At 34.4% G+C, this 72,089-nt stretch overlaps 2 protein-coding genes and 1 long non-coding RNA gene across 3 annotated transcripts in view; all 3 read left to right on the forward strand.

Annotated features, from left to right (window-relative positions):
• Window positions 1-276: 276 nt before the first annotated feature.
• Window positions 277-3,239, forward strand: LOC113492213. The gene is made up of 5 exons (XM_026869580.1): window positions 277-324; window positions 1,330-1,509; window positions 1,726-1,845; window positions 2,165-2,311; window positions 2,526-3,239. The coding sequence occupies exons 1-5, from the start codon at window positions 277-279 to the stop codon at window positions 3,009-3,011; spliced, it is 981 nt and encodes a 326-aa protein (XP_026725381.1). The 3' UTR covers window positions 3,012-3,239.
• A 4,538-nt stretch (window positions 3,240-7,777) lies between these two features.
• On the forward strand, window positions 7,778-41,616 carry LOC113492214. The gene is made up of 4 exons (XR_003400482.1): window positions 7,778-7,816; window positions 31,969-32,121; window positions 40,845-40,956; window positions 41,168-41,616. It is a non-coding gene; the product is annotated as an uncharacterized LOC113492214 (long non-coding RNA).
• A 10,853-nt stretch (window positions 41,617-52,469) lies between these two features.
• LOC113492216 (chorion peroxidase-like) overlaps window positions 52,470-72,089 on the forward strand; it is a 44,992-nt gene continuing 25,372 nt past the window's right edge. The window contains exons 1-2 of the mRNA XM_026869583.1: window positions 52,470-53,415; window positions 53,598-53,730. Coding sequence (XP_026725384.1) covers window positions 52,488-53,415; window positions 53,598-53,730 — 1,061 coding nt within the window. The 5' untranslated portion in view covers window positions 52,470-52,487. The remainder of the gene's footprint in view (window positions 53,416-53,597; window positions 53,731-72,089) is intronic.

Consider the following 72,089-nt stretch of genomic DNA (forward strand, 5'->3'; position numbering starts at 1 on the left):
CTAGAATAATTCGGTACATTTAAAAGCCATACAACAGCCATTTGCCATAGAAATTATGAGGAAAAAATATTATAGTTACTTACCATATTATTTTAATCGAACTCTATATATATGTAAATCCGCAAGAATTATTAGTTTTATTAAACTCGACATCAAAACAACAGATAAAAATGTCAAAGATCAGTGTCCCCAGAATTTTACACATTTTATTTGATAAAAAACCGTATTAGTTAAATTTATATTGTGCGCATACCAGTTCGTGTTTTTTATTTAAAAATGTGGATAAAATTTATTATTTTATATATTTTTGCTGTAACTGGTTCTGTAAGTGTTTGTTGTGTATTTGATATTGATTTTGTTCTGAATTTTCTTTGTGAGAAAACATTATCTTTTTTATGATTTACTTGGATTTTTACGCGTGGTATACGGGAGCGATGGGTCGATGATTAACTGAAGTTACAAGGAGTTCTGAAGGGAACTAGTAAACGGCCCATATTGAATTAAATGAAAATTTAATGGTCTGGATGGGTGTGCTGTTTGGTTTTAAAATGCAACATAAACTACTACCAAAATTACACAATACATGCCTAGTTTTTCACCATGTAGACAAAAAAACATATTGTTGTTAAGTACTGATATACCGTACATACGTAAATTAAGTATTTTGATAAGAGTAGCCTTCTTTTGTATTATCAGAACTCAAACAAAAACATCTGAAAGTTTTGGTTAGTTTGTAAACGGGCACAATCGAAGGAGCAAAGTTACCCAAGTCCAGTAATTTAGAATATAATATTCTACCAAAGTAGTATAATACTGTAATGTATTGTATTCTTGGGTTAGCTTCAGCAAATACTGTATTACTTTAGTTTAAGAGATGGGCTTGTTGATAAAGTTGTGTTCTCTGGTATGTGTACTGTCACATGTTACGATTTTATCACAACTTATGTAATGTAACAAAACCTTTTTACTTCTAATAAACGTACTAGAAATAGTAGATATTTAAAAAAAAAGAAAATGAAGAAGAAGAAGAGACAGAACCTAGACATTTTTTTGTTGTTATTAACAGATCAGTTTGAATTGCACGAAATCGAATAACAGTCGAAAATAATTAATATACATGAATAAAAAATAAAAATATCTTTAATACTAGATGCTAGACCTAATTGAACTTTGTTTTAAAGAGAAGAGAGTTTGTTTTGAAGAAAAAGACTACGATAAAGCAGCTCCTTGATCAAGAGTCGCCCTGAAGTGTCATGGCTAAATTAACTTTATGAAATCAAGGTAAACATAAGAAAACCGATAAAAATCTGATATACTAACATTTTCCAGCTTTCGTCATTCGACCTCAGAGGAGCGATCAATGGCAACCGCATGGGGAGCGTGCCTTTGGGCCTGACCCTCAGCACTGGCGAGCTCGACGTCCAGGGTATCTGCACGCGCGCCGGCGTCGCCTGCCAGAACTGCAGTCTGGCTGTCTCCTGCGTGCCTCTGCCTGTTGGCTGGTTGAAGGTAAACTGGTTACAAAGTTTGATAGATAAGCAGCATAGTTACTTAGCTTCAAAATATATCATGGTAATGCCAAAAACATAGTGGCTTTGGTTCTATATGTAAATTGGTGCGCACTAGGTGCAGTTTCGATCATAGCACATAACTCAAAGTTAACCTTGAAACGCATAAAGTACTAACGGAACCGTAACTATCATGTAACTCTATAACTTTTTTCAGGTCCCTCTTGAAGAATGTTCAGAAGGTTTCACGTGTAACGCGCATCTCGGCAAGTGCTCGAAGAAAGCAGTGCCTGAATGTAGTAGCGCGGCTGTGGAGTTTGAGCATACTTGTGAACAGGTCAGACTATAATGGATTTTTCTTTAAGTTTTCCTCTCTAAACATTAAGTTTTCATCGATTTAGCATGCTTATTTTTCCTTGAATACATTTTCTTAACTGGTCATTTAAAATTTCCCCCACTCTTATTTAGTAAAACTTGTGTGGCACAAATTCGCACGGTGTAACTTCGTTTAAGTGTACAACAATGAATACCATTCTGCACAAAATATACGGCAATGACTATCATAATTCTTTGAAATATTTTTAAAAAGTACGAAAAATTATCTGCTTTATGATTATATTCTGCTATAATACTTGACATTATATATATTTTTCCAGGTGGGAATATTCCCAGATGCTTACGACTGCAGGAAGTTCCATCTCTGCTCACCCCCTGATGGCTTGCCTGATGGTAGACCTGCAGACCACAGAGAAGCTCTGTGTCCAAGACATTATGGATACAATCCCCACACTGCGCAATGCTCGGTAAATTTTATTCGAACGACATTTTCATAATTATTTTAGACTCTCCACCTTCATTCCGCGAAATGCAAAAGTAGTATCATACATACAAATAATTTGTCCACATCACCTATACAATATTTCAGACCAATTTGACAGCAATTAGTACAATGATTTATGAATATTGCCAAAGTTTCGTAAAACTCATTCTCAAATCATAAATGTTGGATATCCACAGATAAGACTGGAAAACAGCCAATGCACAAAAACGCCAGTCCCCAAGTGCAAAACCGTCGGCCAACATGGCGTCCTATCGCTCAGCAACAACCATTACTACGTCTGTTTAAACAAAGAGGGAGTGTTGCACCCTCAGATCTTTATCTGTCCTCATGGCTGGTATTTCTGGAACGATTTCTGCCAACCGGAGCCAGAAAAGAAGCAGAACAAAAGTCAAGAGACCAAGAAAGCCACTGAAGAAGAAGGCAATGATGAAAATGATTCTGAAGAAGGTAGCACCGAAAAAAGTGATGAAGTGACTACGACAGTAAAACCAACAACTTCTAGAATAGACAGTTTCTTCTCCACGGAGAAGGCTACAACTAATGCCCCTGATACATTCCTAGCTGATAAATTTGATCTGTCTCACTATGAAACATCCGATGATACACAACCAAATAATGATGAATTCGTTAATTCTTTTGAGAATAGCGTCGAATTTTGGTAATTTATAAGATTTTAACTTTCTTTATTATATATTATGTATGATTAGGTTAGGTATTCAATTTTAATTGACAGCTTGTCTAACAAAACATTGTGATTCTATACACATTAAAGAGCTTCTCAAATTTGATTTGTTGACTATATAAGACTATCTGGTTAAAATATAGTTGCGTTATACTATGAAATGGATTTAGGTCAACTTTGTTATCTTAATAAACATTTTTTAAGTTTATTTTTGTTTTTACACTATCCTCACAACCTTCTTTGAAACAAGGAGTTTAGCAACAGTTTAACTATTATTTATCGACCTGTATCAATAGACACTAAGCCAATAAAATAATAATTAATTGCAAGTCAGCTATAACTATAAAAGATCCATGTAGATAATTGATATTATGTAAAACAGGAAATTCTTCATTGTATGAGCTTTGGCATCCAAAAAATGTTCGCAAAACAATGCCTATCGTGATACGCCAAGTGCCCTGACAAGTACAGTTAAACAAAAATCTAATTCTGTCATCATGGTTCACAATGGTACAATCGCGAGCGATACAGACCTTTGTGGATAGCACAAAGGCGGTGTTATCACTGCCATCTCTGCCGAGCCCCGTGGTGAAACGGTACAAGACAGGAGATGTAGCGATTTCATGAAAGCGCGTTACAAAAAATTACAAATGGTTTTTTTAGGTATCGATACATTATTTTCGTTATGGTTTTCCGTATTGAACATATTTATAAACTTATTTAATATACCCATAGGCAAAATCCCTACAAGAGTATACTTACTTTAGTTATTAAGCTTTTCAAGAATCAAACGGGAAAATATGAAAATTGAAAAAATCTCTTCACGCAGACATCTTGTAACTTACTCCACAGAGTATTTCTGCAGGCGGATGAACAAAAACACGTAAACCTTTGGCATTAGACTCAGGAATTTCGTGTGATGTAAGTAACTAATGATTGAACGCCCACATCTGCAGTTTGATAACGACCTGTGCTCACTTGAGGTTGATGCATTGAGCCTTAAAGTTACATAAATTATTTATTAATTTATAAGAGAAACACTATGGACGGTAAAGGAAAGTCGTTTATATACTAGACCTCCCTTAAACGAATTAGAATATATAATGAATAATTTACTGTCTGCTATATCTTATGTAATTATTTAAGCCGTATGTTTCTTTTCTGATAAATAAATAAATAAATAAAATTATAATGTTAGCAATAAAAAAATAAGGTCAAGTTTAGCGTATTGCATTACAGAATTATTTTATCACTGGTCTGATGAGAGGACTCAACATACCGTGTCTGCGCCTTCGACGTCGCGGCAGAGGAATTGATTTGATAATGATTTACATTTTTCGGTATCTTTTATTAAATTTTTGTGCAGAAACTTTTTTTGTTTCACTTTTATAAACAAATGTTTTTTATGTTTTAATTTGCAATAGTTCGGCACTGGATAAATTGCAATAGATGAGTTTTCTTAAGCAAAAATTTTACTTTTACAAGTCATGATAGGCTATCTATTATACTGAATTCTGTTAGTGCTTATTAATAAAAACCGATTGAGTGCAAGTCGAGCTAGCGACACTGAGAGTTTGTTTCTGGGAATCGTAAATAGTAAGGATTTCATATCTAGGAGAAAAGTGGATGAAGAAACAAGCAATTCCAGGAGGAGCAATGATGGGCATGTGTATCAGGCTAATTTATTGCCTATGCATATCAGAATTATAAGAAAATTACATATAATGTACATATTAAAACAGTTGCTGGAATTTAGACCTGCAACTATGTGCATAATAATTCAATCATTGAAACCCTAGTTCACATAAATACTTAGACCTTTGTTTAGTCCTAGCTACCGCATTAGGTTAAGTAACCTGTAATGGTAGATTAGTGTGATAATTAAATAAATAAATAAATAAATAAATAAATAAAAAACCCCACTAATTAAAGGCTGTATCCCACAAAATCGCTAACCGCTTATAAATTGTACCATACACCATTCTCACTAATGTGAATATATCAAACATTACCGACGATTGACAGACGGAATAGCAATGTCGCCAGACAGTAGTTCTCCAACCCGCTTCCGCGTGTGACATCGCTTGGCGCTTATACATGTACCATACAGCATTTGTGCAGGGCTAACGGTGTACAAAAAACGGGCACCTCTGACATTAGACACTAGAATTGCATCACAGTTCACCGTGGGAAGCTTACCTATAGGCGCATACGCCGGTACAGGCTTCGTGGTGTGGAGTTGGCTTTGTTTATATTTATAACCTCAAAATGAGAATGCTAGACAATTAGTCATATTTTGTTATAGCAGAGGTAAAAACCTGTTTTACGATCCGTGTGAGACAAGACCTATGCCACAGAATGACTATTGTACTATTCCGCGATAGTTAAGTAAAATGAATTGTGGTGGTCAGATAGACATTATACAAAGTACAATTTTTTAACAACCTCAGTAATTTCTGTGAGTCTGGAAACCCATCATTTTATTCTTTGGAAAACAGAGGAACCTAAATTAAAAGTTTAAAAAAATTGGAAGTCTGCTTGAATACTGGGTTTGGATTTTAATCTCTTAGAATACAAAAAAAAATCTGAACACCAAAGTTACCTACACAAATTATACTTTCTCGCAAAATACTAAACTCCTCCTAAAATTAAAAACATGTGCCTAGGTTTTTCCCTTTCAATATCAGAAAATAGGTATTAGTGATAATTTGTTTGCCATCAATACAATAAAAGGACAGTTTATAGTGATTTTAGTTCAAATCAAATCAACGAAGTCAGGCTATCGAGGTCCACTGCTGATCATTAAAGACTTAGTGTAAAATAATATTTCGAAGCTATACAAAAACAATTAACAACTGACTACAAGAAACTCCTTAAACGTTTTGAATGGTTAACAGTCTTGATAAAATTCCTATTCACTCCCTGTGGTATGGAAATACGGAAAGTGTCATCAAAACCTTGTTGCTGAAGTGTCGCCATGATTAAATGCTATCCTACTTAATAGCATTTTTAATACTGGGTTTGACTGGAAGTTATCTTTTCTAATCGTAAGATTCTGACAGGAGTGTTGTTCACCATGCTTCCTTGCTTATATATATTACTAGCTGTTGCCCGCGACTTCGTCTCCGTGGGTAGAAGTATAAGTTATGATTTATATTTTTTTTTTTTTATAAAGTTATTTTTTTTGTATCTTCGCTCCTATTAGTCGCAGCGTGATGGTTTATACCCTAAAACCTTCCTCGATGAATGGTCTATTCAACACAAAAAGAATTTTTCAATTTGGACCAGTAGTTCCTGAGATTAGCGCGTTCAAACAAACAAACAAACAAACTCTTCAGCTTTATATATTAAGTAGTAAGTAGTATTAGTAGTATAGTATAGATAAATCGGCGGTTTCAGAATATTTCAGATCTCTATAATAGGGATCACCGTTAGCATACAGATACGCAATCTTTCAATGATATCTGTCTCAAATAAAATACGTGTTCTTTAAAGTACAGTGAAATTGAATAAATATTAATACGATTTAATCATCATCACCCTAGTCTTTTGCCAACTGCGTCGTGTTGACTACCATTCCACCCAGATGCAGCTAGGGAGCAGCGATTACCAGGGGCAACTGCCTATCCTCCTACAGTTACCTGGCTAATACGATATCCCTTAGATAGACTGGTTATCAGACTTTCCAGCTTCTAACTAACCGTAACGACTATCAAAGATGTGTTAAGAACAACCGGCATCCACAATTTAACGTGACTTCCAAGACACGGAGGAACTCGTTATGATGTAGATGGTCACCTATCCATGGACCGACCGCGTCAAGCGTGGCTTAACCTGTGATTGATCAACTTGTGCATTAGCAGCTTAGCCACAGCTCCTCATTTAATATGATTATAATTATTATTCTACTCCACACAATCCAGCTTCGTCGCAAGCGTTTTGTCAGCCAAAATGCCAAGTCGATTCGAGACTACAGACCGCTACACTATGTAGCACGACTACACCGACTTGATACTTGGCAAAGTACGCTAAGGTGTATCATAACTACTCGTAAGTTATAGTTAGAAAACTTGGCAAACATCAGATCTATACAGGAACTTGGGTTGAGATTTTCTTTTTTAAATTATTTGTCACATTTTGTATGCCCTTTCATTTTTATAGCTTATCATTCAGCTAAGCTTAACTATATCTTCGTAGGAGTATTCTATTTTTACTTTTAATAAACTCTATAATTCAGTTTGTTGAAATAAAGACAAGGTTTGTGTGCAAACTTAAGTTATATTTTTCCTCAAACATTATTAAACTAACGGTACATCAACAACGGAAACTTTTATGCACTGCATTAAAATTAATCTACACTGCAGCTCATAAAATTCTGCAACATAACCAACATACGAAAAGCAATAACTCTCATTGTATGTTCCCTCTTTATGGAGAATCTTAAAACTCATAAAACTGCAATATCCAATCAAAAGTATCAAGTAGTGTCCCTCCAATCACAATTTAAGACACACATTTACCGCCAAAGCCGTTGAAGCGGGCACCTCGCTTCACCATTCATTACTGTACCGCACAATCCGATGCACTCGTCGCTAGTACGAAAACTCTGAAACCAGCAACAAACATTCTTATTACTAAATTTTGGAACCCACTGCCCAATTCCGTTTGGCACGGAAACAAACCGTTAGTTGCAATTTTAAATTTTGAACTGACATTCGCAAGTTGTGGTTTTTTTTTCGCTAGTGTTTTTGTGTTGTTGTTTTTTTTATTTTTTTGGCGTTTACGGTGAGTTTTTTTTTATTTTACATTTTCAAGAAAACTAAATTTTAATTTGAATAATGGAATGCAATGCCTGTCTTTCAACAAATTCAATAACATAATTGAAAAGCTACATAACTTGTTTTTTGCGTGTTTTTGTAATAAATCATCGTGTTTACAAAGCCTATGAAATATGTACAGCAAATAACAAATTGCGGTTCACGATTCTTTAGCAAAAAATCTAAATGATCGCTATAAAAATAGTAACAAAAGGTTTTTGTGTATGTTTATGTTTTTTATATTGTTATACTGCGTCTCGGTTTGATATTTTTTATTAGTTGAATGACGAAACATGTCTGGGTCTGTCTGAATGCACTAAGTTTGATAACAAATCGTTTTAGTACTATTAGCATTACAGTTACAAGTAACAATTTATAAAAGTCGTGATTTAGGTAAGGAATTTAGATATTTTACTTAAGGGACTCTTATTATTCTAGTACTTTGCGGATCGGGATTTTCTTTTCTAAAATAAATAACTGAACTTAAATATAAACACTTAAAAGCTACATAAAAAAATTAGAAGCATGACTGACAACGTTATGTCACGTATCTAATCAAAAAGACCTGTAATTTGCATACGTTTTCTATCATCAATAACTTTATAGAGATGACACTTGTCGACGGATAATGGAAACTCTTTGAAACAACTTTCCAAACACCCACAACTATCTGAAAAGCCTCTCAAATTAAACAACACAACTGAGGCTCTTCAAATATCGATTTTACTAAACTAATACCTATACTCGAAGCGAGGCAAGTGGACCTACCAGTACATGATAAAGTCAGACGGAGTTGTATAAAAGAGATGCCGCTCTACAAAGTGATGTGCTATCTCGCTTGTACACCTGTATCATAATTATTTTAAGCAGAGGTGGTGAGCTCCTAGTGCTCTTTACTGAAGAGGTCCAACGGGAAGCGAACCTGCGTTCTATCGATCCATGTTGAGTACCAATTTACTGGCTTATCTCTTGAGGGTACGGGTAATGCATCGATGAAAACATTTTAGAACAATTTTATGCTTCTATGTTAGGTAATGGATAGTTTATTGACTATAGAGCATGTACTGACGGTAAAAGATGACTTGGAAGAGTAAATTGGAACTCAAAGGAACGAGGTGAAGGAACAAAGAAGTGTACAAAGGTACACTTGATTATAAAAACGTAGTCTGATAGTCAACGGTTTCCAAGACTACAGCCGTAAAAATCATAGAGGTTGTAACATGGGGTCTTTGTTCATCTATGCAGTGAGCATAAACGCGTGTTTTGAGTACCTCTCCTGACTATCGTAGATAGGTAGTGGGATCGTTGAATAGTAAATATTTCTGGCGGCAAACAGAAAATTTGACATTGTTGGTGTCACTTTACTTCTTGATAAAGATATATTTAAAAAAAACGACTCGTTTCACAAACATTCAATTTTCATGCACAAAGACACCCAGACTCAGAACAAGCATTCGTGGATCACACAAATTCTTATCCTACGCGGGGATCAACCCCGCGACACGTCGCTCAAAGGGAGTTTGGCGTGATGACCTCAACCACTCGGCTATCCGAGCAGTCTAAAAGTAAAAAAGGGTCTTGCGACTAAATAATGAAAACGCAACGCAATTTTAAATTTACATTAACTTCTCACATTGAACATACAGTCTCACACATAGAACAACAGTTACTGTCTCGTTCCAAATGAACAGAAATATTTACTTACGTGTAAAAACTCCCATTATCACGAACGTCAATTACAAAAGTTATTTAAAAATTAAACTCGACGCGTGAGGTATAAATACTTTAAATTGTCTTTCACAGACTCATATCAAGGTAACATTGTGGTTTTCAGACTAAATTCTTATAATACGTAGAGTTTAATGAATCTCAGCGTGACAGACCCTCTAGTAGAGATCGTGGTAGAGGGTCTTAATTGTGAAAATTATAAAGTGATAATCATTTGCAAACATTTTCAAGGGTATGCTTTAAAACCACGTCAGGGGCCTACAGGGATTTCAAAAACTGAACAAAAAGAGAAGGCGATCTTCAGGGCTGAATAAGTGGTTCAAATAATTTGCCAAAATTTTCAACTAGCTTGATTTTCAGTAATTAACTTACATAATATATGCAATCTAATCACTCATTTTAGTATCGGAAACTAAAATTTTCTTTAATAATTATTATAATAATTGCCGGTAAACCGTAGCCTATGCAAACGCTGGCCGTAAACCTATAATGAACAACCGTTTGCCCATTCACGTAAACGTTTACTGCTTCTAAGTGATACCTAGGATGCTATAAAAATGATTGTTAAATATTACATAATAGGTTAACATACTAATCGGTAAAGGTTTTGCAGTTTCGAGACAGGCGGCCTTATTACGTATTGAGCATAGCGATCAATGTTTGCGGAATTATTGTTTTCATTAGCTATAACCCTGCATTTACAAATGTCATAAAATGTGGCATGAAACCTCACAATCTTCAGTCTCCTACAAATGATAAATTGGGAAAAAAAAAAAGAATAAGAGTGAGTTTTGACAAAGCAATCGTATATTGTTTCAGTATAATTTCCAAATCGCTTATAATAACGCCATTATAATAACACAAATACACTTACTCTACACAAATTATAAAACAAACTGTAAAAAGTTATAAGTTATATTATAGAAATAGCTGCCATTGCATATGTTCAAGAATACACTAAATTCATTAAATTACAAGAGACGCGTTGGATAGACATCGGGGCAGGAAGATTATCAATTCCATATGTCACCTAACCAATATTGAGAAACAGAGAATATAATCTTTGCTGGTTCCCCATAGGAGATCTCGTCTCTTTATAGAGAGTCTTTTTGTTTTTCCATGACAGAAATTAATAAGAATATTTATTATGAAAATAAACTCAATTTTATAAATGTTTCACGTTCTAATCATTGCACACGTTTTGCGACAGAATTGCAAGACTCCACAGAGATCTGAAACAATTCTATATTGTACGTGACGATTCACTGAAAACTAACCGAACTATTCAAAATGAAACCTTACGGTAACAGAAATAAGATCACTTTTTAAATGGATCCAATGCTCCCAGTAATACTTTATTGGACCATCATAAACCTGAAGAAATAAAATACGACACGTTATTTTCTTAGAAATAAAAGAGAATTCAGTTTTAAATGTTTATTTTACGACAGGACTTTATATAAAGACATTGAATTTATACAAAGAAATACATTTAAATATATTCAACTAGTTTTCGCTTCCCATGTCTTTGCTAAACAAAACCACATAGCTCTGATTTATTTTATAAACATGCTACATTTTAACCGAGAAAATCTTGCGTTTCCTCCTCTACAGGAAAAGTTTTTTTATCGGAGATGTTTTTCGGTGGGGTGTAAACACCGCCAAACTTCAAGCTCTATTGAGTATTCCTTCTCAGAAGACTCAGTAACCATTTCACTAAACCTACCACTAAACAACCTAAGCAGACAATCCGCCATATCATAAATAAATCATATTAATCTTTTCATAATAAATCATATTAATTTTATTTATTAGATAAATAAAATTCCCGTGTCGCGATGTTGGTTACCGTACTCCTCCGAAACGGCTTTACCGATTTTTAACAAATTTTATATGCGTTTTCAGTAGGTCTGAGAATCGACTAACATCTATGTTTCATATCCCTAAGTGATAAGGGTTGCTCACAATAAAATTTATTTTTTTCTTTTATTTACGATTTTTTTTTGTTTCGCCTAATCTTCGTTTTATTATAAAATACTAGCTGTAGCATTTTATAATAAAGCGTAGATCACAGTAACAAGCAGCAAACATAATTTCCAAAAGCAATTATTATCGCGGTACCGTCAACAAAGTGGATTAGTCCGGACAGATTGTAAATCACCGCGGCTATTGGTTGCGAGTTTTAATTCCGTTGCCATCGGTACCAATTTGGGAATAAGACGATAAATAAATGTGGAGCCACTAAGACAGCGGGGTATGCTTTTCTTACTTCTTAATTTTTTCTTCTTTTTACAAGTTTTTTACTAGTGTTGGCGTATTGATATGATATCATATATAAGTACTAGCTGTTGCCCGCGACTTCGTCCCCGTGGGTAGAAGATATAAGTTATGATTTATACCCTGTTTTTTTCACATTTTCTATTGTATCTTCGCTCCTATTAGTCGCAGCGTGATAGTTTATAGCCTTCCTCGATGAATGGTCTATTCAACACAAAAATAATTTTTCAATTTGGACCGTTGGCGTTCAAACAATCAAACAAACAAACTCTTCAGCTTTATATATTAGTGTAGATAACATACATACAAATTCTATTGATCTGTAGTTTCCATGATGACTGGTTCAGACAAATTGAAAGTGAAATTATCAACAAAAAATATATTGTATATTAGTGTCATGTAACTTTACAGTTCAATAGTCAAAAGAAAAGCCTATTAAGTGTGTTTATATTTTGTGCTAGTTCATAATTTTTTACTAATTGAGCTAAGTTTTACAATCCGCAGATTATTTGAAGGTATGTGTACACCGAATACACCGATATTTTCAGGGCGGAGCGGCTACTTGAATCAGTCAAATTTACATTTAAAAAAAACAAGCATAAAAGATTATCAAGGAAACAACAATATAATAAATCATTCTTATTTTATATAGACATGTATGTAAACAGTCACACTTTACAGTTAAAACAATCACGTAATTATCGTCTTTAACTTCAAGTCAATAACGTACAATTTCGTTTGTCATTATGAATTTAGTTAGTTAATACCGCCGTTTACTGACTCGTAAAGTTTCAATGTTTTTTCAAGAAAATGTCAAATATTTTTGAACATTTACAATTCCAAGGCTGCTGCGGTCTGTACTGGCCGGTAATACTAACATGGTCATTATCACAATCTGGTTTACGTTAATTATACACCCAGATTTTGTAATGAAACTACTGTAATATAAAGTGTATCAACCAAGTTAAAAACCGGTCAAATCGAACCTTTATTAAGAGTTCCGTACAGAAAAATAAATACTTATTGAAGTTTATTGGCAGCCATTTTTATATTCGCCATCTTGTTTTTGTTGTTTGTTGGGCATACTGGGCAATAGATTTTTAATTGTTTTTTTTTCGTTATCTAATTTATATCTATAGTATCTGTTCACGGGCGTAATGCCCCAAAGAAAGACAGACAGTCCGACCATTGTTTATGTGTTTGTAGACGCTTACTGTTGGCGTTCTCTTCTTGGACTACGGTACCCTAAAAACTACCAGTTTCCAGTTCACTTGACACTTAATAAACTTGTTTGTTGATTTAAAAGTGTTCAACAAGAATTGTTAACGTCAAAAATAATATTTGCGAAGAACAAAACTTGTAATAAAAGTTATAATTTAATAAAATAATGCTTTCGAAGTAAATTGAAGGTAGCGAAGACAATGTTCCAAGTCGTTCAAATAGAAGACGAGAACACTATGGAGACGACTAGCTTAAAAGTTTTATACTGGAGCTACCTAACAATGCAGATCTTTCATACCTATCAACTCAATGTTAGATACAAAGTTAAATATCATAAACAGGCATACCTACATAGTCCAAATCACAGTGAAATTCTATAATTCTACAATGAATTCTAAAAAAAACATAATTTATATGAAAAAAAAACATACAGCAATATTATAATTAAATAAGACAATGTAATTTCCATTCATAAAATGCTGTAATAGGACAACATAAATTCAAATGATATATTGAAACAAAACCAAAAAAAAATATCGTTTAAATACTACCCACGTGTAACCCAAATAAGGTATCTAGGACGAGAAACTAGTCTTAACAATATTAATGACCATTATTTTTTATTAATGTCATCCATTTATAAGCAAGTGTAACAAATAACGGATAACTCGAATCGATTTTATAATCAAAAATCAAAACATTACCATAACTCAAAAACTGGGAGTTCGGAGCAGATGGCAACAAAATTTGATGATCAGATAAACACTCATAAAACAATGGTTCTTGAAATTGCTCTGTTATCAAATAAATTAAGCAACAACAACAAAACATAATCAAATTTAAATAATGATAATGTTTTCGTAATCAAATTATTGATAACAGTTCTATTCGAATACAAAGACCAAGCTTTTTTAAGTAGTTTTAATATTTTTACTTTAATAGGGATGACGACAAGTTTTTTTGCAGTGTCCGTCTTGTAGTTTTTTGTATAATAATGGAAACGTATTTTTTAATTTGTCCCGCAAACATAAATTGACCCAATTACAGTGAATGAAACTTACGCATGACGTCACGATTGAGAATAAATTTTACCAAATCGTTACGTCACAAGCCCCCTCTCCTAAACTTTAAAGCTTTGTCAATTCTAGTTTTTCTGAAAAAGGAAAAAATACGTGTCTCATACTTTTCAATTATCTAACTGAGGGACTTATGAGATTTTTTCTTTTTATACCCAGTCATCATCCCTATTGTACCTATTTAAAAAAATACTCTCTTACGAATTTAATCTTTGATTCACGGGTTATTTCACCGATATTTAGTCGTATGCATAAGACACCCAGACTCAGGACAAGCATTCGTGGATCACACAAACACTTGTTATAGCACTCTTCTATTTTTACATCAAAAAGGAAAAACTTAACATTGTGTGCTCGACCACTTAACATTGTGCTCAACGGTGCCTCGGTATCACAGTGACTAAAGTTCTGTTCTAAGAGTTGTCATACGAGCAATAACAGTCACTTCTAGTTATAAAACTATGTCTTTTAATTATTAAACACAGACAGTGCTTTGGGCAAGTGTAAAACCTGCGAGCCCTGACTTTGTTTCGACATTTCTTCTCAGGGTAGTCAGATAGGAAATGTCGACTCCAGCGTTCTCAATAAAAGATATGTAAAAGTGATAAAATATAATAATTGCAGAATAAATGATTTCATTTCATTTCCTCGATAGCACATAAACCTGCGACTAATGGCTATAAACACAAGTCGCTTTGGCAACTAAACTTTTCAAGATCTCTGACCAACAGATCAGACAGTTTCATTACGTCTATTTTTTTTTTAAAACGACTCCCTCTTTCTGTCCTCCTTCTGTCGCGGGGGGTTTTACAAACATACAATTCACGTGCACAAAGACACCCAGACTCGGAACATCTCACAAATGCTTGTCCTACGCGGGGATCGAACCCGCGACACGTCGCGCACAGTGGGTTTGGTGTGGTGACCTTAACCACTCGGCTATCCGTGCATGTGTAACGGCGACGCTCATACATTACATAGGTACATTACATATATTCTAATTCGAGGATAAGATTTGCAAACATCTCTACCATGGAGCACCGTAACGAAATTCACAAATAAATATTTTCAGTGATATCGACTCCATAGCATCACTGTCCTGTATTACGACTCTATCTGATAATAAACGGGACAGTCACAGATGTTTTATTTGATCAAATGTCTTTAGTTCTAGTTTATTCCGTAATGAGTGTATTACAGTATACTTTTTTTAATAACTAAGATGAAGAAAATGAACATTTGTATAATATTTTAACAAATCAAGTGTTTGATAATACTTTTATCACATTGAGGCAATGAGTTCGTGTTTTTGGAAATACATGTGCGAACGAAAAGCAGCCAAAATCACTGTTTCATGTCATGTAGGATTCGAACCCGCTCTTAGTCGCTAACTATTCATACATAGGTTGTCCTTACTTACACAGCTTTTGGAGCTGTAATGGCTGTCTACTGTGTAAATTTCAAAAAAAAATATTTTCAGAAAAAGTGACTTGCTATACGAACTAAAATATTATTGCTTAGGGGCACGAGATGTATAAGATTAACTGCCAGATTTTAAGCCACGCAAACACAGAGGTAAAATAAAAATGTATTTAAATAAATTATCATAAAATTCCACGAGCTAACATTTACTCTTTTTAACGCTCAAAATATTCTGTCCAGACAAATTAGTTTGCTGACATAAGCAGAACTCTCAGACCGAAAAGATCGAATTTCTTAGATCTAACATAAAATAATATCTTCAAAGTAATTAGAATTAATTTTAAGTAATTACTGGCGAGGTTAATTATCTAGCAAATTAGTTTTGTTAGGAGTCTCTACAGTATCTACGGTTATAATACCTACTGGACAAGAAGGTCAGTCTTAAGTTTTGGGATATTAAAACTTAGGCTAATTTTACGATTAAAAATATTTTCATATTTTTATTTAAATTTCCTTCTTAGCTTTCTTTAAGCGTATTCAAATCGTTAAGGAAGTGTACTGTACAGACAAATGAGTAATAAATAGTATTTATTTGAAATTGAATAAAACAATGAGAAGGTTGAACAAATTAATGTTCCTCCAAAAAGTTTTTTAATTTTTCAAATTTTGTTAAGATTTGTCCACGTCCAAAATAATAGATGAACTATTTTTGAATACTATAATTACATTGTCATCATTAGAAAAATATGGTCGGAAACACCTGTTGCCTCAACTGTAATTGCTGAAAATCAATAAAAAGGCGAAATCGTTTTTCAATTCACACATTAAAAGTCCTTAATATAATTCAAAGCTTTTTCTACCAAAGAGGGAAAACTGTACCTCGCTTCATCATATAGGATGTATAGAAGATAAGCGAGTAAGTGAGCACATCACAAGACCTAGGTGAAAGTCAGGTCTTTGAACCTAGAAAGTTGTTTCTCAAGCGTAGAAAACGTTTTGCAGCCATTTACGTGGATGTACCCGGCCGGAGCATTTAGTGGGATGTGGGTAATGAGGGCTATGGGATAATGGTATTAAGGGGACTGTCAACAAGTTTCAATGTCTAAATCTTTGGTTGTTGAGTTTCATTCGTTTTTGGATGAGTGAGCTTGAGTGAGTTTTGAAGGTGTCATAAGAATTTGGTATGTGATTTAATTATGTAGAATGTAGTGTCGTGTAAAAAATACCTATGTACAGTATTTTAATCACTACATATAAAACAAAAAAAACAAAAAAAAAAAAAAGTAGCACCTCGTCTGTCCCTTTGTTTGCCTAAATCTTCAAAACTCCGCAATTTCTAATGCAGTTTTTTTTAATAGATTGAGTGATTCAAGAGCAAGGTTTTAAAGTACAACTCATGCATAATTAAGTAAAGGCACAAAGACAATGCCAAGAAATCTGGTTTAAAAACCAATAAGATTTGTAAGGTTTGGATTTGAAGCCCCAAAACGAAAAAAAAAGACCTGTTTCAACTATCGAAACCATTAGAGCAGTTTGGATCCATGAGAATTCATATTGGAAGGTACCTACTCCACGCACTTAAGGAGTCCAAATTAAGGAAGTAGTCCAGTGCACTAGTAGATAAAAATGTTCCATAATTACATTACAAATCCCAATTAAAGTAACTAAACAATAAAAATATTTTTATGACAAATAACAATTTAAACCACAAATTAGACATACAGTACAACAGCATGAGTAATTTAAAATTATAATGAAGTGATTCATTCAACCTTCGATTTAACGAAGAAAGTGACTAAGCCGTACGTTGCAATGTTGCTCCAATAAATAACTAACATTATTACATATAGAAACTCTGTATAATGAAACAAAAAAATCTTGGACCCAGCTAAGGCCCCTGGGAAACCCACCCAAATAAATACATAAGACAAGTCTTGTAAATTAGGATCTTAAATTCAAAATAGGTACCGAGAAACTTAAATAAAGCAAGAGGTGCTTACAATTCGACTACACTGATAGTTGAGTGGTATAGGTTACCAGGCCAAACCCACTGTGCGTGACGTAACGCAGCTTCGATTCCCGCGTACACACAAATGCTTGTTCTGAATCTGGACGTCTTGTGCAAGCTCACTTTAGTGGCTGACCTGCTTGTTATGAAAAAAATCATGAGCACATGATCGAAATCAATCTGCCAGTATATGCCAGGGTGTCGCCGTCGACGGAAACGTCTAGGAGGACATCATCATCACCATCATCATGAAAACAATAGCTTGCATAATTTGATTACAATCAGACAACGGAACAAGAAAACTACACAAAAGCTTGTTAAAAGGCAGACCAGAATATCAGGCTTTCATAAATCTACATATACTTATAGGCTTAACTCCCCCCCCCCCACCCGCATTCTAATCACTCAGCCATCCACTCCGTATTTCACTAATACGGTCATCAAAAAGCTAATCACTCACCATCTTATTAGAAACAATTACTTTTAAAGTTAACTGCGTTACTTCTGAAAATCAATTATTTGTTACCGCGACCTCGGAGCGAGGTTATCTTGCGGTTAGATAAAGACACCTACTTAAATGACTAACTGCAAAGTATAAAAGTTCAGTTAAAGTTCCAGACCTTTTCCTAACAGATTTATGTTGTAACTTAATTTACTGAATGGAATAAATCTTAGTAGAGTTAGTTCTTATATTATAGGATAGACTGTCAGTATAATTTTATCATCTGTACTGGATACTCGCCTGCTTCTCGATGAATACCTAGGTGGACTACCCACAAAAAAAAACTCAAAATCAGTTCCCCAAGTAAAACTAAAAAGTTGTTTGCATGATTTTGAATAAATTATATTAATCTTGAACAAAAACAAAGTATTCTTGTTTCAGACAAAATTATACAGAAATAATATTATATAGAAATACTTTTTGTAATGACTGCATGAATAGCCGAGGACAATACGCACTACTCCCTTTGAGCGCGACGTGTCGCAGGTTCGATCCCCGCGTAAGACGAGCGTTTGCGTGATCCACGAATGCTTGTCCTGAGCGTCGGTGTCTTTGCTCAAGTAACTTGCTCTAAATACTAAAAACGTATATATTATCTCCTTTAGATTTGATGACAACTTGATACTTACATGGGTAATAAATAAACTTAATCCAATATTACTATTGACAATAGTTTAGTAAAGAGAGTCTTATTTACGACAGCTTGTGGATGAAATAGATCCTTGTTTATTGGCAAACGAAAGCGATACACAAATACACAAAAGATAATTAATTATCTATACCATGAAGATAAGTAGCATTATTAAGGAACAAGATTATTGATGTACTTGTGAATGTAAGTTTGTTTGTTATGCTTTCACGTAAAAACTGCTTAACCGATCATCACGAAACTTTGTAGCGATATTCTTGGAGATTTTTTCAAATCAAAATCAAAGTAATTTACTCAAATTAGGCTACTAAGTAGCACTTTTTGAAGGTCAGATTACACTGGCCAGCACCCAGTTTCGCCCACCCTTCACCGCTTTTTAAGTGCATTTTGGAAGCAACATAGTGTGCTTTATATTTTACTTAAAAAAGATAGGATCGCAGTAGAATGACGATGATGCATGGCACCACAGTTCCTGAGGAAAAAATCTTGTTCCACGGACGGCCAAACCAGTGATTCCAAAAAAAATCCTTTTAGAAACCCTGCCAATGGAGTATATTGATTAAAAAAAAACAGTAAAGGGATAGAAAAAAGATCACTTCTAGTAATACTATTGGCGGATTTAGAAAAGAGACGCCTTTCTATCCTATATAGTGCTGTAACACTTCCACAACGGCCATACAACGTTAAGAGCCCATAAGATAATTAAAACCTTTGCCGCTCTCGTCCTACAGTTAGACCATGCCTTAATAAAATCAGTATTGGAAGAACAATTTATCTAAAGCGAGAATCTGTAAGCTCTAGCTCCACTTATACCACAAGGCTGTAGCGAAGACGTTTTTACAAGACAATAACGATCGCTTTTATACGTTTGCTTATCTTAACGCTTCTCGCCTTGGGTGGTGAGTAGAGATTGTTCAATTGTTATTATAATTATTGGTATTGGTTTTTGAAAGAGGCAGGCGATTATTGTATAATTTGACTATCGCTTAATTGTCATTTTGAAAATTGTCTCGCTCAAACGAATTTGACAATGGGGGAAGTTCAAAAATCACCACACCAAAACTCATTGAGTGCAACATGTCGTGGGTTCGAGCCCTGCGTAAGACAAGCATTTGTGTGGCCTACGAATATTTGTTCTGAGTCTGGGTGACTGTGTGCTTGTGAATTAAATGCTTGTGTAAACACCTTTGTAAAAGGGAAGATAAAAAAAAAATAACAAATCCCTAATCGGGCTATCGAGATAAAAACATCATTAAATAAAGTATCTAACTTAACGGTATTCTTTTCACAAAATATCCCAACAAATATGAGTAATGTTATACAATACCTGAAAGAGCCACAAAAAAAATTATTTAAATTAAAATTACAGTTTATAGACATCTGTCATTATTACATTATAGCTTAGTTAGTAAAAATGACACATATGCGGGAAAGAACCTTCGTGACAAAACAAGTCCGTCATATTTCGCACCTCAATGAAAATTAAGATCAAAATACTATAATAATATCGCTTTGAAGTACGCGTAAATAGTTTCCTTGCTGTACAAATCTATATCTAAACTAATATATAAAGCTGAAGAGTTTGTTTGTACTCGCTAATCTCAGGAACTACTGGTTTAAATTGAAAAATCTTTTTGTGTTGAATATACCGTTCATTGAGGAAGGTTTTAGGCTACATACCATCACGCTGCGACTAATAGGAGCGAAGATACAATGGAAAATGTGGAAAAAACAGGGCAGGTATAAATCATAACTTATATCTTCTAACCACGCTGACGAAGTCGCGGGCAACAGCTGGTGCTATATATAGGGGGTTTCATAAATATTCAAGTCACATACATACAGACACCCAGACTCAGGACAAGCATTGTGGATCACAGAAACGCTTGTCCTACGCGGGGATCGAACCAGCGACACGTTGCGCTCAGAGGGTATAGCGTGGTGACCTCAACCACTCGTCTATATGTGCAGTCAAAACCGCAAACATAATTGTGCAGTTATATGCTGTGTTAGTTACTAGATTTGCCGAACAAAATTTAATCCCACCATAATATAGCTATAAAGTTCAAAAGGTCACAGCCATTTTCCGGGGGTTAAACCCATAATTTAGTCATCATATAAATGACCTCCATCATCACGTAGCCTTAATTTCCTACAATATACGATGACAGAAGCTAATTAAGTTCCGTTATGGTGATACGAGTGCGTTCTAGTGGATTAAGATCAATGGATCGGTGGCACGTGTACAACCGGACTTAGCACCTTTTCATACTAATTGATAGTGTACAATTTGTTTGAAAGCTTTTTGTGGGCAGCGATAGTGGTAGAAAGAGTAGGGTGCGACTTATGGACTTCAATGGTTAGACACCAGTTTGCACCTAATCCGGCGACAGCGACCCAGATTACTTGTTTTCTTTCCTGAACCCTCTGTTGACTAGCAAAACCAAACTTGGTCTTCAATACGGTCACATCGTGAACAGAGCAACAAGAGCTGATGATCGTTGTACCATTGCCGTTTGGTCGCTGCATCCCTTATTGAGGAGACAAGACCAGAGGCGAGTAAAAGAGATGCAGCTACACGTAATGTATGCCGTCTCTTTTCCGCTTCGACAAGTCCTGCTTTGAATCTCTGATCCGGAATGTCGAAATCCTCAAAATCACCCACTAATAGAAGAATGAGGAGCTTTTGTCCCACAATGAGATCATTCATAGTGTGAGTATCGTATGGAATAACTCGCATATTTCACCCCATTTAATAAATGGTAAGAATTTTTCATCAATTGACTCGAATAACATTCCCGTTCTTGTGTTATGACGTCTAATGGCTGTTCTACTTTTAGTGCTAGGTTTAGATCATATTGTGCTATAGTATTCCTGTGTATTAATCTTCGAGTTCAGTAAGTCTTTAGTACTGTATATACTCGTATTATGCAACTTCTAGGTACGCATTTAGTTAGCCTTTTTTTGCTCTCTGAAGTCCGAACTCAGGATAGTATATTGTTCATAGGTACAGTACCCTATACCTTCCCAAATATATCTGAATCTCTTTTAAACTGAGGGATGCTATATATAAGGACTTGGGTTCCGTGCGTTCTTGAGCATATTTGTATGGAACCCTCAGCACAAACTAACAAGCCAATGAGAAAAACATAAATTACTTCAATAATTTCCTTCAAAAACTTACACATGATGAGGTCTTTCATAAAGTCTTTAATTCCAGAGAACCATTTGACCTGAGGCATGGAAAACATTGATTGAATAACGTCGATGTTTCCTAAGTGCTTTCTATTGACCTTTTGTGAAATGAAAACTTTCATCTTTACTGAGTTTTCTGAAAGGTCGCGCCGGTTCACAAACGCAGTGAAAATATTATTGAACTTTGACCATTCTCTAGGCACCTTTGACACTTTATAAAAAATGAGTAGTGTTTAATATAAAAGTTAAAGTTACTGAAAGACACTATCATTAAATTTGAATACTCTTACAACAAAATGTAACTGCCCGTACCGCAGACAACTTTAGCTAAATAGCATATTTTTTCAGAAACAAAAAAAATATCTGATTCAGAAAGACTTTCATAGACACATCTGTCTTTAAAAGCCCGAATTAAAAACCAGAAAAAAGGTAGCCTGAAAACGCATTCCTGAAGAAAAATCCACGTCCGACTCCTATCTCCATTAATACCTCCTTTAACCCCTATACATATGGTTTCCCCTGGCTCTGCCTCGCTTAGCGGATGTCCCTATTATATGACACGAACCCGGATGCGGTAGACTACCGTTATATCATTCTTGGCTACCAACCCAATATAAATACAGACATACACAATTTTTAACTAGTATTACATTTACTCTTGTGCTTGACAATTTATCACGTGAGTATTTTATTTATTATTTTTTACATAATATAGAATTGTGTATACTATTTCCGTATATGACCTACAATATTTTATTGACAGAGTTTTAACTTATGAGCGTTTTTAGATCATCATTGGAGATAATGTTCACATTCGCGCGACGTCAATCCAACGAGAGAATCAAAATTATTTCATAAACGTTAATTGAGGGAATTTTGGGCTAATCGGAAGAAATATCTAAATAAACACTACACCTAATTCGGACCAAAGTAGACCAAATTTTACATCAAGGATAGTAATCAATCCTATCCGTCTGTCTCCCATATTGACAAGTACGAAACAAACTTATCAAGAGCTTTATTAACACCAAAATTATAAAACAGATTTAATAAATAATTCCCAAGGAAACCAGTGCAACAACCTCCAACAAAAACAGCATCGAACTTAATTATTATGATAGTGAGGCGCTCGAATAATCCAGTATCGAATCTAATACCGGTTTGAACTATTCAGAGCATTAGGTCACCTCTAGTCCGCGCCTCCCGTTAGCTGCTGCACTATAATTATTGTTTACCGACTAGCCTGGCTATGCTTGCCTCTATGAGGGTAAATTTATAAAAAAAACTGCATGTACACTTTTCGTAGAGGGGAACTGTTGAGTGATTTTTGTGCTAAAAGGTGAATAAATAAATTTGGATCTGTTTGTTTTCCATGGTTGATAAAAGCTCTCATTGTCCTATTAAAAACGCCAGCAAATAAAAATGAACCAACAAGAACCTGGATACCGAAGATATTATTTCTGATGATAAAATTAAAATATTCGCATAAAAATGTTATTTCTCATAACTATGGCATATCAGGATTTTTAATAAGTATTTGGGCCCATCACTTTTTAAAGAAAAAGCCAAATATAGTTCACTGCAGCTAGGCTTCGATCGCAACGCGAGTCTAACTAAAAGCCAATAAATGGACAATATTTAACACAATTAAAGAAAATGCAGAACAATTGCCGTAATATGTCCAACAAAACAAATTATTAATTAGTGATCTCTACAAACCAAAATTCAATCATAAACCAGGATAATTGAATGCACAACAATATTAACAAAGATTTATACAACCGTACGGTCCTATTAAATACTGATATTAATTAATTGAAGTAGAGCACTTTGATTGGAGATAAATCCGTGATTCTAACGCGGACTAACACGGACATCCGTTACTGAATCCGGTATTCAGGTATTTGTGGATCAGATCCGGTAAATCCGGATGCGTTGTCACTCATGAGGTGCGACGGTTTATTGATATGTCGGGGTATTGTGACGTGTTTTAGTCATTGTTGTTAATGTATACAGGTTGATTAGATTTTATAGAAGCACGTGAAATAATTATCTATTATATAGCTGTTGTATCATTTTTAGAATGGTAGAGACTTCATATGTAGTGATAATGTCGATACTTTTCGTATTGCAGTTTCAATCAACTTTTCAAACGACAGTTTATCCAACTCACAGCCTGAACCCTTGGGAGTTATTAATGAGAAATATATTTTTTTAAAGTATTACATGAAAATAGTCTAAAGAATCAATTAAATTAAAAAGAGACGTTCCGTTATCTTAAAAGATAAAAGTGTATATTTTCGCGATAATCCCTTAAGACCGGGCTAGCTTGTAATCCTGCAGAATTACAAAACCACTTGTTTATTGTACGCCGGGAGTCGACTTCCTTATAAGACCGTTTATTAAAATCGTCAAGTTTACATCAATCCGCTTAGCTTTTTATGATGAGCATTATTTTTTGCTTGCATTTATTTGTGGCTGTCCACGGGGAAAAGTTGGCTGAACCAAGGTGCTCTTAAATATGTCATTAAAAATTTTGGTCCAGGCATTCGAACATAAATAAGTAATTGAACTGCTCAATGTACCTATTAAATTACATTTTGATAGAAATCAGCAATAGATACATTTTTGGAAATGCGGTTGGATTGCTTTTGAAGTCGTTCCCAAATAGAATCAATTAAGTTAAAAATAAGCAACATTAAATACTTATAAAAACCAAGTATGGAGAATCCTTGTCACTTAGGGGTTTTCAAACATTCAAGTTACATGCAAAAAGACAACCAGACTCTGTGACGCTGTGATCGAACCCACGACACTTACCCGTTTACTTATGTATGTAGTAATTGATATAAGCATAGTGGCTTTTGAAAGTGAGAGGAATAAAAAACCCACAGATAGACAAATTGCAAATCGGACTGGTAGCCGACTCCAACATAGTTGGGAAAAGACTAGGCCAATGATGAGATTGACAAATTTACTGTAGCGACAGCGGTGGTAAAGATCACCATGACAAGCCCACTGGGCGCGACGTGTTGTGGGTATATCTTGCAATTTTTTGTTCCGAGACTGGGTTTTCGTACATGTGACCTTAATGTTTGGAAAAACCCTTTCCAAGACAAAAATTAAATTCTTGAGTACGGGAGTCGTTTTTTTTAACCCTCAATCATTTTAATTTTCTTTTTGGATTAAACAAAATGATACAGAAATATATAATTAACAAGCCACCAACAATTTAAACATAGCAAAAACATTACCTAACTAATTCGATCTCTACAATTTGACACTCATAATATAAATTCAGAATTCTTGTAGCAAACTATTTTGCAATTTTAATTAGATTCGCTCTCAGTAGCGGAAATATAAAATTATGTTCCGACTGTCCAGAAGTTTGTACGACTGAAGAATTTTAAGGCGTTTAGTACTTTATCATATTAACTCGTAGAGAGAAGTCAACGTTTCGAAAACTAAATATAAATTATTAAATAAATGTTGTTTTTTTTTTTCATATAATAATTTAAATTTAAATATTAATAAGGAAATATTGTTATGGGAATTCTTGAGAATATTTCACGTATGGCAGTTTAAAAAAGATTCAGACGTATTTTTTTTACTTTTAAGAGGTGACTTAAGCTGACCATCGGGTGCAAGACAGTATAGTGGAAACCCCATATCACCCATTCTTCCAAATCCATGAACTTATTTGATTCCAAAAAATAAATCTAGTTTTTTAGTGTAGGTAAACTTCATACATATTTTTTGCTGATTTTTCACTTTCCATTTAACAAAGAAACTCTTTTGTCGTCACTACCCTTGGGCAATCGCCAAACATGTAGAACCAACGTGTCCAATCCATTAATATAATCAACGCGACAATCGAACATGAAATGTTTCACTTGCATTATGTAAAACACTTATACTTATGTATATCATTTAAAAAGTAGGTATGCGGTAAAATTCCGTGTAACTTGGTCGCGGTTTTGCGGTACCACATTATATTTGCAGCTATCTAAATCAATTCTCACCCTTTTACGTATTACAATAAGGTTTAAGGTACTTTTTTTGAGTGGAATATAATTTTTGTCATTGAATAATCGCTCTATATTAAATTCGAGAACTGGTCCTTTTCAAGGTGATACCATGTTGCTAAGTGCGTTATGATTAAAAAAAGTTTTTTTTTATGTTACCAAGGCAAAAGTTGTAGCGGTCTCAGATTTTGTTTTCTTAAGACATTTTAGGAATTAAATCAAAGACATATTCTACTGGTTCTTTTCACGGGTTTTCGAAAAAGTTTTCATTATGTTTCGAATAAATCAAACCAGGTTACTTCGACTCTTGCATCTTCTAACACTTTTAATTCGACAACTGCGTTATACATTTCTTAAACCGCTATATATCAATCTAAAAATGTCATGTCAATAATTTTGTAACCAACGTACTCCTCAGCGTACTCAAAATCAAATTCAGCAATACACAGCACCAAAGAACTTAATACAATTTATTCACATATGCATGTTGCAACAGTTTCAGCTTAAAAAGCGCTTTATTCCCAGTCATAAATTTATTGAGTTACTTTACTTTAACTCTTGCCAACACGTTGCAACGAGGCATAACAAATTTCCTCTTTGAAAAATTCTCATCCAAATTATAAAAAGCTGCACATAAAAACAGCATTTTTCTATGTCGGTACAGTCAACAAAAAGAAAATAGGTAATCTATTTTGATGGAACACTAAAAAATACCCAAGTCTGTTACTTGATGGGCAAATTGGGAGATGAAGCGATTTGCGAATAGACAAAAGTCTTTACTTGTATTAGCACAGCACCACTTAACTCCTACTCTTAAAAATTTAAAGCAATAATGGCTTATGTCGTAATGTTTACGATAAACATCCCTTTAAACACAACAGTGAGAGCTTAATTGGGTGTAAAATTAGGATTAAATAACTAGATTTTTATATATGAATAGCAATAAAATACCTATGTTGAAACACATTGTGATGTACAAATCCAAACTGTCGTACCAAAATTAAAGGGACAACGGTCTCAACAACGAGTCCCAAGAGTAAAATTTACGTTTTATGAAATTATTGTCGATCGCTGTTCAGAAAAACGAGATAGACTGTGATTCGTGAAAAAACGTCGAAATTAGGCGCGAAAAAACATACAAAAAGCATTGAGCAACCTCCTTCTTTAGAAGTTGGTTAAAAAGACATACAACAATAAAAATAACTTACTAGCACACGTCATTAAAAAGAATTTAGCTACCTATAACCATGAGTTATTACCATGACCAATCTGATTGACGTCAACATCTAATCACATAATTTATATCACTTCACCCCTCCTCTTAAAGTAAGACAAAAGCAGTTGTCAAAAAGAGACGCCGCTTCATAACGTAGCGCGCTGTCTTGCTTCCACGACGAAACTTGCGGACTACTTTAAAAGATGGCGGGAAGATGCTTAATACCGTTATTATAATCTGACATTTCATATTTAAATCGCCAGACATCTAATTAACTGGACAATGACTATGAATTAATATAATTTATGTAATTGTATTAAAGTTTAGTGCATATATAATATGGCTGTTGATGGACCGGATGCGTAACTCATATTTTTTTCGTTTTAATTGGATTTCTGCACGGATTTTGTATTGCAAATATTTGTATGACTCATTGAGATTTCCAGATGTCGAAATCTTCGTCATACATCCTAAAGATAGCTACATAGATAGCTAAAGTTCTCGAATTTAAGTATTTAAATGTCAAAAAAAAATGTCTTTCGTATCAGGAAAGCATTTTGCTTTGGCGGAATCACAAAGCAATCATGAATGGTTATGTGTACCTTCATTTTTTAAAGCCAAATGAATCAAAGATCTTGGTACATCCAGATTTCGTTTTGTCCATTTCGCTACAGACCCCTAGAAAGGCATAAAGAGGGTCATTCGTGATGTGTAACCGATTACGATCGATAAGTGTCGCAAAGCTCCCGTTTTTGATAAATACTCGCAGCGCAGGTTTTCAAGATAAAGTATAAGTGCATTGACAGGCATATGTGTGGTCTAAGGGAATTTAGATTATCTTTTCCGCTGTAATTTATGTAGCTTAAAATTTTCTTTTTTTTTTGTTTCTTTTTTGGACTGTTGTTAGCTTAAATAGTAAAATTGTATTTTTTTTAGTGACAGTTTCAAACATGTTCTTCTCTTATTCTCGAAAGTTTTTCCTTTGCCAGATCTGTAGGTCCAAGTGCTCGTACCTCCTTTTACATTAAATGATCTTATTTACCATTTGAGTCATTGCCCAAAATAACAGGATGAAGAGAACTCTGTTGATCACTGCTTGGTCAACCGTCATATCTCCAAGAAATAGAGTACGAAAAACGCTTCTTAATCAATCACAGGCGATTCGTCCTAATCACTATACTTATTCTTAATAACAATGAGACCCGAGAAATATAATCCAAACATCGATAGTTCACATTAAACCGCTTCCTCAACTGTTTATTCCGTTTATTCTTATAATAAATCGTGTACATGTTTGAAATACGTTTGCTTGCGACGGGAATTGAATTTTCGACGTCCTCCTAGCACTTGATGTATGGTGGCGACGTTCCCGGCCCTACGTAAACTAGATTCACTTGATAAGGCAGGATGTGATCTGAATGTCTTGTTGGGAACGGCTGTGTTTATGTTTCGATCACAGTAATATGTATTAAGTATTCCTATGGAAGATTTGGTGAGATACGTCTTATAGTTTGTTTTTCGTTTTAGAATTTTTTTTTTATTGATACTTAATTGATGTCGAAGTCGAAAACTGAAAAAAAGTGTGTTTCGAAGCAATTATAATTCATTTCTATAAAAATTGTGAACTGGTACGAAAAAAAATGAAACATAAAACACGCTAATTCAAAATGAAAATGAATTACCAGTCAGAATGATTACAAACTAGCTGTCGCTCGCGACTTTACCCGCTTGGATTTGGGCTAATGCTGGAAAAACATTACGCGTAAATCCAAGGTACCTCCATACCAAATTTAATCGAATTCGGTAACGAATCAACACTACTAGGGAACGACATACTTTACCATTTTATAGGTAATACTAGCTGTTGCCCGCGACTTCGTCCCCGTGGGTAGAAGATATAAGTTATGATTTATATACCTGCCCTGTTTAATTCACATTTTCCATTGTATCTTCGCTCCTATTAGTCGCAGCGTGATGGTTTATAGCCTAAAGCATTCCTCGATTAATTGTCTATTCAACACAAAAAGAATTTTTCAATTTGGACCAGTAGTTCCTGAGATTAGCGCGTTCAAACAAACAAATAAACAAACAAACTCTTCAGCTTTATATATTAGAATAGAAGAATAGATTAGTGTGACTAAAATAATCTAATGTCTCCCGCTACCGCTTATGCCTTCCGCCGCGTATTTAATTGTTCGTTTCGTGTTACAGTTAGTAACTGTACCGCCACAGTTTCGGCGAGCCCGTTTTTTTTAATTACCCGAGCCACCGTCCAAGAAGACATTGCAACGCAGTTCAGGTTTTTTTTATATAAATATATGTATAGATACTTTGTACTTATGTAGCTGACTGTACTTTGTTCCTGATTCGACTTGGTATGTAAATTGGATGTGATAATGTAAAACTGGAGTGCGGTATTGGACTGTAGGAAGGATCGGTTAAGTTGAAAAATAATTGAATTAACTATTTTGATTTAGTTGAAGTGTTACATAAAATTAACATATGTTTATTCACATAGATTCGTTCTGGAATAAAAAAACACTTTAAAGTACATTACTTTATTTCATTTGACAAATGACAAAACAAAATATGAAAGTGCAGGAGGTTTAACTCTCGTGAAACGTCACTAACTCATCCGCTTTTTTATGATTAGTGAAAAGCGTTCAAGTTTTAACATCTATGACGCGTCTAGATTTTTTTTGTATATACTTAGTTTTGTATATATTTGGTTTAGGTTTTATTTTTTTAGACACATACCCTATTACTAGGTGTGTGAGTTGACATTTAACTGTCTAGTGTATTTTTGCTTATAATCACTGCAAAGATAACCAATTATACAATAGCCTTACAACGTCACCCGTAAATATTGTTAAATTTTTCGACTACCACCATACAAATAAATACTATAAAGATACGTCTACTTAATCATGTAACCAAAAAAATTGACATTAATAAAATAAACTTTACTGCCATGTGTGTGGAAAGCCTTACAATACACAAACAAAGAAAATCTCTCATTAAGTTAAAGCCAATTCGTATCAGTAGCTCCTGTCTCAAACGGGATAGACATTTTTAATTGTTCTGCGGTGGAATGCAGGAAGCATCCCGATCTCATTTATTAACTACGTTCTGTAAACCTGTGTATCGGTAATATATAATTCCTTGGTATACAGTCAATTAAGTGCTCCATTCGTTTAAGTTACATTTTAGGACGAAATTAATTACGAAATTATTTAATTAAATAAAATACTCTAGCTGAAAACTTTAAAATTATTTTAATTTTAAGGCATTACCACGGATCTAGCCCGGGTATGGGCTATTTTCCAAAATATTTGTCAAGTGGTCGAGAACAGCTCATTCTGATGTAACAATGACCTTGACAAGTTAGATACGTGACAGAACTTTTACACAACCTTTTCAGACTTACAGATGACGTCCATATAATGGTTTTTTGTCTCTATATTTTCATATCATAATGACAAGACAACGACGACTTTCAACTCAATGTCGTTTGCACATAGGGTTGAAGCATCAACAGAATAAATGTTTGTACCAAGATTAAACACAGGCCAAACAATAAATTCATCAAGCTTCTAAAATTAAAACCCAAATCAAAGCGATCTCTACAATTTATTCATGACAATTAGTGATCCGAATGCCTGATTTGAAACGCCTGGTGGAGCATCGTTTTATTATTCAAATGTGACCTAACAATCCAATTTGGTCCAGTCTAGATTAATTAGCAGCTGAATCTAAACATTTTGAATTATTCATTAAATCAATGCGTGATAATGTTATTGTTGAACCGAAAAACGATTTACGCAATTTATTTGAACGATTTTTTATATGTGACTATATATAGATTAGATGCCAAAACATACAACCCTTTAATGTAGTCGGGTAATCAACCTTTATGTTTAACCAGAAAATTTCCTAGCTCCTTACAAAGTTTTATCAATAATATTCTTGCTATTTCAGGGTAGAGATAACAATTACGATCTTACGCATTTATGATATCCATTTTATCTGATAATATACAACAATTTAACACTAAATAATTTGATAATTTTATTTAATATACACAGTTATAGCGATGGTATATATATCATTAGCTCTCTCAATCATCATAAACAACGCATATTATATTAATGAACAGCTGTAGCGAAACGGATAGATCTCTAGATAATTGTAAATAATTAATATTGTACTTATCAGCCTGTGTTGCACTTCGTAAATTATAGACTTATTGAAAGTACATAATTATTCTAATATTATACGTTGAATTCAGATCATGGATTTATCGTATTATTAACATAGATTTAATTGCATATAGCGCTAACTAGCTGTTGCCCGCGGGCATGCCTGCTACAAATCGAAAATAATCACGGGAACATAAAATCTGGATAAGAACTAAGGGATAATACTGGTAATAAACTATTTCCATTCAACGTTTTTTGGGTTAAAGAGAAACAAACATCCATACTTACAAACTTTCGCGTTTATAATATTAGTAAAACTAGCTAACCTAAATTGCTTCGTCTTTTATACTACAATTTTTTTCTACACCCTCAAATAATGTGGCATTCTATCGATGAAAGGAAATTTTAAATCAATTAATTACTTCTCGAGATAACATATCTTATACCCACAAGATAGCCTCTTTATAATTTCACTTTTATTTACCTAGTCCAAAAGCCTCCCCCAAATCCTAATAGACGTCGCTATAAGTAAAGAATCAACTTTTATCTCAACTATCCTCTCAGTACATATCTTTACTCAACCATTCTTTCTCAAATTTCAGTAACCCACAATGTCTCAGAACTGCAAATCTTCGTACACAACCGCGACCACGAGAGACGCGAATAACAACACCCTGTACCACGGGGGCAGCGGCCAGGGGTACGGGGGGAGGGGCTACTCACCCCCCAGCGTGACCAGCAATGGAAACTATCAGGTAACTATCGACTATCTTTTGTACAACTTTATGTATGAGACTCTTTATGTGGGGACCAGCGAGGGAAAACGACTACATCGGGTGATGTAAACTGGGTGGTAGCTACTGTATTTTACACAACAGCATGTTTTGATAACGATTTGTTATTATTGATAGTAGTTTTTAAAACAATTCATTCGTCAATTGAGACATCTCAAAATCTTTTCCTTACTTTTTAAAGCCCGAAATGAGTTTTGAACTTCAAAAAACAATCTACCTGAGCAACAACTTTAACTTTTACGCCAAAGGGTATCGTTTTGCAAAGGTGACTGGTGAGATGGGCAGTGGCTCCTTGTAAAACACTGGTACTCAGCTGAATCTGGTTACACTGGAAGCCGACCCCAACATAATTGGGAAAAGGCTAGGCCGATGATGAATAATGTTTACAAATCTCTGAATACATATAAACACATAAACAACAAATGATCGTGCTCATCACACAATCTCCTGGATAGCACCATACCCAAATAGCAATGACGTTTGTTTCAGACAAATGACGAATTTGACTCATAACTTTCATACTTCTTAAAAACATCAGTGTTAGAGCTCGGAGTACTATATCATGTCTGTAGTCCCAGTTATCCACAACGTCCGTCCAAAGAGTTACCACCTCCAAACTCCTCTTTCTCCATAAGCATATTTGCTGAACCTCATGCACCCTTGGAGCTAGTGAACCGTGTGTCTCACGCCAGTGCGCCGCCGGTTGCATTAACCATAGGTCGGCTGCTATTGTCTGCTTCACGCCTGTTTGACGCTGATGAGCAGAACCACTGGGTCTAACTTACAATGCTTCTATACTGATGTTTTTCATAGTTACGTTACATTTTATGATCAAGTACAGAACCGACTATTCTTCGAGATTCGAGATTATGTCTTTAATTTGAATACCATAATAATGCCCGAGAAAGGGGAGGCCTATGCCCAGCTGTGAGAGGATAAAGGCTGTGGATGATGATGATGAATATTGTTCTCAAAATTTACGTAAGTCTAATAATTTTATTTCGACTAAGTTTTGAATAGAATCACTGAAAACTATTGTTAACAACAAACAAGGATATTTTGTTTAAGTTTCTCTAATGTTTTTTCACTTAAGAGTAATTATTAGTATACGCACGGTTATAAATCAAATGTGTAGTTAGACATAATAAAATAAATTATTCTAAGTAATTTAAAAAGTCTAAGACTCCCAAATGAAACAATACTGTGAATTTTGAGTGCATATTTTTAAAAAAATCTTCTTACTGGACTCATTGAAGCAAACGTGACTCCAACATCATAACGCAAGGCTTTTCATTAAAATTTCAGGTCAATAACTAGTAATTGCGTGTAATGGAATATGTTTCTACGAACTCTTCAATGTATTTTTCTTTGAACTCTGTCAATTGGGTATTTTCCTTTGAATCATCTTCGCTATATTTGTATGATAGACGAAAATCGATCGCGTATTACTTCAATAATGTTTAAAATAGGTGCTTATTCATTTATTTTTGATTAACATAAAGAACCTTTGTACACGTCTTTCTATATTTGTGCTTCTTTTATTGGTCTGTGTACATAAATGATAAATAAAAAAACCGCGTGACTTTAAAAATAATATCGATTGACACTGGCCAATGGTTGATTAATTGTTTTGTAATCAGTAACAGTAATCATTTGTACTTAAAGTGTGTTAATTATCTGAAAAAAAAACGTAATTTTTCAGGAAATAAGTAAATCTCAATTATATTTCCAACTTATGAATTAACTTGCGGAATATCAAAGGGATAATAAACGCATGGATGTCAATTGCGATACAAAAAAATATGTATATGATGCTCATGTTCAAAACATAAATTAAATACATAATGCATCAAATGCTGAATAGATTGCGCAGCCAATCGATCCAGCTTTATTAAGTGACAAGCGAAAACAAAAACTATAGCAATATGACAACAATTATTACAAGTAAATAAACATAAACGACGTGTCACGATAAAGTCAAACAGATTCCATATTAAACGGCAAAGATTGTGCAATTATTGCTGTGTATCTGCTTTTGCAAGATACGTATTGAAGTTGCGGATGTGCGCTTGAATGGGCAATTGTATCATACCTGGCTAATTACTCGAGCGTTATTATTAGTTCAGCTGTAATCTTCGCCTCAGGGCAAAGACCTTTATTCAACTCTACATTTCTAACTTAGCTTTATTCAAGCCTGTAACAAATATTGTCAAAACTGTTGAAGTGAAAAAGAGATGTTGAAGAAATGTTGAAATATTAAATGTTATAATATTCCCGCAGTAAGGAATTTAATCATTGTATCATGGAAAACACAAATATCATGTCACATGCACAAAAAAATCCAGAATATCCTGAGTTGCAAGAATGAAAGTTCTATCTAACATGTATTTTGTATTTCATTGTTTTATAAATAAGTCAATTTTAGTGGGACTATAAAAATTATCTTCAAAATTAAACAATAAAGTATCTATACCCTATTAACGAGCCATGAGCCAAAAGGTAAACAAACCATAAAAAGGGTTCTTTATATGTCACGATTGATGTACTGAACTTAATTTATAAAAATAACTACGGAAGCATACACAGACAACATAAGAAATTATATTTTAGTACGAAGTCTATAAAACGTTTGTAATCCGTTCAGACTTATTTGAAATCAAATATCATAAATGCCTTAAATTATTTTCTTAATTTTAATTAATTATGAAATAAATAGTTTACATGTAAAAGAACCTAAAAAGGAAACTATTCTCAAACTTGGAACGCATTTTAATACGACTATATGAAGACCACAGATACTGCGAACATTTTACATCAAAATGTGACGTTTTTTCATCGGTCGGGTCATACCCGCCATCTTTACTATCGAACAATTTGTTGATGTGAGAAATCCCACTGCAGACATTTTCGTTAAATTCATGTTATTCCATTGTTACTTTTATTGTTTTCATTAGGTTTATTATTTTGTTACGTTTAAAGTTATTTGTTAATTGTTTTGTTTTAGTTATATTGACGCTTTCGTGTAATAACATAAGTGAACCTGAACCTGGGCTAAGCAATGTTTGTAATTTTTCTTAGATTTTTTTTCTTATTTTTTTATTATCCTCATAGTTGAGTACCTCCTAACAAAACTTGAGCATTTATTTGAACATGTGAACTATGTAAGATAAACTGAAACATAAATAAAATCATAAAGAGATAGTTAAATGAAAATAAAAACTAAAATAAAAGTTTGGGGAACATTGATTTCTTTGTTTACACTTTGGCTCAAGCCCCGATGAATAGGCTACTTACTTGATCACAAACATAAATCGATGTAACTCTCGATAATAACCGATCGATAAACAATTAGATGAAAACAGAACGCGGATCATTTTGTTGCGCACGCGACTATTTGTGTGCAAATTATTTAACACATAATGAAGAGACGCCATTATTTAATGACATCACTGACAGTGAAGGTAAATGATATGAAATAGACTGTTGGAGGGCAATACAGGATTTGTGATAAACCGATCGAGTTCTTATTACAAACACTGATTCGAAAAAAACCTATTATGTCAGGATCAGCAGTATCGTCAGGAACGACAGAGAAAAAATATGGAGCATTGAAAAAAAATTCTTAAGTGCTATAAAACCTTAAGTGTAATAATGCGCTAGAAAAACAAAATAAAAAATAAAAAAGTGGTTTTAAAAACTTAGTAGTAAAAGTCTCGTGGTATCTTTGGAGAGCCAAGTCAAATGTCTCAGGATTAATTCCCAATATAAAGCAATGATTTTTGGATGCTAGTGCTTACGAAGTATTAGAAGAGTGAAAATGGGAACATCAGACTTACTGATTTAACCCGAACCGCTGCGCTATGTCTCCCGCCCTTGAATAAACAGTCCAATAATGAAATAAATTGTCCAAACCCCGTATTTCAAAACCTGAACTCTATTTTATCTCCAAAGGCCTGTCGTCAAATTCTCCCCAGACAGACTCAGCCTATAATTATTCAGTCATGACAAATAAACAACAAGAGCTGAAACGTGAAGTGATCTCGTTGCGCTGCAGATTCCGTACAGATAAGCTAAAGATAAATCAATCGGTTGGGTGGAAAATATAAATTTGAGGGTAGGTAATAACAAAATTACATATGACCTGACCATATGACAGTTTTTTTATTAACTAATGCGGCTGTTAACGCATAATTAATGTTTGTCACTGGTTTTTGTTCCAATAAACGATTTTTGATTTTGATTTTTTGATTTTTTGACCGTAACAATCGTTGCTAAGCGTCGAGTTTTTGTTGTTATGGCAGCAACGGAAAAAGCAACCTGTAAAAAATTATACTGCCTAGCTATCACAGTGCACACAGTGCGTATCACAGCCTGATGACAGAGGGACAGATGTACAGACAGGGGTTCTTCAAAAGTAGGGTTTCGCTCTTACTCTTTAAATACGGAACCCTAAAAAAATAAGTTAGAAACTCAGTAGGGACAGAATGTCGGAAAAGTTTTAGGTCCAACGTAGTTTAATTAGGCACAGGAGCGATGAAAGGTTGACGTATAGAGGTCTGTGTAAGTATCCTTGGGCGGGTTTGAAGGTTGGGAGAAACACTACACAGAATAAAAGTTAATTAATTAAGTTATAAGTGATGATATAGATGATGAAAGCGATCTTCTGAGGTGAGCGATTTTTTAAGATACGGCTAAATTTAAAAAACATTATTATATTTTTCAAAATTAAAGGTAATTTAATGAAGTAAAAGTAACCTAAGTTACTTCTTATTACACCACCTATCAGGCATTAAAAGTCCCGACAAAATAGGTCCAGCCATTTCCGAGATTAGCCGGAACAAATAGAAAAAAAAAGTATTTTGGTTTATTTACCTACCGTATATAATATATTATGTTGATATGCATGTAGCAATAAATGGTTATTTGAACACAATAAACGGACACCCCAATTTTATAAGTACGTTCAGATTGTCAATTCTGGACTAAATTATTCGAATTCAGTTATTTTAAATATCTCAGAAGCATCCACAATTCAAGTGATATCTTTTCGCTCGGAAAATTCCAGTCATTAAAGAAACAGTTGTGAACGAAATTAATATTATTTATTATAAAAGATAAAATAATTATAGCTTCCTGGAACGTCGTTAAAATCTTGAATCAAAAACATTTTATCTTCGATAAAGGCATTGTTGAAAGTCGGTCAAAACTGTGTCAAAATAACTTTTATGGACACTTAAATATTGATCCAGGTGAATGTATGCACAGCGTGTTCAATTTGGTTATCTGTTGTATTTTGATAAAATTTACGTAGTACCAACACCATAGTCGATATTTCCCGATAAATACCCGAGAGTAAACCTTAGAATCTTTAAACAAAAACAGTAAAATAAAACATTCCGATTTTTTATTACAGGTTACTCTGAAAAGATCAGAAAACAAGAATCTTAATTCTTAATGTAATGCTTTAGGCAAATATATTCATGCTTCCTAAAAAAACAGAGACAAAAACGAAAAACAATCTTACACTCTTTACTTATTTTGAAGTCTAATCCATTTTCTTTCTCCTTGTAAAAAATAGTAGAAACAAGCCTAATCACTAGCTCTGCCACATTTATTAATGAAGTAAATAACAATTTTCGAGACAGCCAGTAAAAGCTGACCAAAATGCAATCTTAAAAGCCAGCATCTTTATAACACGCTGTATTAACTTTACACGATGTACTTATAAGGCGATACTGCTGTATATGGCCATGCAGGCATGCACGAAAAATTGGTAATAATAATATGCATGTAGAGCAGTTAATGCAGATCAGATTCTTATGTGATTGTTAAGGCGAAGATCTTTTAGAAAAAAAAAGAAATCGATTGGCACTTTATCGCCATCTGGTGGCATTTTGATGTTACTAAACTTATTTTAATACGTGCTCAGAGATCCTTTGCTTAGTGGTTTAAAATATTATTAACGGTCTTACCCTATTGTAAATCCTATATATCCTATGGGATCCTTTAAAAAATACTGAGTAATTCAGCTGCAGAAATAACATTGTTTTCAAGTTTTATTCAAGTGGTTATCTGGCTATTGGAGAAGGCCGATTAACCATAATGCACAATGAAAACTTCCTACTTACGAATGCATAAACGCCTGTATAATCATGAAATTAAGCCGAAATTGAACAAACACCTCATAAACTACTAACAATAAAACGAACACCAATTAGTGCGTCTCAAAACAAAATAATTAGATCCGTCCCTTTATTAAAATTAACAATCGATTTGTATGCCTTTATCCAAAACTACAAAAGAGGCCTAATTGCAATAACATTTATGCAGCAATTATTAAAATGCAGTCCTTTTTAAGAAGAGGCAAATATAATTGCCAAAACGTAATTGTTTGGTCGGCAGGGGTCAGGGTTGTAAGGTAGGTAAGAATATTTTATTCATACTCGTATATATTGATATTGTATTCAATTTTTCAGTTATTTTTATGCATAAAACAACATCAAAATAACACAATATTTCTTATTCTTTAAGAAAGTCTCTTCCAGCAAAAATATGGTAAAAAACAAGAATTTGGCACACGAACATATGTATTTTTTTAACTCCAGCCTATTTCCGTTATAATATCCATGTTCACATATTTCAGTTTATGAAAAATCAACAAAAATTTTGTTTAGATTTAACGTTAAAACAAGCCACTGACATGTAGTCAAACAACGGTGGTATTTTCTCACAAGGATGAGAAATCTTACTGTTGTTTACACTTACCTTCAGGTAGGGGAGGCTATTGTAGTGTGTCGTGAACGAGTACCTAAAACAATAAATGCATGAAGCACAAGTCAATAAACATACGAAAAAGCAAACAGGAACCGTCGTACCAACAAATGAAAAATAATGACTAACAAAATAATAAAAGTGCTACCCATCCGCGGAAAATCAATAAAACCCCGGGAGCTATACGCCTTAACAGACCTCACTGCTAGTGAGCCTAATTGCAGCCGCTCCGAAGAGATCGCGATCCAGTTCCCAACAGTTGAGCAACGTATTTTGTAATTCCCAAAATGTATATTCTGTAACAAAGCCTGAGAACTAAAAAGTAATTAAAATAATTAAAGAAATAAACGATGTTAATGTGTGGGTTATGATTGTAGAGAAAAAAATGTTTTAAAATTTGCTAATACAAAAAAGGAAACAATAATAAAAAGGCTCATTTTAAAGAAAAAAATGTATGGTTCATCGTATTAAAACGAAAATATTTTCACTTCAATATTCTCGGAAAATGCTCTCGATAATTATGCCATCTGCAGTTTAATACATACGAAGATATCGATCAGAGAAACTTCGATTACACGGCAAATACGATGAAATTAATCGAGAACACTGGATTGGAAGTATTAAGTATATTTAAATTGAATTTGTATGTTACCTATGTGATTCTTCTATCAAATGTAAACCTTCATTATGTAAGATACAAAACACAATCCTCCTAGACTGACATTCAAATCCTGAGATTCCGCAACCGAAAGACCAACTAAACTGCATTCACCTGTGCTTTATTATAATGTCAGCTACTTATACCTTTCCAAACAATCATTGGATGAAATATAGGCATGGAATAGGTGCAAAGTCCTCAAATGCCTCAAACAGCTGTTCCGAACTTCCATAACTCTGGCGATTGTCTCAAGATGCTAGTTCCTACTGTTTTCGGAGGCAGGTGTGAGCTGGAACTCAGCCAATCGCTCCTGCACTTAATTTCGTCTGGCCTTTGACATCTACAATTTATATTATTATGCTTGCAAATCGACTTGGTTTTGGGTATATGCTTTAAGTTACATGTCTATTAACATCTTGACTTATAAGTGACCTTACATTAGAGTTCTGATTTTGGATGCATCGTGTTGAGACAGATTTCTATCGATTTTCTTGTCTAATTTAGAGATGACAGATTTATGATTGGTCGCATTGATGCAGGGCGTGAAAGATTTTGATCTGCACCTCTTCGGCTAAATTTAGGTTCTTAATTTTACTGTAAATCAGACTTAGTAAATTGATTTTTTATCGAAAATCATCCATTAACCATCAAAGGGTGCATCAGCCCGGTCAGTATTTTCAGTACTTTTTCAAACAGCGCTTTTTATGTGAATAACAGTTTTAAATATTAAGATAACGAAAATAAGTGACGAAAGTAATGACAGTTTTCTTGGATGTCTTTTTTTTTCAGCCGTTACTTTCCCACTGCCGGGCAAAGGCCTCCCTTAGATTCTTCCACTCTGTCCGGTCTATTGCTTTTTCCATCCACTGTTTGTGGTACGCATCCAGTTCGTCGCGCCATCTCATTCGAGGCCGTCCTCGTCGCCGTTTTATGTTCTTGGATAACTGAATTAATTTAAATGAATCGCAAAGGAGCATTGATCTGTTTAGTTTGCATGGCAATTAAATCAGTTAGGTAATCGGTCGAAGATTGTTATAAAATTGCATAATGTTTGGTGTTTTTAAAATTACAGCACTTTAATCGTGCAAATCCGGCAGTACCATTAATTATGAAAATAATTAAGTAATTATCCTCATTTGACACACCATTACAGTTTTTCTATCTGCAAGCATTTCTAACTTTGAAACATTTACTATTTACCAACCTATTGACTAATACTTCGCAATAAATAATATTATGATTTGTGTATTTGCAGCAAATGACAGCGAAAGTACTGTTTGGCAGCGTCACGACGATCAATGACCTCAAGCGGCAGGACAAGACGGAGAGGGATGCGCGGCGGACGCACTAGCGACATCTAGACTCAGGTGAGGAAACTATCAACTTGGTTTTAAGAATATAGATGGCGTTATGCATTACGTATACGCAGCTACTGAAGTCAACTAACAAACTCTTATTTTAGTTTCTTCGACTTGAAAGAGATGGCGCTTTTAGCTCTTTTTCATAATATACAATTACTTTTTATTTTTTAGTTGTCATATAAATATTGTGTAATGTTCAATGTTTGACTAATTTCAGGCGCTGAATATGTGATAAGAAAATATGGGAAGCTACGGAGTGATCTCGGAAGACAGAGTTTATTGTTCATAATAAATAATAATATTAATATTTTTTATATAAATTTTATATTATAAAATAAGAAATGCAATTTTTAAGTAACACGAATCATTATAGATTAGCTAATAACAAAACAATTTTACAGTGACATCTGTTGACACAAACTGTCAATTAGTTGTTAAAAACAATGATTTATTTTAGTAAGATAGTTTTTAACAGAGTTATTATGAATGTGAGTACCTACAAAAGCCATGAGAAATTAAAATGATTCCTAACGATACCCGCCTCCTTATGAATTTAAACAAAATTAATTGATCTATATTTTCTAAATATCATAAGAATTGTAATGAGATTGATAATTACTAGGTACTTGTTAAATAAAAATAAAGGTTGTACTTAAAGATTGGTCACGTGAATTATTTTTTAATACAATACCTATTGGGGATGAACCCGATATCTTGAGGATGGATGGCTTACAATGAATACATGTAAAAAAACATCTTTCTGAAGTATTGTTGAGCCTCAAACCACACTTTTTTGAAATCCTAACGCAGCTGATATTGCTTTAGGATGACACAGACTTAGATGTGACATTGCTGCAATTAATATAAGTAAAATTAAAAATTTGAAAATCCCATCGGTAAAGCTTTTTATTAATTAAAACGGTTTAATTTTTATGAAACATGTGCACACATATGAACACTTGCACATAATTCAACTGTAATACAATGAAATACTAAATTAAAATCTATCAATCCTTTCGGGAGCTGGGATGCGACATTCCGAAAGAGAGAGACGTCTAACTTCTAACAGTGCTCTACTGTGCCCGGGGTTAAAACTGATCAAATTGATTTAAGTTACGAAAGTAGCAAGAAATTTAACACATACCACTGGCCTGCGGAAATGATACATCTATCGAAAAAAAAACCGATGCAAAAATGCATGAGACTTGAATGTTTGTGAAACTCCCCGCGATACAAGGATTCAATTCCTTGAAAAAAAAACTAACCAGGATTGGACCACTTCTGGGCTTCGGCCTGCCCTCTTCCAATTCTCTTATGAGCTACGAATGACCAGTTCGTTAGGAAGGAATCATGGAATGCAAAAAATACTAGGTGTAAGTCTATATTCAATTTTATTATAATAAGTTTCTAACAACAAAAAAAGAAGCAACTGAACCAGCTTAATCAAATGAATTTATTTTCCGAATCGAAGATACGATTGACCAAATCTTGTTAAAAAGAAAAATTGATTCGCTTGATTGATTGATTTTATTTCCTGAAGTTTTTTGCGTCACTTTGAAACCTGAGGAATGAAATGGAAACAAAAAATACCGTGACTGATGACTTTTGCGATTTGAAATTTAAAGTACCAATGGAGCTAGCTAGCTGGTCGCTGTCCAGGGGTATAAGACTAGATTAAAATTTTACAACAGAATGTTACTGAAGTTGAAAATGTCTTGAGAATAAAAATATGTTGGGAAAAAAACAAACATCGTCTGTTTGAATCTCGGATCCACTTGTATTGTAATTTGTTTAAAAGGATCCATAGCGACCATTCCTCTAAAGTATACTTCCCTTAATTAGGAACTAAGTACAGTCCTTGGCATGATCACTAAGGCAACGGCAATACCAAATCCTATGAATTATCACTGTATTTTTTCGATACACCTTCTCAAAGTCTCTCAAATACATAACCAAAAAATCATGCCAAAAAACCTTGAGAAGACGATCATAGACCCGGAAAAATATTCAGTACGAATTTATTTCCTTCATCGGAATGTATTTTGTTTTAAGCAACTACTCCCGCATAAAGATATTAAGATCGTCAGAAAACTAAATTATGAGGTTTACTCAAAATTTATCCCTTCCTGCCAAATCTATGGTAACACATTCCTCGGCCACCATAAAGTACTTCAAGAATTCGCAACTAACTAAACAGGTGAGGGTCACCAGTACTTACCCATGTCACGTTCGTCACGCATTGCGCAAGCGCACCTTGGATGCTTAATAGCATACGTTGCGCACATATCAAAAAAGGTATCAATTGTTGTGATTAGGAAAGCCAGTAGGCCTATTGGTCCATCATTGCTTGGGTCAGTTACATGTCACGTGACACTTGGCACTTGAGTAGGCATAGTCATGTAAATAATTTATGTTAAATAGTTGGCACAATGTTTTGGAGAATTTCTATAAAGCTGTTGTCCAAAGTCAGGTATTTTTAAATGTTTTTGATAGAAGTTGAAGCCTTTCTTTATACAATCTTAAATTTATGGTTAGAATAATTCAAATGGTGCAGGATTATTTTTCTTCGCTATATTTACAACGCGACTTTCAGAATTAACTGAAAGTAACTTCAATTTTTTTTTGTTGAAATTTATGTTGTTTTAGATTAATAGTTAGTAGATCAGGATCTATTCTGAAAAGATTTAATATGCACATAATAATCTCCTAATAATATTTGAAATGTATTCTATCAACGGGCCTGTGATATTAACAAAACCTACAATATTTTAAGGCTTAATAAAATGAGTCTGCATTGCAAGAAATGAAGAAAGCCAGGGCATTACTCGACCACAATACAATTACACATTTCACGGTACACAGCCAATACCCACAGGATTTCACAGACGAACTTGTTTCAACGTTTATTAACACGCATATCACAACCAATGCGTGCACAAAATTGTTCTCTCTAAATCAAATTTTCTATAGTTAAGCCTGTTTTTGAACATACATACAAATAAATTGAAATTTTCGAATTAAATTCTTGGTGTCTAATAAAGGAATTCTGAAATACTGTCAGTTCTCATCCTGTTTTTCAACACAAAATCTTCAATGTCATGAGGTTTTACTGGTAAGTTTATCACTTAGTAAGGTGCAGGAATAACTAAACATTTGGCTAACAATAAGCTAACTATGGGTGTGTGATACGCTTGAAGTGAAAAGTTAAACGACTGACTCCTTTCTGATCTCTACAAGCAAATTTTTTTTTTTGACGTAAGTAGCATATTTAATAGAGAAAATAATTGAATGGACTATTCATATTTCCATCGACCGTACTAGAAGCAACAGAAGCAAGCTGTATGAGTTGAGGAGATTCGATAGGTAACAGTAGTAATTATTCAGCAACGGTGCTCTATTCCTCAACTCCAAATAGAGATGATTACTCATCCACCTTAAATTGGATTTATGACGTCATAAGGAGACTTCGTAAAATTTCCATTCCCACAAATGGGTGTCCAAACAAATTACTAATACCGTTTCTAATGCGGACTTATCACATCCAAGTTCCCAGACCAAGTGACAATAGCATTGTCTTTTTAATATGTTTTTTTTACTGAGGCAAAGGTCTTTAACCGTACGTTTAAATCACTCATGTCCGGCAGTGATATATATTACACAAAATGGTTTGCCGTAGGCGATTCTACGAGTAACTCAATTGCACCGTTTAGAGCCAACGAACATATTGTGGGTGGTTTTGATCATTCTCTTTTGTTATTTGGAAGAAGATTAAATCATAACAGGAAACTGACGTCTCAAAATGCATTTATAAGTAACCGAGTGTACAGGTAACAACCAAACTCTACAGGAATCAAGAGTTACCTACATAAGTTTTTATTGAACTAATAGCAAAAAGTTGCCAGATTTCTTAAAAGAAAAAACAACAATTTCATTCTATGCTCTTCTTATTTTAAATGACTGAAACAAAAACATGTCTGGATTCGAAATAACGCCTTGACCTTTACAACATTACGACGTTACTTTTAAATCCATTTACTTTCGTTACGAAATGGACAAAAACAAAGTAAAACGGCGCCTCTTAGATTTTGCTGAAATAAATTAACAAGTAACTACTAAAATAATTTCTCGCTTTCTCACGATAGTCTTACTTCAAAAGGAGTTCAAAAACTAATAAAACCTTTATTGACTGATATTTTAAACAGATACCAGAATAGTTCAGTTTTATTGTAATATATTTTTTTTTTATCAAATTAAATAAGGAGGACCTACCTAGTTAAATAACCAACTAGGTAGGTCCACCTTATTTAACGTTACTTTTATGATATTTTTATCGGTTGCAAAATTAACTAAAGGTCAACCAAAAAGTTTTCGACAAGGAAGAAAATAAGTATTTTTAAATTTAAGTCGCATCTGATTCAACAACGAGGATAACTTCCTATTTGGACAGGAAAAAGTAAAATTATAGAGGCCGTGTCTTTCTTCCTCAAAACAAAAAACTACCAGCAATGAGGAACAAAGGTCGACCATCGACTCCCACCAAAAAGAGTTTATTTTAAAAAATCGCTTTTAAAACTAATGTACTTAGGTAAATCCTTGTGTCGCGGGGAGCTTCACAAATATGGGTAAAAGTCAGATACACAAAACACCCAAACTCACGACAACCATTCGTGGATCAAACGATATCAGGGTGATTCTCCGGAAAAAAGTAACACAAATTAAGAACATCATTATCCTCACCACACTTTACATACTGCAGATTGCTTGATTTAATATTATTTTTAGCTAAGCTTGTAAAGTACTACGGCTATTATTAGATGAAGTAAGAATTAAAACATTTTAAGCATCATAGTGAAGTGAACCAGTTGGTGAGGATAATGATATGACCTTAACTAGTGTATTTTTTCCGAAGAATCACCCATCAGATGGGTAGACTGTAATATGACTAATATAATAGAGTGCTTCTAGAAAGGATGACTGAAAGAAAAATAGCAGCGTATGGCACCACTGAACCAGAATAATTTGGAACAGCTGCCCTGGAGGACAAAAAAGGTAGGAACAGGTAAATCGTATTTTCCTATGACATAAATATGTTATTAGATAAGACGATATAATGCATTGATAAACAACATTGATGGTTAAGAAGTTATTGTGTAAAAATAATCATTATAAATTTAATACGTTATTACATATTTCAGTTGTAAGTACCAAGACATAAAAATATGGTATCGTAAAAACAAATTATGGAACAAGCTTCCACATAAAAAATAGTAATAAAGGGTGTTCAACTCCGTCATTTCGCGAAGACATCTCTATAACCACAGTGCTTAGCATCCCACAAGCGATTGATCAGATCGTGAGACTCGTGTTGCGGTGTAGAAAGATATTGTGGTTTGAAAATATTATGACATAATAAAAAAACAAGCTGTAGAAATACCTATAGGGACTGAGCAAGCATCATCATTGTTTTAAAGGTTTCTAATTATCTTACCGCTGTAAGGTAAGAAAGTTTATATTTGTGAAAGAACAAGTATTTACTATTTTAGTACCTTTATCCAATGCATACTAATTCATTTGGAAAACACAGACAAATAAACACCCTGCAACTTTATCAACTCCAAATTTTTTAAAGAACCTTTACTTAATGAAATACCAAGTAAGCCAAGTAATATTTTAAGGTTTAAATCAGTCATAAGTGACGGACTTAAGTGGTACTTAAGTAAGAATCATTCGCATTTACTTAAAATCCAATTAAAGAATGTAAAAAGATTTTCGGTGATAATATTATTCGGATACCGTAACGATGTGAGGGCAAAACCCTGAACGCTATGCGAGTGCCAAAAATACATTGCGAATTAAAAGTGTCATAATATGGGTATACTAAATGAATGAACGAAAAAGTTTCTAGTGGCTTAAGATGGTGATGGAGTAAGGTCCAAAATGCATACAAAAGAAACCTTTAAGATCTCTGAGACGAGAATCAATAGAGAAGACTAGGTGTATAGTGTGATGACCAAGTTGCTAAGGACCAGGGCTTAGGTTACTTCCAGCTACTTAATCAAACAGCTTCCGTGACCAACTGATATATCTACAAGCATTAGACAAAATGCTTAAAAGTCGAACGTCTAAAAGTGAAAAGCTGTACTGAATGAGAAACACTACCAACAGCAGTACCTCAGTTCTAATCAACATAGAAGCGTTGAAAACCGGTGACATGAACTTGATCCTTCTCATGAAAGGTGCAATTTAAAATCAGGAGGAAGGCTAATCACAAGTATTACATAATTACTTCTAGTCATGGTTAAAGATGTTTGCTCCAATTACGTGCACCTTGTTACCGTCGTTATGCTATCAAGCAGCTTACAATTGTCTGTAACTATTGAGTCGTGATGGTAATTGTAGATCTCTGGAAACAGTTGAAATACGATAAATAGTAGTAATGGTTGTTTGGATCTCGTTTAAGGAGTAAACTGGTTGAGGCCTGCAGGAAAATGGGAAAAGATAGATAAAAAAGAAACTGAATCTGCTACACGAAAAGATCGACGTTAGACAGATGATTAAACAAGAAGAATTGCTGTCTAAAGTGCAGGCACAAATACAGCCTTGTTAGACAAACTTCTTAAAAGTTACACCAAAAAAAATATTCAGCAGATCAGTTCTAACTTAATGTAAGCAAAAACCAGATTGTGAATCACCTAACAATCTCATCCAATTATGTTTTTTACCACTTCAGTATCAGGCAAACACCGCAAACTACTGCCAAAACGATATCAATAACAAGGCTGTAATTTTAACGGAATCTCGAAAACGCACCGACGCCGGCACAACGGTGTGACTGAGCCAAAAAACCTCATTTTGCCACAAAACAAGCAAGCGGACGTGAGACGAGATCATCGTTCGATGCGAGGTCTTATAACTGTACTTGAATCACTCCAGCCTCCCGGCGTTATGTAACTGCTAGTCCAATGGCGCTTGGCAGAAACACAACACGCGCCTGGATCACCGCCGCGATTCGAAAAACAACACCCATTTTTAATCTGTCAAAATACAACTGTCATATTCTGGCGGGAGTGGAGTAGTCTGTGATTTTCTTTTTCAAGGATTTGAATTTGGAGTGTTTCTGAAATATGGAAGTGTTACGGTTTGTATACTGCCATGATTATTATTATTCGATTATTAGGGCTTATTAGAGTGATTTTTTTTTGAGTTTATTCATTAATTCATCCAGTCTTTCATAGCACGAACTATTTGTCTTAAATAAGATATACATGACAAATTTTATCTACAGTTCTGGCAAATAGTCGACTTTCGGATTCGAACCCGTCTCGTCATTATAACTGCGAACTCAACATTGGTGACAACTTTCTTTGGCGTTGAACCTGCGTCAACAGTACTAAGCGTCAATATTCAACTGTGGGAACATTGCACGCAGTAGCTAATTGTTTTAATTACTCGCTATCTACAAACTACTCACTGTTAATGTAATTCGTAGTTTAATAAATAACAACAAACAAGGAGTTCAATTAGATTTCAAATTTTAATTTGTTGATGTCGTTTCAGAATATTTTGCTAAAACATTTTTCTGAAAATAAATAAAAGAGAAAGTATGATTAACCTTGTTTTCAAGGTTAATAATATTTTCTCCTAGTGTCCTAGGATGAGATAAAACAACAACTTTACGTTAGATTATAATTTGCCGTAGTCACGTTATCTAAATCTTGGCACACGGTTAATATATCCTGGATCACAGAGGTCAGATAGGCTACATATGAAGTACCAATATGACCCTAGCAAACATTACATCATAGTGGTAGATGGTTGAATTGTAGTGCCTTATCCTTAATTTACATTGGATTCACTGGATTAGGCTGAAACCGTGTTTTCCATGAAATTATTTAATACGACACTTCTACAACCAATTTTAATGGATTCTGTGTATAGTTATTATCTAACTTTTCTTCTACCCCATCATTCCGAACTTTACAAAATAAAACATAAATTTCCATTTGAAATAAAAAGCAACCCATTAAGTAATATTACATGATGCAATTAGTCATACTGGCAAGCAATTGCACTTCACTTAAGCTTACGAAATCCAACTTTATCTCAAAGTGTTAGAGTTTGAATTCAAATGTGGTTATTTAAACGCAGTCTGCATGTCCGTCTATGGAACGAGTTCTGTAGATCGATTGCTTACTTTTGTGATGATAGGTGATTATGAGTGGGCAGTTACATCTGTTTTTCTCTTTCATACGTGACTGTGTTTTGAATTATGTTTTTGTTGGCTCGCTTTATTTATGGACTCTCCATGTTTGTTACAAAAAGTGCGTGATTATAGGGATAGTTGCAGGTTCGTGTTCTGACAGTGGTTCAAGTTGTTTAATTGCACTTTTTGTTTATGTTGTAGGATTTTGTAGGTGCTGATATTGTTTTAACTTATTCATGTACGAGTATGTTTGGTACTGGTACATACATAAACTAGCAACTTCTTTGTGATTGTCGGGAGATGGGTATCGCCAACCTAATTATTTTATGCTTTAGACTGCATTCGGTTGCCGTCAGCTATAAGGGTTTTGTAGTTAAGATAAGTTTTTGAAAAAAAACCTTTTCTTGAAAGGAAGATAGACCGTTATAGATACGCACCACTTTGGGCGAAGAAACGGGTAGGCTCAGAATGTTGAATAGCGTGATTGAATTCAAGAAAGACTAAAAAAACTTCTCTCGCAATAAGGAATTTGCGCAAATACACCCCGACTTAGAAGAAGCATTCGAGGAACACACAAAAACATGTCGGGGTCCGAACCCGCGATACGCCGCGCGTGGTGGGTTTGTCGTGGGGACCTCAACTAGTCGGATGTCCGAGCAGTAAAGAAATCTTTTAGTTGCTTGGATACGTAAATGGTATTAGAACTCAGGCTTCTCCCAACTGACGTCACTTCACGAAATCCTCCACAATCCGCATCAGCTCTGACCCACCTACTTACCTTTCCCAGAATCACGATTATTTAACATAATACACACAGCAACACGCAGGTTTACCTGTTTCCATCGACACGGAACTACTTACATAAGTTATGCTAACTGGAAAGTGTATCGATGACAAACACGGATGCGTTGTGTTCGTTTAGTTACGCATTGCCGAGGATTGGATATGGATGGGTCAGAGAAGAGATTAATGGGAATCGTGCTTGACGATGTATTTGGATTTATGTGTTGATTCTGGTTTGAAAGCCTACAGTTTATACCAGTATTCAATAGTGTCATAGTGTTTGAATATTTATTAATTTCGGGAAACATTGTTATAATAGGTTAATGTAACACCTAGTTACGTAAAATAAGGTTTATAATATTCTGCTGCTTCCAGTGTACAAATATTTTGTAGTCTCGAACGAAAATAATATATTGCAAATATGTAGATTTTTAGATTTCTTTTTATCGTTTTGGACATCAAAGATAACTCTCGTATAACGAAGAGTTTCAATTCATTGAAATAATATACACGATGAACGAACATCATTTATGGATCACAATTTTTTTCTCCCATGCGGGATTCGAACCCACTGCACATCGACTATTATATGAACCTACGCTACTTAATCATTAGTCCCCAAATCACGTATTTATTCCCCACCTATTTGTAAAGGAGTTCTATATCTCGAATTTGAAATCTATTCTAACTAAACAGAATTCTAACAGTACACAAAAACTATTGATCAAAAATGAAACGGTAAATAATTATTTAATTTAGTTTCAAGTTAAACCGATAAATATTTGCCAACGCAATTACCCCACAACGAGGCAAACGTTCACTAATTTATCCAACAATAGCGGTTGCTTCAGTAATAAGTTTCGCAATAAAAGCTTCGCAAAACATAACAAAATGGTTTTACATTGCGACATCCATCGGATTCTCATTAAAATTAAGAAATATTTAATAATTCGCGTTGCTACAGATATGTTCTTATGTGAATGTATGAAAGATAGGTAATGATGATGTATCCGTGACTATTACATCTTTGAACAACTTTGACAGTGCAGATGGCCTAGTGTTTCGGCCACCACGCCAACCCCAATGGTGGTGCTGGTCGTGTCGCGGAATCGATTCCCGCGTAGGACAAACGTTTGTGTGAGCCACGAATGCTGGTTCAGAGTCTGGGTAGTTTTGTTCATGTGAATTGAATGTGAAAAAAATGTGTATTCTGATAAACAAATACGAATTTAGTTTCTTTCTTCTTTCTAATGAAGTTACCTTGAAGCAATTTCCAATCCAGTTAGGGATCAATCGCCAAAACAACAGAAATATATCAGTAAGATGCAATAAGCATTCAATCATTAAAATAAGCAAATAATTATGGAAATTCCGTCGATACAGAAAAACAATTGAAAGTAGACAAGAAAAACATTGCTATCCCAATATAAATAAATTATATACTATAACAACATGTCTGTAGAACGTTGACATTATACGTTAAGGTTCACATGACGACAAAACAACGCTCGCAGAGAAAGCACACTTTCCTTTTCTGGGTGACAGCCATCGCGAAAGTATGTGACCGAGCCCGCGTGTGACTGCACAACACTTCACAACAGGCCGTAATGTGGCCTTACGTGATGTTATCAGTACACTTAAGTTACCGCACTGATGGACAAAAATAGGAATATGAGTATTCCCCGGAGACAGTTTGTAAACGTTGGAAATACAGTGATATTTATTTAATATAACCTAAGTGGTCGGGACCACTAAATCTCAATAATCAATCAATAAATATGTCTAAATCATTGAGGTAGCCGTGATAGTTAAAATACTTAAAAAATTAGATGGGTTTCAATTAGTCCGTTTTTTTTTCAAAGTTTGTTATCATGTTTGGCTCACTTGTTGTTTATTTGAAGTCGTGTGTATATTTTGTTGTTATTGCCATTTACGGTCCGATCAGTATCAGCCTAAGATTTGAATAATATTTGCTCACCATATTTTGCAACTGAATTAATTAATAGCATTTAAATCTGGTTCCGGAATTTGTTTAACTCATACTCGCACTTAGATGAATATTTATTGAAAGTAATACTCCGGACAACGACACAATGTAATACCAAAACATGAAGCCCCGCCTACTAAAATAACAAACGGATTCCTTGTCATTTCCATCTTTATCATAACATCCAAATCCTACAATAAATTATGGTATAACTCGTTTTAATAAATTCATGTGGGCTTTTTGTAGGCTTGAACGTCAAAATAAATTCCAATATAGAAAGCTGTTGAGCCTTCTCAAAGAAGTTACGTAAAAGAATTTGAATACGTAAAAAGTGTAAACGCTTTTTAATGTTTGCAGAATTAATAAATGATTTAACGAAGACGGCGTTAGAGACGGTACGGTTGGTTAATTTTTGATAGCCAGAACTGTTGATGAAGTAATTATATTAACTGAGAAAAAAACAACGAAACCACGACTCCTAACTTTTTTAGACTATTTAGAATTATTTTTGACAGTAGAGTGCTTTGAACTTTTCTTTTTATTTACAGGTATAAATATATATTTATGATTATAATATCACTTTTCGGATTAGTTAGTAACGAAGAAGCAAAAACAAACGCAACAGGAACAACACCTAACTGTCCGTTCACAAAAATCATAGAAGACGTTTTCAAAATCAATAACAAAACTTCAAACAAAGACTTACTATCGAAAGACAGAGAACGTGTGAAAATATTCTTGAGTACTTTAGCAAATATATCTAATGAAAATGTCAGTAGGAAAGAAGAAGATCTCATTAATGTTATAATTGCTTCAATTAATAGAATAACAAACAACATTAGTGATACACCTGACAAACTAAATGAAGCAATCATATTACCTGCTCCTAAGAGAAATGTTGGAGATAGTGCAACTGAAGCTAAGAAAGCAAATCAAATTATAAGTGGCATGGAAGATAAGATTGACACAATATCTAATGCTTCACCTAAGAAATCTACAACAAAAAGCATAGAAAACTTTGAAGACCAACACACCACTGAAACGCCAAAATATGTGTCGTTGTTAACGAGTGAACCAAATATCAAAAATGCTACTTCTGCGACTATTATCGAAGTGTTAAAACATTTAATGCCCCTTTTCAACAGTACTTTGACGAAAGAAGTTCATAACATAACAATTATTGAAAGGGATCATAAAAATAATCATTCGTTTTCCGCAACGAAAAATGTGTCGACAATCATAGTGACGTATTGTGACAAGGATAATTTGACTAAAGCGAAGGAAACTGTCGTTAGTGAAGATAATGACGACCCTGATGAAGAAATAGATGACTATTTGTACGATGATTCCGATCAAGAATTAGATGAAGGTGAAAGTGAAAGCCAGAATATGACTATAGGAGAAAAGAGAGAGATAATGGAAGCTGCTGAATATGGAATGCAGAAGATGCACGAACTGTACACCGTTTTGGAGCCAAAGTTATATTCAATGGGTGAGTTAAGTTTTGTAATTCAAAAAACGTTCAATGGCTAAGTAAATCTAGGTGCCGTCAATTGTAATTTGACTTTCATAAAGTTCTACTTACTGAAGAACTTTTGTCACGCCAAATTTTACTTCTGGCACATTTCATTTTTGACTAAATTCCTAATAATCAAAAATCTTCTAATCTATCAGGTCTATGGCTAGACGATTCCAGTCCTGCCCGTTATGTGGCAGCTTTCAACGCACCATCGGAAGAAGCGGCAAAATTCTCTCGATACGGTTACGCATCTCTTCAAGCAGCTACCAAGCTGAGACAACTCACTGGGTAAGTGCATAAAATCTGATTTTTATTTTAAATATGGTTTTTAGTTTAAGTTTCAAAATCATTAAAACTTACATGATTGCCTTGACGAGAGATTGTAGAGCTTTCTAAAAGCATCTTTTGACGCACATTGGAAGAGCAAACTTTTTCACTTTACATTATTTCATAATAAAGATGGGAATACTCAAGGTAACCTCTCAGTCATATCAAACTTGGCAGTCCTCAAAAAGACAATCTAATTGTGGACATGTCATGTCAACCTTAAAATAGTTTTCATCGTCAAATTAGTATTTGATATACAAGTACGTCTCAAGTGACGATTGCTTCATGGTATTGCTAACGTCTTTAAAACGGGTGAGTCTGCGTTTTTTCTCGTCGTATCTATTTTAAGGTAGGCGATACATTCATAAGGCATCGAAATGAGATGTAACGATTTCAGTCATCAATAATATCTATCATAATCGTCATTTTCTCGTCCTCACTTACTCCATAATAAGTCATCACTTAAACATTTAAAAGGTCACAAAGTACAGGGTACAGACAATTTACATCGCATTAGAATAAAACGAATAGAAAATTTAAATGTATAATAATAATATTCCCCTTTTATAAGTGTCTTTGATTTGTCATTTGAAAAAATTGTAGCGATCCAACCAGTACAGCGTTGGCTTTTGGAGAAAATGCAACTTATTAACAGACTAGAGGCGAGAGAAGTGACAGCTAAAATAAATTACACATGGCATAGTTTGTAAAATAGCTGACTGGGCTAACTTCCTACCGCCTACCAGTCGATGATAAAACTACGGACAAAAATACAAAAAAAAAATGTATCCAAATTGAAAGATAGGATATATCTTTCAACTTGAATCATACTGCATACGGTGTGCAAATTTGATTGAAATCGTTTTAGTACTTTAGAAGTCCATCGCGGACAAACAACGTGACCTGTAATATATATTTAGATAACATATAACACACACTTCTGTCAGAGTAATGATTATGTCACAGCATCTGCGCCAAGTTGAGGTTAATGTCCGATCTATTAAGTCAGGTGACTAAGACTACCTTTCTACGCAACACTTTCAGATGCATTCAAGTTTCGTATTCTAAACGTGTTGAATAATTAAATATATGTCTAGAGTCTTTACAATCGTTTTGGATTTCTTCAAATAAGTCTTCATTACATAACTTGAAGTAAAGACGTGCAAAAAATAGGGAGGTAACATCATCTCATTATAAATCATATGTAATATGATACGAATATAATCATTTTAATCACATGTAGACGTCAAATCTGGTCAAATAAGAGTTGAATTCGCGACTTTTAGACTTCCGTACAAATACTTAAAAAAAAACAATTTAAAAGTAAATTACCATCTGATCTGATCTTAAAATCGCTTAAACTCGTATCGGATTTTAATTATTTAAATACTTATATTAATGACACTGAAACTTTTTAATTTCAACTTTCTAGCTATCACGGTTCATAAGATACGGATAGCTTTGACAGGCAGACTGACAGCGAGCATTAGTTATAATTTCCGTCTTTATCTTTGGGTACGGAAACATGCCTTATTATATAACCTTTCAAAATCCTAACTGCTAGAAATAATCAAGTAAGTACCTAATATTTACTATTGCCATAACACTACTTAAGAAATGAAGTAGCAAAAATGGTTACACATCTTGTAAACATAACGATACCAGAAAAGGGTGAAGAATGTAGGTTATGTGCATGTTATATGCAACTGTCGTGAGAATGATTCATTATTAAATGATGTAACGGTTTACTCACGCGTATTTATCGGGGTAGCCCGACTAGTTTCGAGTTCCCGACTCGCGATCCCGCCGCGTCTGCTCATGATTAAGGACTCCGGTTGGGTCCGAAACTAGTCGGGCTACACCGATAAATACGCGTGAGTAAACCGTTACATCATTTAATAATGTTATATGCAATCAGGAATGACGAAAGTAACAATGAATATGAGAAGATCATGTTTGCGTGCTGTAGCAGAATGAAATATTCAACTATAGTGAAAAAACTGTGGCTTTTGTTAACAAGACGACTCGCGACTGCTCATGTTGGGTCCGAAACTACTGAGGAATAACAGTAAACTCTTATTAATATCATTAAATAAAATTATCCCCTTATGACATCGAATATTATATGTTAGTCGGGTATAGCAGACAAAAATACAAATAATTGAAAGTCAAAGTCAACAGTGAACAGCAGAAAATAGAAGCTTCACCAACCAACGCCCTACCACTAACTATGATTATGGTGATGAAAAATATCACAGCTTGGCCAAACTCAAAAAAGAAAATATTTTTTACTAGCTGTTGCCCGTGACTTCGTAGGGTAGAAGATATAAGTTATGATTTAGGTATACCTGCCCGGTTTTTTTCACAATTTCCATTGTATCTTAGCTCCTATTAGTCACAGCGTGATGGTTTATAGCCCAAAAGCCTTCCTCGATGAATAGTCTATTCAACACAAAAATATTTTCCAATTTGGACCAGTAGTTCCTGAGATTAGCGCGTTCAAACAAACAAACAAACAATCAAACAAACTCTTCAGCTTTATATATTAGTATAGAGTATAGTTAATAAACAGTTTACAGCAAAACTCTTGACCGTACGTGGGAAAAGTAAGCCAGGTTGTATCATCTAGATCACCTTGAAGCAAACTCAATAAAGATAACAAGCGAAGGGAAAAGGCTATGATGAGCAGAGCACATTGTAATCTACTACTTTTAGAACTATTCTGGTTGATGATTGATGTCTTGATCGGGTAATTTCAAACCTGGCAGTCAATGGCAGAATTTACAACGCATTTCTTTGAAATCCTTAATGTGGGATTGACAAGTATGAGACGGTAGAAATGATTATTGTTTTTGATATTTTCATTTTCACTACAATTATTCTTACAAAACTAAAATCATAAAAATGGGTAAAACCTATAGATACAATAACAGTTCCAAGTTCCTTTGCATATGCAAGATACTAATCAGATCAGCCCTCCTCTATTAGTTAATGTACACCTTCTATTGAGCTTCCTCAAAAAGAGGACGCATTCGGATTATTCCCATGAAATCAAAACGTACCCAAAGGATGTCTGCGTAACATAATGAACGTTCCAAGCGGACACCAGTCTTCAATTAATATGCACAATTCGATCTGTACAATTTCTTATCCACGAATGATGCGCTTACAAACTTCACGGTGTGAACTTTACAGAAACTTGTTTTAAACCAGATTTTATGAAACAACACGTTTTAACTAGAGATGCGACTTTGTTTCGGAATATTCGAAAGGCAGTTTCGGTTTGAAATTTTGGCAAAAAAATCTGGAAGGACTTTATTGTATTTTTTGGAAACTCACACAGTGAGACATTATAAATATTATAAAATAACGTTTCCTGAACGCCTTTTTTAGCCCGACTAAAAACATTTTATTTTTGAAAATATTTAGTTCATCATATCGGCAAAACCAGCGATGAAGTTTCTTGTAGTTATCAGATGAGCTATCAGATTTTGCTGTTAAATTCACGACCCGGCCTTAAGGTGACTCATCAGAGACTTTAAAATTGTTTATGCATAGTATTCGCATTAAATCTAGGTTCCTTATTGATGTACAAATCCTAACATTGGCGCATCACATTAACACATTATAGATTAAACGTATGCGATCCACAAGACACAATCCAAGGCGTTTGCTAATCAGAATGCTAATATTTAATCAGATCCATTCTTAAAACCTTGCTATTTCAGATTGCACCTTTCTAAGTGATGCAAGTGATCAAAATTCAACTAAATAAATCTTGTTTCGTTTAAATAACCAGCATTGGTTTAAGTCCAAGGTCCTTCAGATGACTTTAATCAATTTTATAGCAGAAGATCTGACTTCGTCTCAAGATTGGAACAAACAGGATATGTTTTAAATTGAATTTATGTAAACTTGTTTTAAATCGGAATTTACATGATTTATTAAATGAATATTTCAACATATGCTAAATAATAATAATGGCGTTTTGGAACCGTGGGATTTGAATATAGATATTTTTGTTAACTATTTTTTTAACAAATGCTAGTCGAGATACAATGCAGAATTGTTCTTGTAAACAAGTTTGTCGAGATGCAAATTAAATTACATTTCGACGCGATCTGCATGAGACTCACGCGCAGTTGTTCTTGCTTCCTGTATAAAACCTTCGATTTCATCAGCATTGAGAAGAATACCAACTCTTTTCTCGATTTTACCTTTTAATCCGAGTACTTTATCTTGTACTAGCTGTCGCCCCTGTCGATAGGATGATAGGATTTTTTGAGCGGAAGCCCTCGAAGATGAATATTTTTCCCCGTTTTTGCCACATTTTCCATTGTATCTTTGCTCTTATTAGTTGCAGCGTGATGTTATGTAGTCCAAAACCTCCTTCGATGAATGGTCTATTAAACACAAAAATATTTTTTCAATCTGCACCAGTAGTCCCTGAGATTCTGTTCAAACAAACAAACTCTTCAGCTTTATATATTAAGTATAGAAGTATAGATTAGTATAGGTTATTAAGTCAAGACCACATACAAACTAATTTATGTTCAAGACTCTGAGCAAATAAAACTACTAACCTATTAAATCAAATCAAAATAGATCATGTGTAATCTAAACATCCTGCGCCATCCATCATGGGTCAATGAGTCACCTACCATCTCATTACAGTAAGCCAGGACCCACCAAACAGGTCCCTGATGGCTCTCGTCCGCAGGCTGTTGCAACGCAACATCCACGCGAGATTGCTCTGTCCGGTCGTAAACACACATATTACTAGGATATCAATATTTAAGACTAGCTTGTGCCCGCGTGCCTGCCCGCTGCTAATCGAAAATGATCCCACGGGAATATAAAACAACCTCTAAGCTAAATTTTATAATAGTTTAGGTATTACCGCATTATTACACAAGCATTATAAAGTTATTTCTATTAGTAATTATTACCCACAGACAGGCCTATATACACTGGCTTTGTGGGACATTGTATGAACTTATATAATTTTCATTTGAATAAATAGCATACATACATACATACAATCCGATAAAAGCTATATGTGTCAAGCCAGGTTATAAACTATCTGTTTACCAAGTTTCATCTAAATCTGTTAAGTAGTTTTTGAGTGATAGAGGAACAAACGTCCATACATACAAACTTTTGCGTTTAAAATCTTTGTTGGAAGTAGCATTCTTACTGCAAATTGCTGATATTATTATTCTGAGGTTCGATAACATTTTTATTAGTTAGTTTTACAAGTTCTGTCCCACGCCGAGTTTTCTCACGTGGTCTCGAGTATGCGAAGTATTTTTCAATATGCTCAACATTTTTTTGCCGATTAGTGAACTATGATCTCTATCATTGTATCGTAAAGTATATTCTACTTCTTCTGTTACAATTTTAATTCCTTTTTAATAAATTATGATTAGATAGCAGCTGCTGGAATTTATCTTGATACTAGCTGTTGCCCGCGACTTCGTCCCCGTGGGTAGAAGATATAAGTTATGATTTAGGTATACCTGCCCGGTTTTTTTTCACATTTTCCATTATATCTTAGCTCCTATTAGTCGCAGCGTGATGGTTTATAGCCTAAAGCCTTCCTCGATGAATGTTCTATTCAACACAAAAAGAATTTTTCAATTTGGACCAGTAGTTCCTGGGAATTGCGCGTTCAAACGAACAAACAAACTCTTCAGCTTTATATATTAGTAATAGAAATAGATTTGGGATAAGTTCGCGAATTCAAATGACATGAAATTTTTTTTTAACAAAAAATGCTTTCGGGATCCAAATTCACCGCATTATCGTCAAAACATCATACTTACTCGTCTATCAATACCCTCGATAAACCTAATTTGTTCAATCATTTATTTAATCTGTATGGTGACGGTATTCAATATTTTGTCTGCATTTACCCAAAAGGCTACCAAAATCAAGTTTATACAGGAAACTATAACATATCCTCAAAGCTATTCCTAGACATAATGACATCCTAAACCACTTCAGAAACGAGTTTATCGGAACATCGCAAGAAAATCACAAACTCGTTATATTATGGAAAAGCTATTAAAACTGGATACTCTTCATAACATTTATCTCAGAGAAAACTGTTATATCTTCATTAGATGACGGTATATCTAAACCTGTTCAGGGCTAGTGCCTCCTCGCAAAGTAATATTTTTACAGTTGTGGGAAAGGGATGGCGATAGAAGATGTAGAGCGCTGTCTCGCTCGCACAGTAACACGCTGTGGTGGATCCTCTTACTTAGTTTTTAACCTACAGCGGGAGGTAATGCGATATGTATTAAGTTAATCTTTGAATTAAATGTTAAATTAAATGTTAATTAATTTTACGATTGATTGGGCTAATAACTTTTATAGCCGGTAACGAAACATGATATATGATCATTAAAAATAAGGCTGTCTTGGTTTTAATAAGATTTTTGTGTTTATATAATTTGTTCATGATACATTTGTGTATTTGTTATTCATTGTTGTATTCATTCTATCTTGATAAATAAATAAATGTGTGTATGTATTTTATAGTAACTATCATGAGAATAATTCATTGCTAAATTATGCAACGGATTTCTCATGCGTATTTCTTGAGATTGTCCGACTTGTTTGAACCGGCCGTCGTCTCATGATTTAGGACTCCAATTAGGTCCGAAACTAGTCGTCATCTAATAATAATGTTTTACCCTCTACGTGTGCGCTGTAAAGTATCAATGAAGTGATCAAATTTAAATTACCGTGGATTATATGTTTTAAACAATACAATGTATTTCAAATATATTATGTAGGTATGTTAACAATTCTTCGTCAGTTTAGCTAGTCAGTTTAGTAACAGAATCGTAAAACTAAACCCAAGAAATGAAACACAGCTATAAAATTTAATTAAGTGCAAAACTCAGATTTCGCCTAACAGCTGTGTTAATTACAATGATCTTTGAAACTGGAGCGGTCTCGTAAAGCCGAGAGCTATGAAGGGGATGTTGCAAACACCTATTAATTAATGGTTTAGACTAGACTGACCTATTAGGAAAGATGACACTTCAAGTGACAGTGACGTGTGTTATGTTGTCATTACAACTTAGACTGCTATCCTGCTGTCATTGACGCAAATGTGTGAGTTTATCCACAAATAATCATCTCTTGCTATTAAAACGTTTGTAACATTTAATACATATGGGTAAAAACAATCCATTTCATCTTAACAGTTATCTGCCAGTCAGTTATATCACGTAAGTAGGTACAAACCATCGGCACAGATGATAGAAAATGCAGAACTTAATGGTAGAGAAAACTGAACCTTATTATAATTTAAAGTAGGAAAATGAAGTGTTAATAAGCTGTTTTCACAAATATACTTCAGCTAATTTCCTTTGCCGCTACAATACCAAAGGTTAAGCAAGCAACCATATAATATATTTACATAACTAATCAATTCTAGTTTTGAACCCAAACCTCTTAGCACAAACCGAGTGCGAATCACGAATTACTAATGATAATTATAATATTTGTCACATTTATTCTACGCTTACACAAGAAAACACGAGTCATAAGCCACTCGGCCTGCAGTTTAATAATTTCTACTATCAAAATTAAAAGATTATGTCTAAAATATCTCAAATTCAATAAATCACAGAAACTCAAATAAAAATACTAGTGTACCAATGACTGTAATAAGGCACGTCACACACGAGGCAACGTGCCTCCAATATTCGACGACCTCAATCTCAAATGTCGTATGCTAATGTGTGTTACACTCCTGCGTGCGTGTTACACTCCTCCATTATTTTGTCTTAATTCGGTATATCAGTCAAGAGTCCAAGACCAAGCTAACAGCTCTAGCTAGGCTTGCATTTGTCGTTAACCAAACAAACTATGATCACGCATAAATGTAATGAAATAATTGAGCGAGCTCAAAGAAAAGAAGATATGCCGTTTGAGCTCGCTTAAGTTTTCCATTAAATTTCATGATTTACAGCAATCTTTCTATAGAAATTGTGTATATTTTGTCCCTAAAACTGAACACTGAGTTGCTGTACTGTGATGGTATTCAATGTTTTATCACGTCACAAATTTAATACTTTAAACGCGTGACAATAACGTTGCATTTCGAAAAGCAATGGTATGTCGACTTGTCAGTTCAATACATAAGACTGATTCGGAGAAATGTAACTTGTCTATATCCCCAGAAACCTTCTAATCCCATAGCATACACTTATATTCCTAACTGCACAACAAATTTCGTTGCATCGTCGGCCAGCGTTGCTTCGTGTACAACCGTCCTAAGTTCTATATACGTTTTGTGAAAGGCAAAACTGTATTAATGGCATATTTGTTTTATTCACACGATATGTACGTGAACTGTTTGCTGTTTAGTCAAGGCCGGGCTAGCCGCTCAAAAAACTGATACTATTGCACATATTATTGTTCCGAATATACCTGCACTAATTGTGAGAGTCCTATTCAAGCTCAATCAAAGTTATGAATTAAATTATGATATGTGGATTAATGTTCGTTTGTTATTCAACTGTTAATTTTCGATTAGTTTCGTCGTATTTGTCACGGTTATATTATGTTGTTTCAAAGGCTGTATTTGCTTTGTGTAGCAACAAGGTTGTGCTTTTGAAGTGCGCTTTGATAATTAGTAGGCAATACGCCCTCACCCCATAAAATATAACGACTCCCGCTCTAAGATTACAATAATGTTCCGTGGCGGTTTCAGGATAATTCAAGTCACATGCATAACACACCCTGACAGATTTAGAACAAGACAAGTATACCAGCCACCATAACTTTGGCTTAAACTCTAAAATCTTGACGAAACTATACCAAAAGAATAGAATTAGCACTGTTTAATTCACAGAATTATACAAAATAAATCAATAACTAACACTTTTAAGTATTATTGAGGTCAACTAAAACAACAAATTGTTTGTAATACCATTAATAATGGGTGTTACGGAGATGTAACGAGGCGTGCTCGCGACCTACTTATGCAGACCTCCTTCGCTCGGAGACAGTTTCTGCTGATTTCGATAAACAATGGCAATCGTTTGACTAATCGTTATATTTCGAGTGAACTGTCTGTAATCATGGAATCGATTTGCGACGACACTTGTAAATTACAATCGTGGTTTATAAAAGTTTCTTAAAAGTAGTCTGTAATTTTCAATGTCGATGACGACACGACTATTAATTAAGTTCATCATCCGACTAGCCTTTTCCCAACTACATATGTTGGGGTCGGCTACCAGTCCAACCGGCTTCAGCTAAGTACCAGTGTTTTACAAGGAGCGAATCTGACCTCCTTAACCCAGTTACCTGGGCAACACGACACCCCTTGGTTAGACTGGCTGTCAGACTTTTTCAAGCTTCTGACTACCTGTAACGACTGTCAAAGATGTAGGAATAACAGCCGGGACCTACAATTTAACGTGCCTTCCGAAACACGGAGGAACTCGGTATGACAAAGATGGTCACCCATCTACGGACCAACCGCGTCAAGCACGGCTTAACCTGTGATCGAATCACTTATGCGGTTATAGCTTAGCCACGAGCTCCTCACTATTAATTAAGTTACTTTGATAAAATAATATGTGATACTATAATTTTATTGTTTTTTTTAAAAGAACGCAATATTGGCCAGGTTTTGGCAGGATCCAGCTGCCAAAACCTGGTCGATCTCGTGACTCCAGGTCATATAGGAAAAAGAAAGACACTATAAGAAGTATAAGAACGAGTCTAGCTATTAATTACGGTTGAAGTGACAGACAAATAGGAAACAGATTTTTCGTTATAGGGATTCATTTTAATTTTTGTGTACGGAACTCTAAAAACAACTACAAAGAAAACATACAATTCAAATCAATTCCTAACACCTAACAGCCATTTTCATTGTCACTTGCGCAAGTGTCACTGCGCGGACGAAACTTGGATGACAAAATGTAAATACTTCTCATAGTACAGGGGCAGGCTTGCTGGGTCACTATCGTAATACATAGTTAGTGTATGATGTTTTACTACATGTTATTTTTATAAGTTCGGTTTTAGTTTATTTTGTACCAAATTCATCTTCTCATTCACCTTTTTGAACCTGTTTAACAAAAGAGGTTTCATTTGATAATGCAGGTTAATTCAGGACTAAAAAAAACCTTGTATAAACCCTTATTCTTCACGTAGGCACTTGTAAGCTCGTTTTTAATATTTAAGTATTGTTTCTATGAGCCAAGTGTCAATATTCCATCTTAAAGATCAGAAGTGTTTCGTCAGTTTTCGAAAACGTCAACAAAAATGCTCAACACATTTATCTGACGTCAGTTATTAGAAAAACATGAGCTCCATCAAACATCATTTAACCTGAGATAAATTTAATGAAATGCCATTATCATCACAATTTTTTTAATTAGAAGGTGGAAAGGCAAAAATGGGACGTGATCATTTTGAATACCTTGAGGTCATGTTAACAAAAAAAAACAACTTTGACGACGATGCAATAGATCACTTACATTTGGTAAGTCCAGATCATTACAATTATCTTTACTTGTTATTAGATGGCTCCTACATTCACTCAAACTGATTGCTACATGTGTCGGTACATCACAACAACGTAATCTTCTTAACTTTTTAGTTCAAGGTGTAGCCCACGCGGGTCTCTCAACTGATTATAAAGAAACTTGAGAGAAAGCTCGTCTGCCCACAGCTGAAGCTGTACAGTGTTGTCATTCGCCTTATTTGATCAAACAAGTGACTCTAAAGTACATATTTATTGAAGACTTGAATTAGCTACTCGGAAGAATTATTTGCTGTTTGTTAAGTATGTATCCAAGCACATCAATGGTTACCTATGCAAAGATAAGTCATTTAAATATTATAATGGTTAAGCTATACTAATACGCGCATAATTTAAAACTTAAAACAAATGTAGCCATTTAGAAGTAAAATAAGTAAGCAGGCATATCTACTGATAATATGTTTTTCAAAACAATATGTTAACGTTTAAACATGTTGCCGAAAATATAACACCGAGGGTGTGGTTTGAGACGTAAAGTAACAATGCTTTTTTATACAATCAGTGTCTAAATAAAAGTCATTTTCATTTCTAAAAGAAAACTGTAAGTTTCATCATTGGGTCGCGGGGAGTGTTACAAACATTCGAATCACATGCGCAAAGACACCCAGACTCAGGACAATCATTTGTGGATCACACAAATGCTTGTCCTACGCGGAGATTGGACACGCGACACGTCGGTCGCGCACATTGTGTTTGGCTTGGTGACCTCAACCAACAAACACTATATATGTATAGTATATTCTATTTATCTCACCAAACCTCTTCATTTCCTAGTACTCTTTACTTAGTATCCCAGAAAAGCAATTTGTATTTAAACACACGTGAAGTATTTTATTGCTGTTCGAAGGACGTCGAATCCCATGACAATCAGGAGGTCGTGTTTAAGTTAACACACCACGTTCAAGCCAATGCCAGGTTGCGCAACTGACAATGAATTTTGCGAATCCGTTTTGACTTTGAATGATCAATTATTTAGACTTAAGAGAAATAAATACAGTCCAGTATAAGTTAAACTCTCATTAACACACAACTCAGGGTTTCCTACCAATAGAATAACTTGCAAAAATTAGTCACCCACATTGAAATCTAAATAACAAGGTAATAGAAATGGCATATACCGCGGCGATCTATCGAAACGCATGTCGCCGGGGGGCGGGGCTTCAACACATTCACAGCAAATAACTACGCAATCACGCAAACATTAACATCGAGAAGACCAAGCAAACAACACTAGGCCGTACGTCTAATGCAATAAGATTGACTTTGTCGTTGTATGGATTCACTAACTCACACAGTCATTGCATTTTTTTGCATTAGTTGTAGTGATTACGTAAACTACACTAGGGATTGACTACGGATCCGAAATATAATGAAAGACGAAATTATGAGTGACAATGTTTTTTGTTGTATTCGTCTATGGATTACATTATAATATGTACCTACTTACAAAAAAAAAATTCGCTAATTGTCGGTTGACAAAAAAAAATATTATTAGGAAATACTTGATACCTAGGTAGGTTTGGTTTATACGGTGACTTTTTAGTCGTCTTACAAAAGCAGCCCAGTTCATGTATCGAATGACTAGTAAACGTTCATAATAAAAAAATAGGTATTTATGAGATTTGGCTAAATTTAAATTGCAATTTTTATTCAATGCTATGCTATAGCGCATGGCGTACTTTTTGAAACATTCAGTTGCGAGCGCGGTCCGAGCCGTAAAAATGGAGAGGGGCGCGGGCGGCGGCGGGCGGCAAGTTATCAAGCATGCAACTAATTTCATAGTGTATATTCGGCCTAAGTTATAGGGTACCAATTTCGTTTACCCGTGGTAGTCATCTACTTGTCTTTTGTATTTATTTGCATCCTGCGGGATTCTGAAATAAAAATATATTCAATAATATGTTCACAAAAACAAACGACTATTAAAATTGTTACTTTTCGTATACAATGTTCATTTTGGATAATTTGTCCGCACTTAACCACATCACTATTTCCGACAGTTTTGTGCGGCCGTACCACTACAAATACGATCGCATTGATAAATATTATTTTTCGTTATACATTTCTCTTTTTACAACGGTGCATTTCTGTAAGTCTCTTACTGCAGAGGCAATGATTAGTAAAGAATGCAATTGTTGCAGGATGGTGCAATATAAATATGGTTTATAATGAAGGTTATGTTTTGAAATTTAATTTTGCAATAACATCAATATTACTGCAATAATTTACTTACCGATAAAATGTTATTTCTTTATTTATGTTATTACACGATGCAGATGAATTTCCAGCCTGAGAAACGCCGCAAAACACCATATTTAGTGGTTCTTGCTGTGACGACGTTCCGCGAGCGACTGAGCGTAAGTTCGCGCGCTGGTGTCGTCCAAGACACCAGTGTGGCGACAAGGTCACGCGGCGTTGGCACTTCTATTACCTTGTTATTTAGATTTCTATGGTCACCCATCTTTATGACGGTGCCAAACGTATTACGTATTATATAAATATAAAATCACTATCAATAAAAAGCCTATTTTTTAGTTCATCATTCATGAGTTACAGACCTGATGCAGACGTACGGAAAATTATATATTTAAGCTCATCCTTTGATAACTTCATCTGAATAAATTAAATACTAGATTTTTTACCAAAAACTTTTTGCTCTCCTAGGTTTTATTTAGTCGGTGCCATAAAGAAAAGAATAAAACTAATAACAAAGTATGTATCTAGCAATTTTTTCCAATCTACAATTTACTGTCGACAAGCGTACAAGAAAGTTTTAACCAAAACATTTAACACAAACAACAACTTAGTAAATCGTTACACCACAATCCCATAAAAAGCTTAACTCTATTGTATTACAATTTCACGGTTCGGTAACAATCATAAACGACAAATACCGTCAATCAACTACCTATATATAGAAAACTAGTAACAGTGGTTACTGGCTATGATAAATGAACGCGTGCGCGAAAGCTGCGCTCTCTAGAAAGCACAGCGACGAGAGACCGGTTCGCGAAAACCGGTGTATGGGAAACTGTGGGCTTGTCGCGTTGATGACAATGTATTTGACAGTCAACTTTATTGCTATACTAGCTGTTGCCCGCGACTTCGTCCCCGTGGGTAGAAGATATAAGTTAAGATTTATACCTACCCTGTTTTTTCACATTTTTCATTATATCTTCGCTCCTTTTAGTCGCAGCGTGATGGTTTATAGCCTAAAGCCTTCCGCGATGAATGGACTATTCAACACAAAAAAGATTTTTCAATTTGGACCAGTAGTTTCTGAGATTAGCGCGTTCAAACAAACAAACAAACAAACAAACTCTTCAGCTTTATATATTAGTATAGAGTATAGATGATGGCTGGCAAGAGCTGGATGTGAGCAGAAGCTGATAGATCTCGATGGCGTGCAATTGGGGTGGCCTATGTCCAGCAGTGGACGAATATAGGATGATGATGTTGCTATGTTAACAAACCTTTTTTGTCTTTTGGTAAAGTGGGAATCCTCATGGACACCCACCTACTCGGGGATGGAATAGGGTAGTGTCAGACTTACTGACTAAACCGGTACCGCGTTTTGGCCACATTCCAATTCATCAACCACCATTCACAATCAGTCTCACGACTCTCAGGAATAAAAACTAATACGCTGGATATAAGAATAACTGAATATTACAACTGGCTTCAGTTAGTTCATTCCTTTTGGCTTTTAAATCATTTTTTAAATGAAATGGTGATTGTACAGGAAAACTGCAAAAAAGCGTATCTTACTGCAACTGCATTCTCACATTTCTAAACCACAATAATACTGTAATTTATAATTCCATACACAAATTAGTATAATTATTACATTAGCAACTTTAATATGAGTTATCAAAACGCGGAGAGCGTTGCGCATCTTAACGTAATAAAAACAAAATTATTAAAATACGTATTACGTAGATGAAGTAATGAGATTTATTACAACAAAAATGTGAACATTATACAACGCATTTAGTCTTAATAACAATTACGATGTAAACTATGTGCGATGTTATGTTAAGAAAAAGATTTCGTTGATAACATTAATTAAAAAAGTTATTTTTGAAGTAGAAAGTAAGTTATTATTTGACTACGTATATGTAGGTATTATGATATTATCTAATTGTCACGGTTGGCTATTATCAGCTTCAGTAGCTTGGACTGAACGTGAAAATGATTTTTAATGAGGAATGTTACATTTTTCAAATTATTAAATGATGACGATTATAAAGTTTACTCACATGTATTTACCGGGGTTGCCCGAGTAGTTTCTACCGGGCTCTACCAATCGGGCAACCCCGACAAATAGGCATTTAATCATGAATCATTCTCACGATAGTTACTATCATTTTTTTTTCAAATCAGTCTTTGTATTTGCTTATGTACTTTCTGAAAAAGATCAGAAGAGTAAAATTAATATTAATACATATCTTAGATAAGTACATCCAGTTGATCTGCAAAAAGTTGAAACTTAATTTATTGCGCCATATTAGTTTTGTAACTACCGACATTTCAAAAGTCGACATCAATTGCATTATCGATTAAATTCTATCAAATAATACAATAAATACATAATTAAAGAGTTTGGAAGCGATGTCATTAAGAGGAATGATTCAGCATTGGGTAGAAGTCAGCATAATGTAAATAACACGGCGTTAGGAACGGAATAGTCGCTAGGAAGAGGAAGCCACGCCCCGCTGCGCGTGCGCACCTGCCATCTAATATAATTATAGAGAAATTAAGATATGTAGAAGGAAGGAATAACGAGAGAATATGACGTTGGGGACTAAATGTTCATGTTATGAAAGGAAACATCGTGAATGCACTAACAGAAACACTTAATTTTACGTCAATTTTATAATTATTGTAAAGCTGCGCACATGCGAATATAAACCGATTTTTTCCATTGACTTCCATCCATACAACAATTGAAGCGTATACTCGGTGTAATACACTTGCAGCAAAAGTGCGTCAACTCATGATTTAGGACCTCGGTTGGGTCCGAAACTAGTCGGGCAATCCCAATAACACAAATAAAAAAGCATGAGCAACAAACCGTTTTAAAAAGATGACCAATTCCCCTTTCATAAGTTACTACCTAGATACCTACGCTAAATAATTTTATTTGTTCTTCCATTAGCAAAACAAAAAACATCTTTCTTTCTACCTTTTATTATACTTAATTTTATATAATCCATTTTTACCCACACACAAACGGAGAAAGATTTCTAAAAACCTTTGCACATTTTACCGGTGCTCATCTAAAACTGTAAACAGTCAAAGCGGATACTGGAACATTTAAGATAAAGTTTAAAATAATCGTAACGCAGTTAAAGTAACCGAACACGTAACTGTTATAATATTAACGGATGTTACGCGAAAACGACCTCGGAACATATGTTTTGGACTGGTTTTAAAATAACTAAAGCACTTTAATATAATTAGTATAATTCATAGAAATCTAAATAACAAGGTAATAGAAGTGCCAACGCCGCGTGACCTTGTCGCCACACTGGTGTCTTGGACGACACCAGCGCGCGAACTTACGCTCAGTCGCTCGCGGAACGTCGTCACAGCAAGAACCACTAAAAATGGTGTTTTGCGGGGTTTCTCAGGCTGGAAATTCATCTGCATCGTGTAATAACATAAATAAATAGATAACATTTTATCGGTAAGTGAATTATTGCAGTAATATTGATGTTATTGCAAAATTAAATTTCAAAACATAACCTTCATTATAAACCATATTTATATCGCACCATCCTGCAACAATTGCATTCTTTACTAATCATTGCCTCTGCAGTAAGAAACTTACAGAAATGCACCGTTGTAAAAAGAGAAATGTATAACGAAAAATAATATTTATCAATGCGATCGTATTTGTAGTGGTACGGCCGCAAAAAACTGTCGGAAATAGTGATGTGGTTAAGTGCGGACAAATTATCCAAAATGAACATTGTATACGAAAAGTAACAATTTTAATAGTCGTTTGTTTTTGTGAACATATTATTGAATATATTTTTATTTCAGATTCCCACAGGATTGAAATAAATACAAAAGACAAGTGGATGTCTACCACGGGTAAACGAAATTGGTACCCTACAACTTAGGCCGAATATACACTATGAAATTAGTTGCATGCTTGATAACTTGCCGCCCGCGCCCCTCCCCATTTTTACGGCTCGGACCGCGCTCGCAACTGAATGTTTCAAAAAGTACGCCTTGCGTTATAGCATAGCATTGAATAAAAATTGCAATTTAAATTTATCCAAATCTCATAAATACCTATTTTTCTATTATGAACGTTTACTAGTCATTGGATACATGAACTGGGCTGCTTTTGTAAGACGACTAAAAAACCACCATAGGTATATACCAAACCTACCTACCAAGTATTTCCTAATATATATTTTTTTTTGTCAACCGACAATTAGCGAGTTTTTTTTTTGTAAGTGCATAATATAGAAGAATACAACAAAAAACATTGTCACTCATAATTTCGTCTTTCATTATATCCGTAGTCAATCCCTAGTGTAGTTTACGTAATCACTACGACTAACGCAAAAAAATGCAATGACTGTGTGAGTTAGTGAATCCATACAACGACAAAGTCAACTTTATTGTAATAGATGTACAGCCTAGTGTTGTTTGCTTGGTCTTCTCGATGTTAATGTTTGCGTGATTGCGTAGTTATTTGCTGTGAATGTGTTGAAGCCCCGCCCACCGGCGACATGCGTTTCGATAGATCGCCGCGGTGTATGCCATTTCTATTACCTTGTTATTTAGATTTCTATGGTATAATTGGTTCTTAATTAAGGTTTAATAATAATTAAGAATCATATAAGAATATGCAATCACTATTTTCATGCTACTGCATAATAGGGACTCCTCTCCTTAATTTATTTCGGCTAATCTTTTAAACAACTTGATCGATTTTGCTACGATTTACGACTTTACAAGAAGACTGATTTGATTTTTAGGTTTTCACACCCAAAGGTTTTAATAACAGAAGAGTTTTATTGCGCTCCGCAAAAAGTCTGATACCAGGCTTTATCCCATAAATCGTAATGGCAATGTTCATTATTGATGGATGATCAATGTTTTTTTCAAATACATATTTTTCAATAACTTGTCCCTTTCCCAATAACTAACCTCAGTGCTGCACTTACCAGAGTTTGATAATTATTCTTCTAAAAATAACGCAGATATAATCATCGTTTTTTTTTCTATTAAAGCCAAACATGGCCCCACTTTTAATGGGCTATATTTACAACTCGCAATGCCTCTCTCGTCTACTCATTACAGCTTTCGTTCGCCTTTCTTTCTGCCTACCCCCTAATAAGTAAAATGCCAGTGTTTACGGCGTGCACCACCTAACTATATGTTATGAGCTGTGAGCACCTTTCGCTGCCAAGTGCAAGGTCTTACTTTCACGACTACTTTCGATTTTACTCGCTTCTGGTGGGGCACTGAACTTTATTGCAGGGCTGGCACGAGCCAAACAACAAATACAGCTTTTTATGTTGATAAGCTAGATAAGATCTGTATAACTGTAAACTGGTTGTATATACAAAGATTAAAAAAAGTATTTACTAAAAGAAATACATATTTAGTGTGACAATATACATGTCAAAGGCAATTCAAATTAGTCCAAAGAATTTCTGAAATACACACGCACACTATGTGACACATATTTGTCACACCCAGGAATCGAACATGA

This window comes from Trichoplusia ni, chromosome 3 (assembly GCF_003590095.1).
Source record: "Trichoplusia ni isolate ovarian cell line Hi5 chromosome 3, tn1, whole genome shotgun sequence".
Classification (NCBI taxonomy): domain Eukaryota; kingdom Metazoa; phylum Arthropoda; class Insecta; order Lepidoptera; family Noctuidae; genus Trichoplusia; species Trichoplusia ni.

Coding starts and splice junctions, on each gene's coding strand:
- LOC113492213 (XM_026869580.1), top strand. CDS start 277: ATGTGGATAAAATTTATTATTTTATATATTTTTGCTGTAACTGGTTCT. Junction 325..1,329: donor TTTTTGCTGTAACTGGTTCT/GTAAGTGTTTGT, acceptor AACATTTTCCAG/CTTTCGTCATTCGACCTCAG. Junction 1,846..2,164: donor TTGAGCATACTTGTGAACAG/GTCAGACTATAA, acceptor ATATTTTTCCAG/GTGGGAATATTCCCAGATGC.